Below are 72,089 nucleotides of genomic sequence, written 5' to 3' on the forward strand. Positions count from 1 at the left end.
TCCTGGTGCACTGGGCAGGGTATGGTCCTGAGGATAGGTCCTGGGAGTCCCGGGAGAATGTGGGTACTCCGCTGATCCGTGCCTTCCTGTCCCGGTTGCGGGGAGGGGGGCGTGGGGGGGGGTACTGTCACGCTCCCCGGGTCCCCTGCGCTGCCCTCCGGCTCACCTGTCATGCTCCCCGGCTCCCCTGCCTCGCTTCCCGGTTCCTCGGTCCGGTCACCGCCGCTCCCCGCTCTCCAGCATCCATTGCCGGCGCGTCCCCGGCGTCCTGGTCCCCGCTCCCGGCGCCCGTCGGCTTCTCAGCCCCAGCCCGGCCCTCCTGCTTCCTCCTCGCAGCTTCCTGCTCTGGCTTCTGGCACTCGGGCCGCGCGCATGCGCATTAGGGCGCGCGCGCGGTCATTGACCCTTTCTTAAAGGGCCAGCGTCCATTAACAGGAAATGATGCAAACAGGTACAGGGTATAAAGGGGTTTAATGTCCAAGGGGGCGGGGCCTGATCTTCGTGTTTCTTAAGCTAGGAGTCAGGTCTCCTGGTGTCTCTGTGATATACTCACCTATCTCTCTTGTAGAGCCGTGCCTGCCTCGCCATCCGGTCCTGCCGAATCCCGAACGACGAACACTGTCCATCTGCCATCCTGACAGTCCGTACCATCTCGGATCCCTGCGGTAACCCGTCATCTCGCTCCAAAGGTTCCGGACCCCGCCTGACATCTTCTCGGCTTCCGAACCTGAGCTGCGTCACCCGGACTACCATCAGTGACTACGTGGTCCCAGGGACTTCTCCGTTATACTCGTGTGCACGGACTGTTCTGCTGCCTATAGTGCTCCAGCTACCGGACCCCTTACCACCATCTAGGAGTTCGGCCCAGTGGATCCACCTCCTGGGTCTGCCCGTCCACCTGGCCCTGACAGGTTGCTTCTATTTGGGGTTTTTGAGTGAACTTTTGAAGTGTTTTTATGGACTTTTGGAAATTATGGCCTTTGTCTCTTTTTGGAATGTCATATTTTAAATAAAACTACCGTATTTTTCATTTTATAAGACGCACTTTTGTTCCCCCAAATTTTGGGGGAAAGTAGGGGGTGCGTCTTATAAGCCGAATATATGGGGGGTGTATATATATATATATATATATATATATATATATAAAAAAATAAATATATATATACACACAGTGCCTACAAGTAGTCTTCAACCCCCTGCAGATTTAGCAGGCTTGATAAGATGCAAATAAGTTAGAGCCTGAAAATTTCAAACAAGAGCAGGATTTATTAACAGATGCATAAATCTTACAAATCAACAAGTTATGTTGCTCAGTTAAATTTTAATAAATTTTCAACATAAAAGTGTGGGTCAATTATTATTCAACCCCTAGGTTTAATATTTTGTGGAATAACCCTTGTTTGCAATTACAGCTAATAATCGTCTTTTATAAGACCTGATCAGGCCGGCACAGGTCTCTGGAGTTATCTTGGCCCACTCCTCCATGCAGATCTTCTCCAAGTTATCTAGGTTCTTTGGGTGTCTCATGTGGACTTTAATCTTAAGCTCCTTCCACAAGTTTTCAATTGGGTTAAGGTCAGGAGACTGACTAGGCCACTGCAACACCTTGATTTTTTTTCCCTCTTGAACCAGGCCTTGGTTTTCTTGGCTGTGTGCTTTGGGTCGTTGTCTTGTTGGAAGATGAAATGACGACCCATCTTAAGATCCTTGATGGAGGAGCGGAGGTTCTTGGCCAACATCTCCAGGTAAGCCGTGCTATCCATCTTCCCATGGATGCGGACCAGATGGCCAGGCCCCTTGGCTGAGAAACAGCCCCACAGCATGATGCTGCCACCACCATGCTTGACTGTAGGGATGGTATTCTTGGGGTCGTATACAGTGCCATCCAGTCTCCAAACGTCACGTGTGTGGTTGGCACCAAAGATCTCGATCTTGGTCTCATCAGACCAGAGAACCTTGAACCAGTCTGTCTCAGAGTCCTCCAAGTGATCATGAGAAAACTGTAGACGAGCCTTGACATGACGCTTTGAAAGTAAAGGTACCTTACGGGCTCGTCTGGAACGGAGACCATTGCGGTGGAGTACGTTACTTATGGTATTGACTGAAACCAATGTCCCCACTGCCATGAGATCTTCCCGGAGCTCCTTCCTTGTTGTCCTTGGGTTAGCCTTGACTCTTCGGACAAGCCTGGCCTCAGCATGGGTGGAAACTTTCAAAGGCTGTCCAGGCCGTGGAAGGCTAACAGTAGTTCCATAAGCCTTCCACTTCCGCATGATGCTCCCAACAGTGGAGACAGGTAGGCCCAACTCCTTGGAAAGGGTTTTGTACCCCTTGCCAGCCTTGTGACCCTCCACGATCTTGTCTCTGATGGCCTTGGAATGCTCCTTTGTCTTTCCCATGTTGACCAAGTATGAGTGCTGTTCACAAGTTTGGGGAGGGTCTTAATTAGTCAGAAAAGGCTGGAAAAAGAGATAATTAATCCAAACATGTGAAGCTCATTGTTCTTTGCGCCTGAAATACTTCTTAATGCTTTAGGGGAACCAAACAGAATTCTTGTGGTTTGAGGGGTTGAATAATAAATGACCCTCTGAATAAACTTTTCACAATTTAAAAAAATAAAAAATAAAAAAAGAAATAACATTCTTTTTTGCTGCAGTGCATTTCACACTTCCAGGCTGATCTACAGTCCAAATGTCACAATGCCAAGTTAATTCCGAATGTGTAAACCTGCTAAATCTGCAGGGGTTGAATACTACTTGTACTACTGGGTATATATATATATATATATATATATATATATATATATATATATATATATTGCAGGGTCCGCTCCGGATCGCTGCTGGGGGCAGGTGAATGCTGCGGGCGGCAGTGTTAGATCTCCTGCTCCCGCTCATATAATATGCACAGCAGCTGTCCATCACCATGGTGCTGAAACCGCACCTCAGTGACAGGCTGGGGGAGCAATGCATATTATATGAGCCTGCGCCCCCCTGTGATGGTACATGCCCCCACCCTGTGTTAGATATGGCCCTCAAGCTGCTGCTCATCTTAAAATAAAAAAGCTTTACTTACCCTCCTCCAGCGTTTCTCCCCGGTGTCCCTGCTTCCACTGTGATCAGGAACACAACGATGATCTCACTCTGCTGTGCTGATCACATGACCGGCACCAAGAACCAGGAAGTGGAGAAACAGAAGCACGGAGGGATACAGGAGGGAGATAAGCGCTGGAGGAGGTAAGGAAAGAGTGTTTTATTTTACTATGGGCAGCAGCATGGGGGCGATATCTAACACAGGGGAACGTGTGCAATCCATAGGGGGCCATAGGCAGTACAAGGTAATGTATGCAATCCATAGGGGGCCTGTTACAGGGGGACCAGCAGATTAGGACCAGGGGGTATATATCCTAATCGCCAGTCGGGGCCCACCGTTCTCCAGATGACAAAGGAGCTGCTGGCACCTGAGGGTTAGGCGGAGACTATAGAGCTGGATGGCTCTGAGATAACCCAGGAACTCTGGGAACCGGTCACGTGTGTTGGGACACGTCAGACCGGACGACAACCTGATTAGCGTTTTGGTGCACCTAGCGCTACACCAACCACATGTGCAGGAAACACATCAGGCCGGGTGGTAACCAGGTAGCGTTGACCGGAAGACCGCCACGAAAGCGCCCTGTCGGCCACGTGTGTAGGACACGTCAGGCCGAGCGGTCCTCCGATTAGCGTTTCTGGCCACCTCTCGCCTGGCCAAGTGTGTGTAGGACACGTCAGGCCAGATGGGTACACCAGTAGCGTTGACCGGGAAGCCGAGGAGGATAAGGAACACCCTGTTAACTCCACAGGGGTCCTGGGGTACGCTGTCCGTGCGCGTAGGGGGCACAACCGGACATGTGGCACAGCAGGTGCGTTGTCTGTGTGCGTAGGGGGCACAATCGGACAGGTGGCGCAGCAGGTGCGTTGTCCGTGTGCGTAGGAGGCACAATCGGACAGGTGGCGCAGCAGGTGCGTTGTCCGCGTGCGTAGGGGGCACAATCGGACAGGAAGCACAGCAGCCACAGCCCAGTTAACGCCACTGGGCTGCTATAGCAAGACTGGAACGGCAGGAGGGAAGCACGGCGCCTGACCCTGATGTGCCGAGCCACGAATCTTGGCGTGACAGGCACCGTTCGCCTAACCCTACCTACCGCTTCCCAACATAGGCTTATGCCGCAATGAGGCTCTAACATGGAGGTGTTCTCTGACTGAGCAAAAGTGAAGACTGCGCACCTCCATGTTGTCTCCAGCCCCTTTTATAACCTGGGTCCGCCCCAAACCCAGGGTGGAACCACCAAGGTCCAATAGCAGAGTGCCATGTCATCAGTGACGTCACATGCGACCTATCCGGAACCGCCACGTCATTGATGACCTCATGGCAGCCACGCCCCAAACACTTCACCAGTCATCGTCTGGCAACCAATACTGAGGTGCCAGATCATAGGGGCGGGCCTCTGCGAGCCAGTCCGGAGTTGCCACGTCATCAGGACACCTGACACCCTCTGCCCTATCAGGGCCTGCCACCTCACGGACATGCTCAGTGAGGTCCTTACCGGACCTAGCCTCTGATGCACTAAGTGCCTGAGCATGCTCAGTAGCCTGAGCCACAGGCTTAGAAAGCAGACTATCAGTTTGAGCATGCTCAGTAGGCACATCCCAGAACTTAGACACAGCACGAAGTCCAAGTACCTGTGCAAAGAGGCTGTTAGGGTTAATTGTGGAAGCATGCTCAGTAACCTGAACTGAGGACTTAGTCTCAGACATAACACAATCAGGCTGAGCATGCTCACTAGGCAAAACACCGGGCTTAAACTCTGGCTGGGGTAAATCGGCGCACGCATGCGCACTAGCCGCCTCTCCACACTTAGACGTGGTGGAAGGAACAGCCAACTGGACGACCCGAGGCATGGCCAAGAACGGCAGCCGGAGCCTGGGCGCAACAGGAACCGCAGCAGGCTGCTTGCGGCTATGGCGGCGCCGGTTCATAACAGTACCCCCCCTCTAGCGGCCCTCCTACTCGAATGGTCTATAGTCGCCACAGATACCACTGAGCGACGGGCGGAAGATGGAGACATGCAGTGGGAGCTACAAGACTCGCTCCACCGCGTAATCACCCCAGACGACCAGTCGATATGTGGGGAATGTTGCTTCAACCAAGGAATCCCCAGCAGAATATCATCTGCACCCTTAGGGAGAACCAGAAATGAAATGGTCTCCTTATGCCCAGATGACATGGCAAGGGTAATGGGCACTGTCCGCTGGTGAATTACCTTGGGCAACAAGGACCCATCCAATACACGGACTCTCACTGGCCTTGGCATTTGCACCAGCGGGATGGCATGCCGCCGGGCAAAAGAGGAGGAGATGAAACTATCCCCAGCACCTGTGTCCACACTTGCCCTTGTGGACCATGCTGACCCCTTAAAGGAAATGGACGCGGGAAACGTCACCCTAATCGATGACGCAGTGTCCAGTCTACCTTCAGCTATGGTCACCAATCGCGGTCGCTTACCCTGACGCTTTGGGCAACGGTTGGCATAATGACCATACTGCCCACAAGCGAAACAGGAAATGCCCTTGTGACTCGAAGACCTAGCAACACCAACCCTAGCGATGTCCATAGGGACAGAGATGTCCTCTAAGGGAGGTGCAGTAGGATAGACCACTACAGTGGCTGAACGACCCTCTGACCTGCGCTCCAGCTGACGTTCGGAGGTCCGCAGGTCAATGCGGGTAGCCAGTGTCATGAGGCCCTCAAGGGTAGTTGGTACCTCACGCGACGCTAATGCGTCCTTCATGTGCGAGGCTAATCCCCTCCAGAACAGTGGAATGAGAGTCCTCTCTGACCACCCCAGTTCTGCAGCAAGTGTCCGGAAACTCACAGCATATTGACTTGAGGAGGTACGCCCCTGCTCCAAAGTCAGTAGCTGTAGGGCCGAGTCGTGAGTGACCTGAGGCCCCAGGAACACTTGTCACAAGGACTCCAAAAACTCCTTAGACTCCTGTACTACGGGGTCATTCCTCTCCCACAATGGTGTAGCCCACTCCAGTGCTCTATCGGAGAGCAAGGAGATGATAAACCCCACCTTCGACCTCTCTGTAGGAAACCATGCAGCCAACAGCTCTAGATGGACTGAGCACTGGTTCACGAATCCCCTACATGCCTTGCTGTTCCCCGTAAACTTGTTGGGCAGCGAGAGGTGAGGGAGGGTTGGAGTAGGCTTGGTGACGGACACCATTGCAGCCGCTTGAGCCACCACATCATCCATATCAGCAGCAAGAGCAGACTTCTCCAGAGACCTCACTCTGGCATCAAGCTGCAGCATGAACTGACGTAGCTGCTCCATCTCCGCCATGCCAGCCAGACCCTGGCGCAGTCTTACTGTTACGGGGGCACCGGCAGATTAGGACCAGGGGGTATATATCCTAATCGCCAGTTGGGGCCCAGCGTGCTCCAGATGACAAAGGAGCTGCTGGCACCTGAGGGTTAGGCGGAGACTATAGAGCTGGATGGCTCTGAGATAACCCAGGAACTCTGGGAACCGGTCACGTGTGTTGGGACACGTTAGACCGGACGACAACCCGATTAGCGTTTTGGTGCACCTAGCGCTACACCAACCACATGTGCAGGAAACACATCAGGCCGGGTGGTAACCAGGTAGCGTTGACCGGAAGACCACCATGAAAGCGCCCTGTCGGCAACGTGTGTAGGACACGTCAGGCCGAGCGGTCCTCCGATTAGCGTTTCTGGCCACCTCTTGCCTGGCCACGTGTGTGTAGGACACGTCAGGCCAGATGGGTACACCAGTAGCGTTGACCGGGAAGCCGAGGAGGATAAGGAACACCCTGTTAACTCCACAGAAGTCCTGGGGTACGCTGTCCGTGCGCGTAGGGGGCACAACCGGACAGGTGGCGCAGCAGGTGCGTTGTCCGTGTGTGTAGGGGGCACAATTGGACAGGTGGCGCAGCAGGTGCGTTGTCCGTGTGCGTAGGAGGCACAATCGGACAGGTGGCGCAGCAGGTGCGTTGTCCGTGTGCGTAGGGGGCACAATCGGACAGGAAGCACAGCAGCCGCAGCCCAGTTAACGCCACTGGGCTGCTATAGCAAGACTGGAATGGCAGGAGGGAAGCACGGCACCTGACCCTGATGTGCCAAGCCATGAATCTTGGCGTGACAGGCACCGTTCGCCTAACCCTACCTACCGCTTCCCAACATAGGCTTATACCGCAATGAGGCTCTAACATGGAGGTGTGCTCTGACTGAGCAAAAGTGAAGACTGCGCACCTCCATGTTGTCTCCAGCCCCTTTTATAACCTGGGTCCGCCCCAAACCCAGGGTGGAACCACCAAGGTCCAATAGCAGAGTGCCATGTCATCAGTGACGTCACATGCGACCTATCCGGAACCGCCACGTCATTGATGACCTCATGGCAACAACGCCCCAAACACTTCACCAGTCATCGTCTGGCAACCAATACTGAGGTGCCAGATCATAGGGGCGGGCCTCTGCGAGCCAGTCCGGAGTTGCCACGTCATCAGGACACCTGACACCCTCTGCCCTATCAGGGCCTGCCACCTCACGGACATGCTCAGTGAGGTCCTTACCGGACCTAGCCTCTGATGCACTAAGTGCCTGAGCATGCTCAGTAGCCTGAGCCACAGGCTTAGAAAGCAAACTATCAGTTTGAGCATGCTCAGTAGGCACATCCCAGAACTTAGACACAGCACGAAGTCCAAGTACCTGTGCAAAGAGGCTGTTAGGGTTAATTGTGGAAGCATGCTCAGTAACCTGAACTGAGGACTTAGTCTCAGACATAACACAATCAGGCTGAGCATGCTCACTAGGCAAAACACCGGGCTTAAACTCTGGCTGGGGTTAATCGGCGCACACATGCGCACTAGCCGCCTCTCCACACTTAGACGTGGTGGAAGGAGCAGCCAACTGGACGACCCGAGGCACAGCCAAGAACGGCAGCCGGCGCCTGGGCGCAACAGGAACCGCAGCAGGCTGCTTGCGGCTATGGCGGCGCCGGTTCGTAACAGGGCCATAGGCAGTAAAGGGGAATTTGTGCAATCCATAGGGGGCCATAGGCAGCACAGGGGAACATGTGCCATCCATAGGAGAGGGGGCCATGGGCAGCACAAGGTAATGTATGCAATCCATAGGGGGCCATAGGCAGCCCAGGGGGATGTGTACAATCCATAGGGGGTCATAGGCAGCACAAGGTATCGTATACAATCCATAGGGGTCCATAGGCAGCACAGGGGAACGTGTGCAATCCATAGGGGTCCATAGGCAGCACAGGGGACTGTGTGCAATCCATAGGGGGCCATAGGCAGCACAGGGGAATGTATGCAATCCATAGGGGGACATAGGCAGCACAGGGGAATGTGTGCAATCAATAGGGGGCCATAGGCAGCACAGGGGAACATGTGCAATCCATAGGGGGCCATAGGCAGTACAGGGGAACATGTGCAATCCATAGGGGTCCATAGGCAGCACAGGGGAACATGTGCAATCCATAGGGGTCCATAGGCAGCACAGGGGAATGTGTGCAATCCATAGGGGGCAATAGGCAGCACAGGGGAATGTGTGCAATCCATAGGGGGCCATAGGCAGCACAGGGGAATGTGTGCAATCCATAGGGGGCCATAGGCAGCACAGGGGAACGTGTGCAATCCACAGGGGGCCATAGGCAGCACAGGGGAACATGTGAATATATTGAATATAAATTCAATATAAAAGTGCCATATCCAGATTAAGGGGGCTAATTTTAGGATGGGGCTATGAGGGACATATACCCTATATGATTTGTTAGACGGACACTGTTATTAGAAGATAGACCCCATTTAACATTAAAAAAAAAATCTCTTTTCCTTCACCAAGTTGGGGGGTGCGTCTTATAATCAGGTGCGTCTTATAAAGCGAAATATACGGTACTTTGTTTTGAAAACTTCGTGTTAAGTGATGAGCGAGCACTACCATGCGCGGGTGCTCTGTGCTCAAAACTAAGAGGTCGGATGAATAAAAGGGCTTGACTCGAGTGCAAAGTATAATGGAAGTTAAGGGGAAACCTGAGCAGTTTCCCTTTCACTTACATTATACTCATTGCTCGAGTTGAGACTGTCCAAGTGTCCGACCTGCTCTATTCAAGTACCGAGCACCCAAGTATTTTAGTGCTCACTCATCACTAAAACATGAAATTTTCAAAACAAAGTAGATGCTTTAACATATCTTTCTGGTACACCAATATAAAGGCTTAGATACTGTCACAGTATGACAGAAATGGGGGGCTGACTAGAAAGGAGCATTTTAGCTGGCCCTAAGACTAGGTGTACCCTAGGCTATCCCTCAACCCAGAGGTACGCTTGAAGGTAGTGAGGTCTGGGACCCCAGTGTCTCCCTATCTTGTGTCCTTGACCCCGATGGTAAGACCCACCAAAACCCATCATCCAAGGGGAAGGGCAAGGACAACAGCCAAAAGACCAACCAATAAATACTGACAGAGAGGGGTAAAAACAAAACTAATGCACATCTATAACCAACACCAGGGGACAACAAAAGCTATACAGAGAGGGATAACATGGATAGGAAAAAGTAACAAAACAGGCTACCTTCACACACATCTAAGCAACAGACAGCAGTAGTAGTAAGCACCTTCTCACAGCTCCAGGCCTAGCTCCAGACTGAACTGAATAACCAGCATCCTCTGATGGGAGCAGAGGTTTATTATCCAGTTGTTATAAGTGTAATCACCTGGGCAGAGTCAATGAGCTTGCTGCTGGCAAGGAGAACTGACATTAACTCTGCAACTGCCAAAAGAAAAACATATGTTTAATGTTTAAGGCCTCAGATGATAAAAGAGACCCTGAGCCTGTCACTAATCTCATTAAGAGACCACCATGTTATACACATAGATTTAAGTTAACTAAAAACACAGATTTCAGCAAAACTGGTTGACCATCTAATGAGTATAGAATTCTTCTGACTCTGCACCCACAGATAATGTCAAGTGAAGAAGAATTGGGTTTGAATTCAAAGAAACAATCCTTTTATTTGGTCATGTGTCTTTGAATGTGCTTCTCCCCTATCAGGAGAGGCAATTATCAGAAAGTTACATGTTTGGCCACTATTTAAGGCCTCAGATAGACTTTAGATAGCTGTTGGTTGAACGACTTTCCCATATAGTATCATAGTATCATAGTTTTTAAGGTTGAAGGGAGACTCTAAGGGCGGCTTTGCACGTTGCGACATTGCACGTGCGATGTCGATGGGGTCAAATCGAAAGTGACACACATCCGGCGTCGCAGTCGATATCGCAACGTGCAAATCCTTTTTGATACGATGAACGAGTGCAAAAGCGTCGTTATCGTATCATCGCTGCAGCCTCCGACATTTCCATAATGCCGGTGCAGCGACAGGTGCGATGTTGTTCATCGCTCCTGCGGCAGCACACATCGCTGTGTATGAAGCCGCAGGAGCGAGGAACTTCACCTTACCTGCCGCCGGCTGCAATGAGAAGGACGGAGGTGGGCGGGATGTTTACATCCTGCTCATCTCCGCCCCTCCACTTCAATTGGCCGCCTGCCGTGTGACGTCGCTGTGACGCCGCACGACCCGCCCCCTTAGGAAGGAGGCAGGTCGCCAGCCAGAGGAACGTCGCACGGCAGGTATGTGCGTGTGAAACTGCCGTAGCGATAATAATCGCTACGGCAGCTTTCACTAGATATTGCACGTGCGACGGGGGCGGGACTATCGCTGCAGCATCGGTAACACATTGTTACCGATGTCGCAGCGTGCAAAGCCCGCCTTAGTCCATCTAGTTGAACCCGTAGCCTAACATGTTGATCCAGAGGAAGGCAAAAAAAAAACCCCAATGTGGCAAACAAGTTCCAATGGGGAAAAAAATTCCTTCCTGACTCCACATACGGCAATCAGACTTGTTTCCTGGATCAACACCCTGTCATAAAATCTAATATACATAACTGGTAATATTACATTTTTCAAGAAAGGCATCCAGGCTCTGCTTAAATGTTAGTAGTGAATCACTCATTACAACATCATGCGGCAGAGAGTTCCATAGTCTCACTGCTCGTACAGTAAAGAATCCTCGTCTGTGATTATGATTAAACCTTCTTTCCTCAAGACGTAGTGGATGCCCCCGTGTTCCAGTCGCGGGGATATAAAGTCGCGGGGATATAAAGGACCACTCGTTCTGATGATTGCTCGTGTGTTCACATTGAGAGAGCTGCTGCCAAACATCTCTGGCGGCAGCTTATTGTTTAGAAAAGAAAAGGATCAGCAGTCCGAAATTGGCCGTGTTGGATCCTTATCTTGCCATGCATGTTAGACTGTCGATATTGATGGGTTTGAGTTATCTTAGTCTACTAGTTTTGTGCATTAAGATGAATGGGGTCTATAGATTTGTCATATAAAGAACTGAACTATAGGAAAACATATCATAGGAGCAATTTTAGATATTATAAGGATAAGGTGAATTAGGCAGTTTAACTGATTTTATGCTTGTACAATTTGCGTAATGCTAAATTAAGCAGAAAGTTTTCAATATTGTCGGTTATTTCAGAGATAATCACCTCCAGGGGCGAAATGTGATGATATCCATAGATACGTTTCAGATTTATCATTTTAATTACAAGTAGGGTCGTTTTTATTTGTATTTTCTGCTTTTCACTTTATTGCCATTTAACATCTCAAGGTTTCAACTTACTTTTGTGAAAAGAAAAGCAAGAATTCAATTTAAAAAAAAAAACATAACTTTTTAGGTTTCTATTATCATAAAAAATATGAGGGCTTATTTTTATATTAGCTCTAGTTTTTCAAGAACGTTATTTTACAGCACATAAAATATATCAATCATCTTAATTGTTTTGTGGAGAAATATGGTAAAAAAAACCCCAAAACAATTTCACCATTTTTTTTGTGCTATTTAAATTGTCATTCCTAGATTAAGCGTTATATTTAGCTTGTTAAACATACCTGAGATAAATAACTAATTATATTTTCAATATTTACAATCATTTGAAAAAGGTTTTTATGTTATAGCTACAATTCTTGATAGAGTACATTTCGATATTGATGTATACATACTTGGTTCTTTTTGTACATGTAATATTTTTGATGTTATGACATAAATATATATATATATATATATATATATATATATATATATATAATTTGTATAAATGTATACAATGGGCTGCTGATAAGTCTTTGGCTTTACCCAGAAAGATAGGATGATGAAACTACTCTCCACATACTCTCCACTGATGTCAATACACTTTTTACATCGGTATTCCAAGTTTTGTAAACCTAGCAAAATGAAAGATTTTGGTTGTGCCTCAAACCAGGCATCGGTAGCAGCCATGGCATCAGTAATAGTGTGAAATTGGATACCCTTGAGGTATTTCTTCATGTTTGGAAACAGATAATAGTTGGAGGGAGTTAGATCCGGTGAATAAGGTGGGAGATCAACCAGCTGGAAGCCCAGCTCTGTCAGTTTTGCTTTGGTCGCTTGTGCAGTGTGAGTGGAGGCGTTGTCTTACAGGAACAAGGCCTTTTGGCCTTCAGAGCTGCCTTCAATTGGTCTAAAAGTTCAATGTAATACCTTTCATTGATGATGGAAGCCTTTTGAAGGTAGTCCACTAGCAGCACGCCCTGCTTATCCCAGAACACAGACGCCATCACCTTAGTGGCTGATTTTTGCACCCTGAACTTCTTTGGACGAGAAGAACCCCTGTGCTTTCACTCTTTTGACTGCTCCTTGGTTTCAGAGTCATACAAATAAATCCAGGTCTCAGCCATAGTGACCAGTCGATGCAGGAAGTTTTTATCAGTCCGGAAAAACTGACAAATGGACCGGGAAGTTTTTACTCACATGCTTCTCTGATCTGTTGTCAAACATTTGGGGACCCACTTTGCAGATAGCTTCTTCATGTTCAAATGTTCATAGATAATTACACAAATATGTTCACAGGTAATCCCCATGATGTCTGCTATTGCTTTAGCTGAAATTCATGGATTCTTCATTATGAGGTTGTGCACAGTATCGATGATCTCAAGGACAACAACCACTCTCAGTCATCCAGGATGTTCCTCATCATTGGTGCTGAAGTGGCCTGTTTAAAATTTGGCAACCCAGTTCTTAACTGTGGAATATGAAGGGCATTGATCCCCAATGTCTGCGACATATCACCATGAATATCCTTTGCGGACTTTCCTTGCAGAAAAAAGAATTTTATCACTTCTCTGCTCTCAGTTGCTGTGAATATTGCATCAAACTCTTCCATTTTGTTTTACCACATGCATAAAACACTGTTACTATAAGCAACAAACAATTTTTTTAAAAACATATATTAGACACGTAAGACTTTCATGTGATGTAACATTCATTACCATAGAAACAAAAAAAAAAACAAAGTTTAGTTTGCCCAATTTCCAGAGTAAGGTAATCTTCTCTGATGAGTCTAATTTTCAGCTTTACCCAACACCAGGTCATCTAATGGTTAGACGGAGACCTGGAGAGCCGTACAAGCCACAGTGTCTTGCACCTACTGTGAAATTTGGTGGCGGATCGATGATGATCTGGGGATGATTAAGCAAGGCTGCAATTGGACAGGTTAAACTTTGTGAAGGACGTATGAATCAAGCCGCATTCAAGGCTATCCTGAAAAAAAACAGTTGCTACCTGTTCCGGGGGGACTGGCAGATCAGGATAAGGTGGTAAATATCCCAATCACCAGTCGGAGCCCACCATGCTCCAGATGACAAAGGAGCTGCTGGCAACCTGAAGGTTAGGTGGAGAATACAGAGCTGGATGGCTCTGAGATAACCCAGGAGACCTGGGAAACCAGTCACGTGTGTAGGGACACGTCTGACTGGATGACAACCCAGTTAGTGTTTCAGTGTACCTGGTGCTACACCGACCATGTGTGCAGGGAACACTTCAGGCCAGGTGGTGACCAGGTAGCATTGACCAGAAGATCGCCACGAAAGCGCCCTGTCGGCCATGTGTGAAGGACACGTCAGAATGAGCGGTCCCCCGATTAGCATTTCTGTTTACCTCTCGACTGGCCACGTGTGTGAAGGACACGTCAGGCTAGGTGGTCACACCAGTAGCATTGACTGGGAAGCCGAAGAGGATAACAGGTTCCACACACCCAGCCCAGGAACTTCCTGTTAACACCACAGAGGTCCTTCAGTATGCTGTTGTGCGCGTAGGGGGAACATCCAGACAGGTGGCGCAGCAGCTGCAGCCCAGTTAACGCCACTGGGCTGGAGTAGCAGGAATGAACAGTAGGATAGAAGCACGGCACCTGACCTTATCGTGCCCAGCCATGGAAGTCTTCAGGTGGCTGGCACCGGATGCCTATCCCTACCTACTGCTTCCAATCCAAAGGCTTACACCGCAATAAGGCTCTAAACATGGAGGTGTGCTCTATCTGAGCATATGAGAAGACTGCAAACCTTCATGTTGTCTCCAGCCCCTTTTATAACCTGCGTCCGCCCCAACCCCAGGGTAGACCACAATGGCCCCTCCAGGGCCCAATAGCGGAGTGCCACATCATCAGCGACATCACCAGTAGCCTATCCGGAACTGCCACATCACTGATGACCTCATGGCCGCCACGCCCAATAACCTCACCAGTCATCGTCTGACGATCAATGGTGAGGTGCCGTGTTATAGGGGTGGGCCTCCGCAAGCCAGTCCGGAGTGGCCACATCATCAGGACACCTGATGTGTGTCAGCCTATCAACGCCTGCCACCTCACGGACATGCCCAGTGAGGTCCTTACCCGATCTAGCCTCTAATGCACTGAGACTCTGAAGTGCTTGAACAACAGTCTCAGAAAACGGACTATCTGCCTGAGCATGCTCAGTAGGCACAACACAGGACTTAAACATGGCACGATGTCCAAGCACCTATGCAAAGAGGCTTTTCGCACTAAGTGTAGGAGCATGCTCAGTAGCCTGAACTGAGGACTCAGCCTCAGGAATGACACAGTCAGGCTGAGCATGCTAACTTTGCGAAACACTAGAGTTTGGCTCTGGCTGGGGTAAATCGGCATACACATGCGCACTAGCCGCATCTCCACACTTAGATGTGGGGGAGGAAGCAGCCAGCTGGATGACCCGAGGCACGGCCAAAAATGGCGGCCGGCGCCTGGGTGCAACTGGAACCACAGCAGGCTGCTTGCGGCTATGGCGGCGCCGATTCGTAACACTTCCTTCTGCTCAGGCAATGTTCCCTAACTCTCAGACCTATTTTTTTCCAGCAGGACACTGCACCATGCCACACAGCTAGGTCAATCAATGTGTGAATGAAGGACCACCACATCAAAACTCTGTCATGGCCAGACCAATCTCCAGACCTGAACCCCATTGAAAACCTCTGGAATGTAATCAAGAGGAAGATGGATAGTGACAAGCCATCAAACAAAGAGGGATTGCTTACATTTTTGTGCCAAGAGTGGCATAAGTTCACCCAAAAGCAGTGTGAAAGACTGGTGGAAAGCAGCCAAGACGCATAAAAGCTGTGATTAAAAATCATGGCTATTGCACAAAATATTGATTTCTGAACTTCTCCTTAGTTAAAAAATCATTAGTATTGTTGTTTCTAAATGATTATGAATTTGTTTTCTTTGCATTATTTGAGGTCTGAAAGCTGGATTCCTAGAGGGCCTCCCTCTGCCTTACCTCTGAGTTTCCATAGTTATATCTAAGAGGTTAAACTAGTCTGATAAGACCTAGGTCGTTGACAACTTAGTCAGATAGTTGGTGGCATATGGGCATTGTTGAGATTTTTTTCGAGACATTGATTGTTGTGGGTGATTGTGTAGCCTTGGAGAACATTCCAAGTGGCCACGCTTCTGGTGGACCACCCTGAAATGTTTTAGATGCTGTTTACATTGGGATTCCTAGTGTATCTGTGGATGAATGGTCTTTTTTGAGGGGTATTAACTTTATTATTGTTTTTTAATTTTATTGTTTTTCTTATTTGAGAGTATGTCTAATTTACATATAGAAAAGGATCCTTATTCTTATCTTTTCTGCTATTGCTTATAGGCTTAATTACATACTAAGAGTTCAATTTTATGACACCTCAGATTGACCTTGTTTAGGTTTATTAGTTAAATTGGGTTTATGGTGGGTGAAGAGTGACCTTATGAACAAGGATGAGAAGATACTGTACATTTATCACACACTCTGAGAGCTGGAACATCTACGTCAAACTTTGGTCTTCTCTTTTGGTTTCTGACATGAAGGAGCATTGACTGAGCTACAAACTCTAAAGGAAAGGTGAGCTGGTATTATTTGATATTTTTAATGTTTTGGGAAAATTTGGGTGATAGTTGTGGGAAAGCATGAAGGAAAGCCTGAACATTGAGAAATGTATTGTCCTTTAGCCTGTTCTTCTGGAAGAACATAAAATGAACTGCATGGTTGAGTACTCAAGAATTCTTGAAATGTGGTCACCATTTATCCAAAACATGTCCTGTTGTAATGCAATGTAGAGTCTTTTCAAATGCCAAACGGGATCATTTTCAATGAGGAATAATCTCAAATTCAATATATATATATATATATATATATATATATACAGTTAGGTCCAGAAATATTTGGACAGTGACACAATTTTCGCGAGTTGGGCTCTGCATGCCACCACATTGGATTTGAAATGAAACCTCTACAACAGAATTCAAGTGCAGATTGTAACGTTTAATTTGAAGGTTTGAACAAAAATATCTGATAGAAATTGTAGGAATTGTACACATTTCTTTACAAACACTCCACATTTTAGGAGGTCAAAAGTAATTGGACAAATAAACCAAACCCAAACAAAATATTTTTATTTTCAATATTTTGTTGCAAATCCTTTGGAGGCAATCACTGCCTTAAGTCTGGAACCCATGGACATCACCAAACGCTGGGTTTCCTCCTTCTTAATGCTTTGCCAGGCCTTTACAGCCGCAGCCTTCAGGTCTTGCTTGTTTGTAGGTCTTTCCGTCTTAAGTCTGGATTTGAGCAAGTGAAATGCATGCTCAATTGGGTTAAGATCTGGTGATTGACTTGGCCATTGCAGAATGTTCCACTTTTTAGCACTCATGAACTCCTGGGTAGCTTTGGCTGTATGCTTGGGGTCATTGTCCATCTGTACTATGAAGCGCTGTCCGATCAACTTTGCGGCATTTGGCTGAATCTGGGCTGAAAGTATATCCCGGTACACTTCAGAATTCATCCGGCTACTCTTGTCTGCTGTTATGTCATCAATAAACACAAGTGACCCAGTGCCATTGAAAGCCATGCATGCCCATGCCATCACGTTGCCTCCACCATGTTTTGCAGAGGATGTGGTGTGCCTTGGATCATGTGCCGTTCCCTTTCTTCTCCAAACTTTTTTCTTCCCATCATTCTGGTACAGGTTGATCTTTGTCTCATCTGTCCATAGAATACTTTTCCAGAACTGAGCTGGCTTCATGAGGTGTTTTTCAGCAAATTTAACTCTGGCCTGTCTATTTTTGGAATTGATGAATGGTTTGCATCTAGATGTGAACCCTTTGTATTTACTTTCATGGAGTCTTCTCTTTACAGTTGACTTAGAGACAGATACACCTACTTCACTGAGAGTGTTCTGGACTTCAGTTGATGTTGTGAACGGGTTCTTCTTCACCAAAGAAAGTATGCGGCGATCATCCACCACTGTTGTCATCCGTGGACGCCCAGGCCTTTTTGAGTTCCAAAGCTCACCAGTCAATTCCTTTTTTCTCAGAATGTACCCGACTGTTGATTTTGCTACTCCAACCATGTCTGCTATCTCTCTGATGGATTTTTTCTTTTTTTTCAGCCTCAGGATGTTCTGCTTCACCTCAATTGAGAGTTCCTTAGACCGCATGTTGTCTGGTCACAGCAACAGCTTCCAAATGCAAAACCACACACCTGTAATCAACCCCAGACCTTTTAACTACTTCATTGATTACAGGTTAATGAGGGAGACGCCTTCAGAGTTAATTGCAGCCCTTAGAGTCCCTTGTCCAATTACTTTGGGTCCCTTGAAAAAGAGGAGGCTAGGCATTACAGAGCTATGATTCCTAAACCCTTTCTCCGATTTGGATGTGAAAACTCTCATATTGCAGCTGGGAGTGTGCACTTTCAGCCCATATTATATATATAATTGTATTTCTGAACATGTTTTTGTAAACAGCTAAAATAACAAAACTTGTGTCACTGTCCAAATATTTCTGGACCTAACTGTATATATATATATATATATATATATATACTGTAGTTCTGTGGGTTTTTTTGTGGTCCAAAATATGTAGGCTGCTCTACAAGGTCATTGACCTATTCACAACTTTTAATGTACTTGTACATCAAAAGTTGTATCCTTGCCTTTGATGCTGATACGCATGTTTTTCACATATGATGGCTGATTTAAACACCCGACATGTGCCTCTAATAACCTCGGGTGGATCAAAGCTCCGCCCAAGGCTGTTAACCAGTTAAATTCCACTGTCAATCTCAGTCAGCGCCACTTAAAATGCACAGGCAGTGGGCCGCTGCATCATTCTTCCTGCCCATTGGCGCACCTGTGATGTGATTGCTGGGCACCGATGAGTTGTCATACTGGTGTTTATAGTAGATCGTTATTTCTGCTATACATAGCGGTGCTGATGCACTTCTATGTATAGAACAAGTAATCAGATGATCGCAGCTTCATGATGCCTATGGGGACAATTATATATGGTAAAATGAATGGTGTCATTCAAAAGTACAACTTGTCCTGCAAACAACAGGCCATTTATGGCTATATTAAAAGAAAACTAAATAAGTTATGGCTCTTCGAAGAAATGGAGGAAAAAAAAAAAATGCAAATTTGCTTGGGGTGGAGGTGTTTAAAACCCATATACATAAATTCCAAGGGAACATCTTTAAACCAGAAATATATTGAATGTGGCTGAAGTTGAACACTGTACCAATTGCATTGGTAAAAATGTTGTTTTTTTAGTTACCAATACAGTAAGGCATGTTTTTTAAATCCACAGTGGTATTTACAGGGCAATAGGGAAAACTACTACATGTCAGAAAGGCCTACTGGAAATTTAGATTAAATACATGTGTTCCATAAATATTATCCCTTGCCTGGTACCATGGGGTCAATATGACCCCATTCAGATTGGAACTATTAGTGATTTTTTTTTTCATGGTAGCAGACAAGGGTTAAACCTAAAGTGGTTATATCAAGCTTGGAAGTTAAAGAAATAAGGTGTAGGATTGTAAGAATGAGCTGTCATCGTCGTAAAAAAATTCAATCATCATCTTAATCCATCACCTTCTTCGAATAATTTTTCCTTTGATTATCGCAGAGCACTCCTGGAATCCTACACCCTATTTCTTCAACATGCTCCTCCTGATTACTTTGCTAACCAGGATAGGAAGAGTTGTTCTACATATTATTTTTATTTTCTGACTCAATTCAACTAAATAAGGTGCCATATTTCATTTCTTCCTACAGTCAGGTTTTGAAATTAACTCGTCACACGGTGTCGGGCTTAAAACTCACCGAGTGTCAGTGCTACATCTGACGTTGTTTACACAGCAAAGTTAGACACCACATGATGCTGCTTTTGAGTTGCACAGACAGGCTCAGGTGTCCAACAGCTGTGCTCTTGTTAGCAATCGGGCTTGCAGGAGTTGATTCTGCTAGCCTGTGTGTGCTGCTTGAGTCACATGTTGCAGGAGACCTATCACAGTCACTTCCATCCTTTTTATGATGGTGGAGCTTTGTCTCCCATATTGATCATAGCTTTATGCAATCCTGGTCCTTGGTTAGGCAGTTGCAGGTGAACTTCTGTGTGCTGTTTGGTGTGTTGTGGAAATACTCTTGTTGTCTGGGGATTATTATTCCTTCCTTTAGTTTCCTCCTGTTCACATATTGTCTATACCTTTGTGAGTGATTGCTGTGATTTTGAGTTTGGTTTTCCCCCATCTGTTCATTTGTGTGGGATTAACCACTCCTGTCCTGGCCCTCTTCTGGGTGAAGGGAGTGGGGGCCATTAGTGCAGGGCTGTTCAGGAGCTAGGATTAGGATGGCGGCACAAATATTATCACCTTCAGGAGTATCTTTGGGATCAGGGTCAGCCTGGGTTCCCCTAGCCTCATGGTCAGTTTATGCTTGCTTGTCCCCTTTGATCCCATCACACCCGGTGACATAACCCCTATGCAATGGATAGAGGATACCTTACTCTTTGCTGGGGGTCCAACTGCTAGGATCACTACTGATCTCAAGAACGTGGCTCTGAAGGTCCTGCTCACCTCAGCTCCATACATTCTGAAGACCATTCAATCCTTAAACGTTGGTGGTCCCATTGGGAATGAATTAAGGGAAAATCTACATGGTCAACCTACATTCCAATCACGGGGGTTTCTTCAAAGATTTGTTCTTAAGATCAGTGGGCATTCCATAGGTCAGATCTCAGCAATTTGGAAAGGAACCTCCTATCCTATGGAGAAGAAATAACTTTCAAACTTAGTACAAAGCTTTAAGTAAGTTAACATATTACATTTTGTGAGTGATGATCTCTCCTTAAAGAGTATCCATGGTTTTAATTTTTATTTCAGAAATCAATAGTACCTATGAAAATAAGAAACTTTGTAATATATTTTATCACATAAATCTGCTTGATTATTCACTAAAGGCTACTTTACACCTTACAATAACCCTCCCCCATCATATGTGCGGCACGTTCAATTTGTTGACCGTGTCGCACAAACGATTATTTCCCGTCACATGTACTTACCTACCATACGACCTCGCTGTGGGCGGCGAACATCCACTTCCTGGAGTGGGAGGGATGTTCGGCGTCACCGCGACGTCGCACAGCAGCCGGCCAATAAACATCCCGCCCACCTCCTTCCTTCCGCATTGCCGGCGGGAGCCGCGGGATGCAGGTGAGCTGTGTTCATCGTTCGCGGGGTGTCACACACTGCGATGTGTGCTGCCTCGGGAACATTGAACAACCGGACGTTCAATTTTTAGTAATTGAACGACGTGCGTGCGATCAACGTTTTAACGTTCAATTGCAATCGCACAGAGGTTTCACACACTACAATATCACTAACGATGCCGGATGTGCGTCACTTACGACGTGACCCCGCCGACACATCGTTAGATAAATTGTAGTGTGTAAAGCCCGCTTAAGTCTGATCATTCTTTCTCAGAATTCTCAATTACTAGGTAAAATCCATATTCAGTGAAAACAAATAGTAGACGACAGTTAATTTTCATAAGTTTCTATGTAGATGAGAGAAACTAGAGACAGTGCTCCTCCCTCCTGATTTCCCCTTACATCTACATAGAATCTTATAAAAACCAACTGTCACCACCATCTCAGTAATGTAAAAATATTCATTTTCTTCACTTAAAACAAATTTTACCTGGGAATTGAGCATTTTAAAAATAAATGATGCCGTTCCGATGGAGCAAAAGCGGAATATTCTGATAATATAAGATACAAAGTTTCTTATTTTTAAGTGGATTATTAATTTATTAATTAAAAATTAAAACAATGACTAATCTTTAACTGTATAATCCCTACTTTTTATTTAGGAGCATGTCTAATCTTTAATGTAGAATCATCTTGTCCACTATGGGGTGCTTCACACATAGCGAGATCGCTACCGAAATCGCTGCTACGTCACGGTTTTGGTGATGCAACAGTGACCTCATTAGCGATCTCGCTGTGTGTGACACTGAGCAGCGATCTGGCCCCTGCTGTGAGATCGCTGCTTGTTACACACAGCCCTGGTTCGTTTTCTTCAAAGGCGCTCTCCCGCTGTGACGCACACATCGCTGTGTGTGACAGCGAGAGAGCGACGAAATGAAGCGAGCAGGGAGCAGGAGCCGGCATCTGGCAGCTGCGGTAAGCTGTAACCAGGGTAAACATCGGGTAACCAAGGGAAGCCCTTTCCCTGGTTACCCGATATTTACCTTCATTACCAGCCTTCTCCGCTCTCGCTGCCAGTGCCGGCTCCTGCTCTCTGCACATGTAGCTGCAGTACACATCGGGTTAATTAACCTGTTGTGTACTGTAGCTAGGAGAGCAAGGAGCCAGCGCTAAGAAGTGTGCGTGGCTCCCTGCTCTCTGCACATGTTGCTGCAGTACACATCGGGTTAATTAACCCGATGTGTACTGTAGCTAGGAGAGCAAGGAGCCAGCGCTAAGCAGTGTGCGCGGCTCCCTGCTCTCTGCACATGTAGCGACGTTATGATCGCTGCTGCGTCGCTGTGTTTGACAGCTAAGCAGCGATCATTTTGGGATGATAGGAGAAAAGCAGGTTTAAATACCGCGCCAAACCACAGGAAACAAGATGAAATTAGTAAATCTCTTTTTTTTTTATTTTCACAGGTCTACGCGTTTCAAGGACATATCCGTCCTCTTCCTCAGGACAAATGTGGAGAATACTATAGCGAACAGGAAGCTACAGGTTCTCATATATGCATTAGAAAAAGGCCACGTATGCATTGATTACGTCATCAACCTCCTCATGACTCATAGACACGTGGAGGAGTGAATAAAGTTCGGAGTATTGACAGAGGAAAAGAAAAAAAAAAAGAAAAAAAGAAAGAAAGAAAAGAAGAAAAAAAAGGGGAGAGAAAAAAGGGGAAAAAAAGAAAAAAGAAAGAAAAAGGAAAGAGAAGGATGAAGAAAAAGAGAAAGAAAGGGAGGGAAATAAGGAAAAAGGAAAAGGTCGGGGAAAATGAAATGAATGAATATGAAAAAATACATGCCACTATGAATAAGTGTAAAAACCGTACAAATACATGAAATGATGCATGTATACATTAATGTAAATGTGTATACTGAGTTTAATAAAATTAGATGAATATGGACGCAAAAAGTTGTTTAGGTGATTATTACTATCTTTTGAATTGGTGAATATGTGACAAATAAGTATAAAAAAAGTTTATTAATGCTCAATAAAAAGGAAAAAAATGGGGAACAACATAAGAAACATTAGAATTGAAAAGGTGGTAAAAAATGAAATAACCCAGGGAAGTGGGCTCGCTATATCAAAAGGGTATAAGCTGCTCTGCGATGGAAACATTAAAAAGAAGCAGGGCGGGAGCGATGACACCCGCTGGGGGAGCGAATAGAATTTGACAGCGTGGGAAAGTGTGATGTGCGCCTGCGCGGAAGGTGAAGTGAGGTGAAAGCGTGTATGAAAGAAAAAACAGTGAGCGCCTGCGCAGAAAGGTGACTAAGGGTTAATACCGTGGGAAAAAAAGCAATACGCTTGCGCAGAAGGGAAAAAGAGAAAGGGGGATAAAGAAGCCGTGCAGATGATAATCTGCGGTCAGCGGCCAGGGACTAAAGATAGTGATAAAAAACATTGAATGACAGTATTACTGTGAAAAGCCAGTTACGCTTTTGGTGATCGAACCGTTATCAAACATAACCTCGAACTGTCGAACTTGAAGCAAATTGTTCGCGTTCGTCGAACGACTCGAACATCGCCTAAAACAGGTCGAACTTGAGATTGGTGAACAGTTCGATTTGAACACCGCTCATCTCTAGTTATGTTCCTCTGAAATATTGTGCCTCTTCATCATCACATACAATGGAAAGCATTCTGGTGGGCGAGTTAATCGGATTTAAGTGTATTTACACATGGGCTTGAGTTGTAAGTCCAAACAATGAGACAGAGAATTAACATGAGAATTTATCTGGTTTAGATATCTAATGGGTTAGTTCACTACTTTTGAAGGTCAACAAATCAGATCGTTGGTGTTTAATATCCAACACCCCAATGATCAGCTGTTGAAAGTGACGGTAAAATCTGAATAACACAGCTTCGTCAACTCTCTGCCATGTGTTGGAGATCCTCTCTTATTTATTTTAGTACAGCTAGATTTGGTGGCCACCAAACATTTGATGCAGCTGTGGTATTCAGGACAGCAAATGTTCAGATTTGACCATGGTCCGCACTTAGAACAACTGATCAGTGGGGGTGCTGGATGTCATATCACTACTGATTTGATATTAATGGCCGACAGAATTATCAATAGTAGTTTTCAACTTTGTTATAATTGCTTGTATAATGTCTCACTGGTCCTGTGTTATGTTGGACTAGTTTGCTGAGAGCTGACAAATGCAGGGATGTGTGGGGTATTTTTCCCTTCTGGTTGATCGCCCTAGCATGGTTTGGATGCTGCTTGTATTGGGATTGCCTATTTGCCTGCGGGTGAATGTTTTTTCTTAGTTATGTTTTACCTTTAACTTTATTTTTTTATTATTATTACTTATCTTTTGTTTTGAGGAACATGTTTTGCATGGTGACTCAGTGGTTATCCCTGCAGCTTTGCAGCACTGAGGTCCTGGGTTCAAATTCCACCAAGGACACCATCCGCAAGGAGTTTGTATGTTCTCCCCATATTTCCGTGGGTGATTTTTGGTTTCCTCCCACACTACAAAGACATACAGGTAGGGACCTTAGATTGGGAGCCCCAATGGGGACAGTGTTGCCAATGTGCTGTGGAATTAATGGCTCTATATAAATTAATAAATGTTATTATATTATTTAGTAGTAGAAGAAATTAGTTTAATCTTTAGTGTTAAATACAAATACTGCAAGAATGTAAAGCTTGCTACTGTTTATTATTTTTTTTATCTGAATGCTATCACTTTTCTTGCTGCGCCAATTGGCTAACCTGGAGTTTACCTCCTGAAAATGCTGTCTGCATACTCAGCTCTGCTACATCATGGTGCAACACTCGGATCTGCTACATCATGGTGCAACACTCGGATCTGCTACATCATGGTGCAACACTCGGCCCTGCTCCATCATGGTGCATTGTTTACCACTTTGATTCTGTTTTTCCAAATTGCTGTTCACACATTTGACTCTGCTTACCTAGTCTCTCTGCTTCTACAAGGTTCGGGCTGAGCCTTCAACTTTGCTACATTGTGTCTATTTTCAGGATGGTGCTGTTCCAAGATGTTTTCCGCACATCTGATTCTGCTATTTCAAAGTTCTCGTCAGGCTTCTCACCAAAACCTACAACTTTATTTTAATAAATAACAATTTTAAAAGGCTTTTTAATAGGCTTTTATTTCTTCACTATCAAATGACAAATATGTTGACGATCCCAAAAAAGAGATACATTTCGGACAGTGATAAAGTAAGATACTCATCTGCTGCAATTCTTTTTACAGGGGAATACTGTGATAAAGAAATATTTGTAATTGTCATCGTGCTGTAATATGCACAACACCACAAGGTACACCACCACTACCAGGCAAGGTGATAGCGGTAACACCTCTACTCACATTGTGCAATTAGCAACAATTAAAGGGAACCTGTCACCAAATTTGGCGACTATAAGCTGTGGCCAACATCAGTGGACTCTTATATACAGCATTCTAGAATACTGTATATAAGAGCCCAGGCCACGCTGTAGAACATAAAAAAAACACTTTTATTATACTCACCTGCAAAGTAGTCCAGTCCAATGGGTGTCGCTGCTCTCCAGTATGGCTCCTCCTCTCTGCTGCGATCTTTGTCCTCCTTCTATTCAGCCTAGGCCAACATTGCAGTCCTGTGCAGGGGCATTTTGATCTGCCTCGCTGAGCTTAGATCAAATGCTGTAATGTGCTGGCACAAGGAAAGGTTGAAGACCGCCCGTGCATGCACACTACAATATTTTGATCTGACTGAGTAGGGCAGAATAAAATGCACCTGCGCAAGACATCAATGCTGACTAGTGTGCATGGTATAGGATGTGTCAACCATGCAGACCTCAGAAGTAGGAGGACGGTGATCGCCGCAGAGACGAGGCGCCGGACTGGAGAGTAGCGACATCCATTGGACTGGACCACCGACTGGGTGAGTATTCTAAAGCTTTTTTTTGCATTCTACACATTCTATATAAGAGCTAACTGGTGGTGGCCACAGATTATAGGGGAAAAACCTGGTGAGTGGTGAAAGGTTCGGTTTAACATTTTTTCCAACCAAAAATGTCCTGATAATCTATGTAATTGCATTTGCACCTTGTTTGCCTAGTTTTTGGGTCTTTTTTTTGCTAGTTTTTAATTTTCAGCTTATTCTTTTTCAATATGTGTGCTTTTTGGCAATACCATTAACTGTAGAATATAAGATCATGTAACATGTAGCAAAAATAAAAAATATACATATACTCAACTTTCCTCTCTGGCCACTCTGCTGTTGATCGTTCACCATTCAGTCTTTGGAGACTCTTATCATCACTGACGAGATGGGACTTCCAGCTCTGAAAGAACTAGGGCATTGCTTTGCCAGCATGCTTAAGATCGAAACATCATGACCTGCGCTGTGTCCTTGAGCACACATATGCAGAAATGTCCATACCTCTTCCGAGCTGGAAGACCTGGCCTAGTATGACGAGACACTGGGTTTCACCAATTGGCGGCAGTGATAAGATGATGCACCGAGTACAGGACAGGGGCGAGTGTAGGGACTAAAAAGGTGAAAAGTAAGGTATTAGTATTTTCTATATTTTTTTTAACTTTTTGATGGCCCTTTACGGTACAGCAAAATGGTAGCCATCAGGCCGACACTTTGCGGAATTTGCACACAAGGAAATTATAATAAATTACAAATGCAGATTTTTTCAATTATCAAGTAAATTTCAAGTAATATTAAGTTCAATTTCACACAAATATATCCACTCATCTCTATATGGCAGATATTTTAACGCACATTTTTATCCCTTTAGCAAAACATGGACTTTTTTTGCTCTAAAAAGTTGCAAAATAGGTTGAAGACAAAGATAAAAACATGTTGTACTTAAAATTTATGAACCACATGGATCATTTGGATGATTTTTTTAGTACATAAAACAACAAATATCACATGATAAAGAAAAAATAAAAGTGAATGGAAAAAAAATGTAAATGATAAATCTAGCCTTTTGTGCTGAAATTTTACCAAAATTGAAAAATATAAAGAAAGTGATTTTTTTGCTAATTTGAAATTTGAATCATACATGAGTTTAAAAAACTAGAAAATATAGAATCTTCATAATTAGGGATGATCGAATGCCACAAATATCCGACTTCGCTAAAATCCGACAAATAGGTCAACACAATGCGAATATTCGATGCGCAATGTAAGTCTATGGGAAGCCCGAATAACTGTTATTTGGGTTTCCATAGACTTACAATGCTCATCGAATATTCGCGAATAGTCGAATAGCAGCAACCTATTCGGCGAATATTTGCGAAGTCGGATATTTGTGATATTCGATCATCCCTATTCATAATCAATAATTCACTCATTATATCTCATGTTTTTTCCAAAAATGTTTTACCCAAATTTATAAAATTTATAACTCTCATGCTAAGTTTGCATCTTAAAAAAATAAATGAATTCTCACCTCTTTAAAATCCTGATTTCTGCACAACAAAAATATCATTGTAGTCCAAATTATGGTCTGGCTCACTGATTGAGTGGTGCTCAGGAAAAATAAATAAGCATATAGAGAAAAAACTCCGGCACTCGTAGTGAAAAAAAATTTTTTGTTTATTCATTTATTTCATTTTCAGAATTTTTATGTTTCGGCTGATGTCTTCTTCATAACTGAAATATTACACAATGGAATACAAAAACATACAATTAGTACCATGGATATACATATTCATAAATCCATATCAATATCCATATCAATATATGCACATGATATCATATAGTAATATAATTTACCTAAAATTATGTTTAATACTTCTAGGAAGAACGTCAGGCGTGCTTGGTATCAAATTATATTTATAAAAATGATGCCCATATATTAGAAGGTAAAAATTAGAATAGATATAAACACATTTTTTTTTTACTATATAACGAGTGCCGGAGTTTTTTCTCTAAACAAAAATATCATTGACTTTTAAAAGTGAAAAGAACAATGTAAAGTGTAAATTCTATAGATTATGTACATTCTACGTATCCGCAGTCTAAAATGTATGCAGAAGACAATCATTATAGACATCATAAATCTTTCTAATGAAATATATTCATAGAATAAGTATGTAAAAGTTGTTCTTTTTGCCAGTTTTGGACACGTACACAGAATTATTAATCCCATCAGTAGACCATGAAACTCTTTGCTCTTTGGTCTTGCTTAATGAATTAAAGAACTCCATGGTAGTCAAAAGAAATATTAAAATAATTATGCATCTATAACAGGCTTATATTTTGTTCCCGGATCCTCTTCTGACCAGTACGGATATATTTTTCTGTGCTCTGTGATTGGTTAGATGCGTGTATATAAGCCAGACCTGACTTGAAGGTTGGCATGCATCTCACCAAGAGACCTAGCCAATAGTGTAGAGTAAGCTCTAGAACATGGCTGTGAAAATGAACCTCCTTCTGCTACTTTTTGTAGTAGGACACGTGACAAGTCGACCTCCACCATTTCAGGTAAGTTACATGTTTATGTTCTCATTAGAATTAGTAGTATCTTCTCAAATCTTCTTCATTCTTGCATTCCTGCATTCTTTAATCTAGAGTTGAGTTCGGCTTAATGGGAATCAGTCCAAATGATCTACCCGATCAACTCTGAAACTTGTCCATACTTCTAGCTATACAATCTGTTCTAAATTGTTGTTTTAGTTTATATATGAATGGACCTTAAGTGCTCTGTGCATGATCAAAGCACTTCTCAAGTCTTAACCTCTTCGACTCTGTTCTCCTCCCAGGCAGACCTTCTGCAAATTGACTGACAGCTCACTGGCATGACTACACAGCAGCTGGTGAGCTGTCAGTCATGCAAAAAAAGTGAGGCTGGGTGGTGAATAGATCAAGATAGGCTAAGGCTTGGGAAGTGCTTTGACACTCGCAGAAAACTTAAAGGGGTTGTCCTCAATTTTAATATTGATTTCCTACCTTTAGGATTGGTTATCAATGTAAACTCAGTGAGGGCACGACACCTGTCACCACCGCCAATCAGCTGATCCCAGTGTTGGAGGTTGGAACTGCTCAGCTATAGAGCTGCACAGCCCTGTCTACTCTATGGTGGCTGCAGTCAGGTACTGCACATCGGACCCCTATTCAAATGAATAGTGCAGTAGCTGGCCATAGCCACTATTCAGTTGACAGAGCTATGCAGCTCCATAACTGAGCAGTTCCGGCCACCATCAAGAATAGCTGATGGCGGGGGTGCCGGGTGTCACACCTCCATTGATCAGACATTGATGACCTACCCTAAGGATGCTCCATCAATGTTACGGTAGTGGACAACCTCTTTAAGTGCTCTGGGCATGATCAGAGCTCTTCTCAAACCTCAGTCCCATTGCTTTTATTCTGCTCCCAGACACACCATCTAAAACTTGACTGCCAGCAAACTGGCTCGACTAAATAGTGTTTATTGAGCTGACAGTCAAGCTGAGGAAGGTGGAGCTGGGTGGCGAATAGATCCAGGGAGACAAAAGCTTGGGAAGTGCTTTGACACTACCAGAGCACTTAAGCTTTATTTGCATATGGATTAAAACAGAGATTTTGCAGTGAGGGAGCAACAAGTTGCATAGGTAAAGGTGTGGACGTCATGATCTTTCAGAGAGCGACATGACCACACAAGCAATTTAGGTGTGTGAATGGATCATTCCGACAGATTCCTTATGCCACATAGATAACATGAAAAGACAATAATAAGGCCACATACTTTTTACTGTTTAGTAAAGTTTTTATACATTTTTGTGGCACCCGTCATGTTTTCGAGAGAACAGTGTTAATAGTTATTTTTCTAAAGGAGTTTTTGCCTTCTTAAGTACCCTTAAAGGGATACAGTCATCTCCACAAATACTAACTACCTCTTGATATAGTGGAAATCTTCAAGTAAATAGCAGTTAAATTCTGTGTATCTGGCTCACTGGAGTGTCGACATTTTACCGTTCTCTTCCAGTCATTGGGGTGGAGCTGTGAGCCTGCGGATTACCACTATATCTGCGGATAAATGGTGTTTTGGGATGTGGCTGGTCCCCTTTAAAATTTATCTTTACAAATTCATAATAATTAAAATTCCAAACAATTGATATTTATTTAGTTTAATAGGCGCATGATAAAGAGCTTTAAATAAAATACTCAATTCATGTTGAAGGTTTTAGCGAAAAAAACTCCTCCTTGTATATCTTTTTTTATTCAGTAGTCAAACTAATCATTGCACATATTTCTTCTACAGTTTTCCATGCCTGGCTTTACAGAAGATGGTAAGCACTCATGTGACTTGGGTTATTCTTCACTCTCTGGGTCTCGTTTTATTCTTACAATTTGTCTTTATTGCAGAGTTTTATATTTTATACATAAAATTCAGAGAATTCTTAAACACTCGCTGAACTTTTAGCAAATCATAGAAAAAAATCAATTATACAAGTGAATGTAAGAAACTTTGTAATATACTTTATCAAACAGGTATGTGTCACGCTTATAGACGTGGCCCACGTGTTCAGACCAACAGATGTCTGACGGACAAAAAAACCCCCACTCCACAACAGCACCAAAAACAAGGAGGGCACCAGGAATACAATAATAATGGTTGGCCCTGGCACTAGTGAGAGGATAGATGGGACACCTCCTTCCTTTACCTGTTGCTGTACCCTGCACTCCTAGCCACACCCTATACAAGTTCCTCACCTGTTGTCAAGCAGGAACTTGAATCCCTGAAAAGTCCCTACTATAGACCTTGATAGTGAGTGGAAAGGCAAGGTTCACTAGACCCACCGCTGCACTAATACAACATGACGGTAGGTGAGATAAACAAGGGAAAAACAATCAAAAATGGAGAAGATATGACTTGGAGATGAATCCTCAGCGGTTTCATCCACCAAGGCAGCCAGAATACAAATGGTTTTGTATAATCAGCAAAGATTGCTGGAAACACAAAAGAGGTGTCGCTACAGAGCAGCTGCAGCTGACCTGCACTGCTAACAGCAAAGCTGACATTAACTGTTCGAGCACCAAGCAGAAATAACATTTAAATGTAGAGTCCAAGATGGACATGAGGGATCCCAACCCTGAACCCATTACTTGTCTCCAAAAAATAGAGAGATGACTGTGACAGTATGCGTTTGCTTTTACTTATAAGCCACTTCTCCTTTTTTCTGCCTTTTGAACTCATCATTCATTCTGAAAATCAGTTTAAATTCATCTTGCTAAAGTGGATATTCAGAACATTTAGTGACCAAATTACAGAGGAGGGAAAGCGGAAAAAAAGGGAACACAGTGAGGACAGAATCTTTCTGGTGGTTGTTCCTAAGTGTTTTATCTCATCCCAGTACTGAATTCACAGCAACATTGCTCAGTACTTCTGTATAAAGTCCTGAATAGAGGAGAAACTGTATAATACTGGTCATTTGAATGTTATCCCCTATACAAAGGATAGGGAATAACTTCCTGATTACTGTGGTTATGACTGCTTGGATCCCCTTCGACTCCAATAACTGGGGCTTTAAAGAGCCTGACGTAAATGGAAAGGTGGTCATTCATGCACATGGCTGCTTCATTAGTTATTACGGGAGTTCCAAACACCAATCAAGTGCAGCGCTCATCAATCTCTGGTGATCCCATTAAGAAAAATTTCAGAATTGCACATGCTTGACCACTGGTTCATTCACATAAGACACAGGAGAAAGACCCCCAGTTTTTAGGATCCCAATGGTCACACCCCAGCAGTCAGAAAACTATCCCCTGCCCATGGATAGGGGATAACTTCCAATCTTGAAATTCCTGACACTACCACTGTCAGAGTCAAGTTCTCACATTAGCTACATCCATATAACGTCATAGAATGGAAATATTTACTCATCCAGAACCTTCTATCAGGATTGTGATGTTCTGATATTTCACAACAAAATAAAATTATTTCTTTAATTCTGGCCATATGTACACCAATGCTTTCACATAGAGAAAACCATTGATAGCTTTCAGGGTATTTTGGTAATTGTTTGTATCATTCATATACTTCTTGCTTTTTTTTTAACAGATATTATACCAAATGAAATGAAGAAATCAGAAAAGCCTCCATCTGGTAAAATTTTGTGGTATTTAATAGTTTAATAATTGTTTTATAGATTAATATTACAGAATGTCAAGTCTTCTGATACTTCATATATTCCTGAGGTTTCACATATAAATGTGTCTTTGCTAAAATCTGATCAATTACTCTAGTTAAGTGTTATGTCTTGAGATTCGATCCAGCAATCGTGTACTGTGTGATCGGCTTCCTTCTCAGCTGAGGCACAGCAGTTTCAGTCTCTGAGTGCTGATTATCTTTTACCTTTGTTCTATTCTTTTTGGTCGGCAGGTGTTTTCAGTTGTCATTTAGTCTGTAATATCACATTGCAAGGGCAGCTTTTTACACCCTCCCTTTTCTGGTCTTCTCTGCTGGCTATCTTCCAATGTGGACCCTCTTTGGACTTGCAACCATACTGCCAAGGATTTATGCCAGTGAGATATAGATCAGCTAGGTTTATTAACTTTACTGTCTCAGCTATCTATCTTCCTCCTTTTTCCTGCTGATAGGTAATAGGAGGCTGTTCTTTCTTGCAGTAAGTACTTTACTTTTTCTACTGTGTATTCATGTTGTCTCACTTTGGGATCTCCTCTATCTTTGCACGCCTTCCTTATTTTGTGTTATAATGCTTGTATGTCTGCCAGTTTTTAAGGAGCTACAAGGAACACTCAATGGCCTTTTAGGCAGCCAGGTCCTAGTTGTCATCTCCTAATTTGTTGTTAGTGTTATCCCACCCAGTGCAGGTGTCACCAGGGACTAGGAACTTTAGTCTGTGCATGAACCGGTTGGGTCAGGTACAGTAGTTTAGAAATTAGCCCTATTTGTCCCATGTGAGTTACCATGAGTTCATAACATTAATGATTCTTGGGATGAGTTGATTCACTCTTGACATTCTGAATGCTTAGGATGCATTGCTTAAAAACCAGAGTCTAATTAAATGGGCTTGTCAATCAATGTGTTCTAGCAATTAGTAAGTGAAAAAATAATGAGGTCTTCAGGTCACCACACAACTGACACTATTACTAAAAAAGAGGTAAGGATATTTGCAATTGTATAGACTTACATGTCCATCAGACTGCCCGATGGAAAAGTAGAAAGTCCGGCACTCAAAATTAGTGGATAGGATTAAGATTATATTAACAGGCATGATATTTTGTGTAACAATCGATCAATATGACGTTTCAGTCATGAATGACCTTCCTCAGATTAGTTCTCACAAGCTGCCTTTATAATAGATCGCTGTGGAAGAATTCCACCCAACAGACTCACGTGGCTTGCGCTGTCATATGGGACCCTTTGGGTGGAATTTTACTGTAGCGATTTTCCATAGTAGTGATCTATTACACAGGCAGCTTGTGTGAACTAATCTGAAGAAGGTCATTCATGACCGAAATGTCATATTGATTGATTGTCACACAAAATATCACACCTGTGAACAAAATCTTCATCTTATCCATGCATTTTGAGTGCCGGATTTTCTACTTCTCCGTAGGACAGTGTGATAGACGTGTAAGTCTATACAATTACAAATGTCCTTATCTTTTTTTACTAATAGTTTCAGTTGTGTGTTGACCTGAAGACCTCATTATTTTTTGGCAGATTTTCTACTTCTATATTTATGGGGTTGGACCCTATCCAAGCACCAGGGGCAAAAGAAATCGGAGTGCCGCATTTCCACAATATTGCTCAATAGAAAAGTGTTATCCTTCACTTTGGACACTACTGCTTCAGAGTCCAGTGATGGCAGCTTTACATTACGCCATCCGACATTTGGTTTTGTGCTTGGCGATGTAAGACTGAATGCGGCAGAACAGCCAAGGAAACCCATTCGATGAATCTCCTAAAGATGATACATTTTTTTGTGTTGAAGTTAATGCCCAAAGAGGTTTGGACTGGTGACTTTCCTGCCCTCTTCCCCCCACTATGTAATTTTACGTGTCCTTAACTTTCTGGGCTGAGTTGCCGCGGTTCCTTCCACTTCTCAATAATATCATTTACAGGTGATGGGGAAGATTTAGAAGGATGAAATATCATGAATGAACTTGTCACACCAGTGCCTACTATTACAGGACACACTGGTATCAGTGAGCTTCACCACCTGCCATTCTGTCACATGTTAGTAAAGGCTTAGCGTAAAATCAAGATGATTAAGGGTGCTACACAAAAGAAATGCATTGGTGTTTTAGATATGGACGTTATTTATTTGTGTTTCAAGATTTTAAGACGATCGAAGAAAGATGTAAGATTTTATTCATGTAGCTGGATCTATTTTTCCTTTCCCCATAGAGTTAAAACACAGAAATATGAAATGTATTCTTAGAAAAATTGTAACAGCTAAAGATAAATCTATACTTCACTACATTATGTGTACTTACAGATATTATTGAAAAAGAGCCCGAAGGAGTCTTTTCTAAAATATTGAAAGTTAACAAAGGTAAAAATGTATGCTAATATTTAAATGTGACATAGAATAAATGGTAAAAACCTAATTTTCGAGCACTAATATTGAGACAGTCTGGCAAAAAATGAGATCATTAACTGTAGTGTTGATGTTTAAATAGGTTTTCTGGGACTGTTTGAGTTTATTACTATGGGCGTAAGAAATAACAATTGCTAACGAGTGGCCTGTTCCACAGGGTGTCGGGTTAGAGTAGTCATTGACCAGTCCTTCCGCTTCTTCAAGTAAAGATAGTGGGCTGCTCTGTCAATGGGGTGTTACAGCCGATGTCCTGCTGATTGACATCCAACTCTCCATAGTTAGGTAGCCTAACTGCGGGGAGCTGTTTGTCAATCTGCATGACATTGGCAGTACTATCCCGTCAACAGAGCAGATTGGAATAGTAGCTTCTCCTCTGTTGACTTGAGGTCTATGACCATTCTGTACCGGTAGAAATATGTACTGAGCACAAAAGTCACATACATAGAAATTACCAGCCTGTTAGTTCTTAGCCGCATACGTCTTAAGGAATCAGGAGTTCTGACGAGTGGCATGCTCCTCTGGGCATCATGATAGAAATCTTATGAGTAGGATTTCTAGTGTAGAGGATGGTACAGCTTATCATGAATTACATTAGCTTTGACATCCAATTTTGATAAAGATGGAAGAAACTGGCATAAAAACACCAAGAATCGCCATTTTTTTTGCCCTAGTCTTTTCAAGAAAGATGATTAGAGGCAATAGTATCATTGATTGGAAAGTCATAATATGTGAAATTACAATAACGTCACAAGTTACATTGAGATTTATGTTCAACCATTACTTCATCTCTCAATGTTTTCCATTGGTCTAAGATCTGAATAAGTAGGATGTGAATATTTCTCTTAAAAATGTCATTATCGTTTCCATTCAGAAAAATCCTTGGCCGTACAAGAAGGTGACATGTTGGTGAAATCCGGACGCAATGCTATAACCTGCGCACAATGCTTGTGGCCCAAATCTGCAGACGGGACGGTCAGTGTGCCCTACACTTTAGCAAGTGATTATAGTAAGTTTTTCTTGCTTATTTTATACATAAGGTGACCATGTCAACTTTTCAACAATCGATTAATTGCATAAATATTCTTTCAACCCCAGATGATGGGCACCGCATCATATTCAAGACCGCCATGGAGGAATATGAATCCCTTACTTGTGTAAGGTTCACCCCTCGTGCAGCAGAGGCTAATTATCTCAACATTACATCGGGAAGTGGGTGAGTTCTACTTTTAGGCTTGGGTGTGTATCAAGTGAAGTACTCGGAATTCTGTTTCTGCTCTTATTGTGCAGTGGAATTGTGTGTCCAAAGTTTGTTGTACCACCATTAATATGGTCCGTCTAATATCTGCTGAATCGACTAATATCAACGGGTTTGTCAGATATGCTAATCTGTATTCGGGTGCTGGTCAGCTACTGTTGGGTGAGATGACAATCGGGCATGTCCAATTTTGGAGTGCCGAACGTTTTGTTCCTTGGTGAAACATGTAGGAGGATGTCTTTCTCACAAAACACATTGGACAGTAAGACGAGAGAGCCATTTGGCCAAATTATTGGCCAAAGTAGCGTTTGGCCAACAGTCATCTAATGTGTATAGCGGGTTGTATATATGAATAGCCTAACATTGTCAAATATTTAGTCATAGCCAAGAGCAGCGCTCATCAATCTCTGGTGATCCCATCAAGAAAAATTTCACAAGTGCACATGATCGACCACAGCTTCATTCACACAGGACAAAGACGCACAATTTTCAGAATCCCAACAGTCACAGCCCCAGCAGTCTAGAAACTATCCCCTGTCTATAGATAGGGAACAATTTCCAAACTCACATTCTCCACTATTGTCTAACATAACAAGCTTGTCAGTAGGATATTATATGTCTAGATTTGCATTTTGTAGATATATGTTCTGTCTATTGACCAAGGTTTTATACCATGATATGGATCCGAAAATCCAAGTTTTTAACAAAAACTTTCTGAACATTTTTACATTAATTACATTAACTGAAGAGTTTAGAATCAAATAATTGAAAATTGAGATTTCGAAATCCTTTTGTAGAAATTCTAAAATGTCACACCTGGACAACCTTGTACATGTGTTTACAATATCCTATATTATCAAATACAAATACAGCCTTGTCAGTTATAGCATCATTAGAGGTGGAGATGTGTTAGATGTGGGAGTAGAGGGATACTAACCAATTCAGTAGCTGAATAAAAAGATAATTTGGAGTTAGTTGGTTGGTAAGTGGCATCCAACTGGGAGTATGCCAGTTCTAAAGTATATCACAAAAGTGAGTACACCCCTCACATTTTTGTAAATATTTTATTTTTTTTTATGGGACAACAGTGAAGATCTGACCCTGTGATACAATGTACAGTTTAAGTGTGCAGCTTTTATAACAGGGTAAATTTGGTGTCCTCTAAATAACTCAGCACACAGCCATTAATGTCTAGACCGCTGGCAGCAAAAATATATACGCCCCATAAATGCAAAATGCCCAAATTGTGCTCAAAGTTTCAACTTTTTTTTGGACATAATATTTTTGAAGCACTGCCTTAACTGTCTTTGATATGGAGTTGACAAGAGCTTCACCGGAGCCGTTGATTCCTCTTCCATCCTCCCTAATGATATGACGGAGCTGGTGGATGTTAGCGATCTTGCGCTCCTCCACCTTTCATTTGATGAGGCCCCACAGATGCTCCATAGGGTTTAGGTCTGGAGACGCTTGACCAGTCCAGCACCTTTACCCTCAGTTTTGTTTAGCAAGGCAGTGGTCATCTTTAAGGTGTGTTTAGAGTTGCTATTATGATGGATGCTACCCTGCAGCCCAGTTTCAGAAGGGAGTTGATCATGCTCTGCTTCATTATGTCACAGCACATGTTCGCATTCATGATTCCTCCCCACAGCCAGCAGCAGTCATACAGGCCCAAAACATGACCCTCCACCACCATGCTTTACTGTAGGCAAGACAAAATTTACTTTATACTCCTCACTTGGTTGCTGCCCCACACGCTTGACACCATCTCAATCAAGTAAGTTTATCTTGGGCTCATCAGACCACAAGACGGTTCCAGTAATCCATATCATTAGTCTACTTCTCTTCAGAAAACTGTGGAATTTTCTTGTGCATCATCTTCAGAAGAGTCTTCCTTCTGGGTTGTCAGCCAAGCAAACAATTTTGATACAGTGGGCGACACATGGTCTGAGCACTGACAGGCTGACGCCCCCCCATCATCCCTTTAACCTTTGCAGCAATATTCGCAGTACTCACTCATCTATTTTGAAAAGACAACCTCTGTATACGATGCTGAACTTGTGCACTCATCTTCTTTGGTTGATTATAGCTAGACCTTTTTTGAGTAGAACCTGTCTTGATAAATTACTGTATGGTCTTGGCCACTGTGCTGCTGCTCAGTTTTAGGCTGCTGGAGGAAGGAAATTAGCAGGTCTAACATCAAGATTACAGAAACTACTGACCTGAGTGATGGACTAAAGTACTGAGAATAGATTCACCCATCTCCAATTTGTAAATAATCTGGTTAACTTTTTTTGACATTCTTTCTCATATATTCTGCTAGAAAATATGAAGGTCATATGAAGTCAGACTAACTGTCTGTGAGTCACCCCAGTCTTCTGAGCCAGAATAAAGAGCTTTTGTGGTGGAAGACAAAATGTCTAAGAAACTTTAGAAAGCTATACCATGTCTACAGAGCACAGTCCATCCAAAAAAAGCTCTGTTACCGTTCTACACACTTTTTAGATGTTTTTGTCATGCACAGTGGTGTTTGAAAGCAACACAAGCACTGAATAAAGCTGTTATCAGTGTCACATCTCCATCGACTTCTGCTTCAATCACCAGACGCCGCCGCATCACCACTGTGGGCAGTGCTGGGGATGAGGGAACAGTCAGTGGCTCTACTGGGCGCAGGCTCCGCTCATCTATTAGACTGGGTTTCATTAGGACCTGCAGTACCATTGGTTGACTGCGGTGGTGTGTGCCTTCAGGCTGGAGTAGCTACCTTTCAGCTGGGGCCAATGGGAAGGCACCACACCCCTCTTATGCTTTCTCCCTTCTGGTGGCAGGTGCCAGGTATAGTCCTGTAATTCCCTGCTAGATTCTGGTTCCTTGCTGTTTGTTTGTATTCCCGTATATTGACCTTAGCTTGACTACCTAACCAGTCTTCTTCCTGCTGTTTCTGTACTTCGCTGCTAGTTCCGGTTTTGACCCTTGGCCTGATATCTGACCACTCTCCCGCCTGATGATTTTTGTCCCAGTTCTACCTTCTGGATTTGACGCTGCCTGATTACTGCTATTCTCAGGACCACAGTCTTCGGTGGGCAGCTATCAACCTGGGCCCTATCATAATTTCAAATCCCTGTATAGGTGTTAAAGGGTTGCGGGGTCCGGGTTCCTGCTTTGTGGGCGGTTGCCGCTATTCACCTGTTTCACCGATCCTGAGTCCACGGCTCCAGGCAGGCATCACAATCAGCAGATAAAGTAATGTGGCACTCACTACTGTTTCAAATTTTATAATGGGCACATGTCTACAGCTGTTTTGCATTCTATCATGCTTCTTCCAGGCCTAGATGAAATGTGACAGTAAGCAAACCAGCTGTAGCTACGTGTCTCCATTTCCATCTTGTGAATGAAAATATGAAAAAAAGTGATGAGTGCAACATTATCTTTTATATCCCTTTACCTAACACGATGCAAATTAGAATGTTACAGATACATTTTTAGGTTTCTCCTACTATAATGGCAGCTTTATGTCTTATACCTAATAATTATAATATTGAAAGGAGTATTAAAGTAAAGCCTTATTCACTTTCTCTTTATCTAGGTGTGCAGCAAATGTGGGCCGTACCGGTGGAGCACAGTCTGTTGCAGTAGACATAGCGGGTTGCATGTATAAAGGAATCATACAACATGAGCTAATCCATGCCCTGGGGTTCGTACATGAGCATATGAGGAGCGACCGTGACAGCTACGTCACCATCATGTTACAGTACATATCACCAGGTAATACCATTGCTGTGAATATACTGAATATGGAATATTTCCAATTCCAGAAAACATGACTGCAGATTTTGCAAAAGCCAGGACTAACAATGTACCCGTGCAAGTAAAATTTGCATTGTACCCATGTCTATGCTATCCTGTGCAAACTGCATGGGTGTTGCCTTTTTTTGCATTTACTCGATCCTATAGAAAACTGAAAGAAATTTACTGGAATAATAGGTTTGTATACATGCATTGTGCAGGAGAGTGTTCATACTGACCATTACACAGCGACACTCAAGAAAAAAAAAAAGAAAAATTGAGAAAATACTTTAAAATAAGTATATAAACAGTGACAATGCATATAAATAAAATAGGATACTTAGCTAAGATAATGTTGATTAAAAAAAATGTAAAGGTCATCCAATCACGACAAGGTGGCCCATATCAGGATGGACCTAGCATCTAATATTTAAAAATCTTATTATATGTCTAGTGTGTGGCTGTGCTCACAATGTATTGGGGAACACTCACTTGGCTGCTATAACTGAGGCACACAGGAACACTTTTCCATTTAAAAGTCCAGTCGGTTTATTTTATGCCGCAAAATCCACCCTTGCAACTTAAAGCCTCTTCTGGCTTAAAGGAACATACACGTTATTACAATCCGGTTAACTGAGGTATCACACACATTGATTTGGATACAGTTTTTCACATTAGCGCATTAGTAACGGACCCAGCCAGTATACACCCCCACGGCTTTCAAGGCTGTTACCTTCTGCAAAGGTTTCCATCAGCTTTTCAGGAGCTTGAGCAGGGCTCCCATGGATCTTTAGGAAGACTTCCTCTTTGAGATCACCAACTGGGAACTGTGCCTTGCTCTCAGCCACGGACAACGGTGAGTCCAGATCCCAGGAGGATTCCTGCTCCCTAAGTGCAGAGCGACCAAAGGTTCCATACACCTGGCCTCCAAGCCAGTGACATCAGGGAAACTGCAGCCTGCTCTAATCCACATGGACTCCTTCCAGGATGCCTCCAGGAAGTGAAGTCTTTCCAAGCACCATGTGACCAAAGAAACAGATTCTTAAATCAGACCGGACACACCTAAAGGTGGAGGTATGTGATTCTCCAGACCTGTAGAACACACTGGCTATTGTTAAAGGGAACCAAATGACCCTTAAATGCAATACCAAGACTTTGTGGAACTACAGAGCCATAGTAACATTTTCAGTTTAATATCACAGGGGATCATCTCCACTGCGCCATATAGCGACCATTTACAACATTGGTGGTCGCTATACCTCACACTAGTGACATAAATGCTAGGACCATCCTGATGGGGGTCACCTTGCCGTGATAAAATGGCTTTTACACATGCATGCAAACTTATATTCCAGGTCATATTTTTTTTTTTTTTTTCAGTATTGCAAACAATGGTGTAACCACCCAATAAGTTGGACATTACATTAATGCAGCTTCTCATTGCTGGGTGTCCATGTTAGGCCTTTGTTCCCGTTTAACCACTTCACCCCTGGGCGATTTTCCATTTTCCGTTTTTGTTTTTTACTCCCCTTCTTCCGAGAGCCGTAACATTTTTACTTTTCAATCAATCCTGCCGTATAAGGGGTTGTTTTTTGTAGGACAAGTTGTACTTTTAAATGAAATATATATATATAAAACTATGTAACTATGTAACTATATCCTTATGAGATCTAGTCTAATACAGATATCTTGTCTTATAGGTGATCTTCCAAATTTTAATAAACTAAACACTAATAATCTTGGTGTGGAGTACGACTACGCATCGGTGATGCATTATGAGCGGTAAGTTATTGGTCAATGACATCAGTAATTACGAGTATACATGGTTACAATCTCACGTTTACACCCATTATTTTATCTCATGTATCTCACAGTGACGCATTTAGTAACACTACAGGACAAAACACCATTATTCCCATACCTAATCCCAGCGTCTCTATTGGACAAAGAGATGGAGTGAGCGTTCTCGATATTTCCAAAATCAACCGGTTGTATCAATGCAGTAAGTTCTTGCAGATTCACATTTTTCAAAAAGTTGCATCCAACATTAGATCGGGATATTGGTGCCATAAAGATTTGTTTTGTGTGTATAAATGTTGATTAAATTATTATTAAATCCCGTTTAGATGTCTGTGGTAATTTATATAATCAAGGTAGTGGAATTCTGACCTCTGCCAACTACCCATCTGCGTACCCAAATAATGCCAGCTGTGTTTTCCTGATCAGAACACCATCAAATCAGGTACAATAATGAAGAAACTGAATTAATGACAAGTTCTCAATTTTTTTTGAAACAGGACAAAATTTGATTTCAAATATATCAGGAAGATGAGAACAGAAAATATTGTGTTATGACTGAAATATATATGACTACTAGCTGTAGCACCCAGCGTTGCCCGGGATAGTAACTGTCTCTCTGTTTCTCTCCCAGTCTCTGTCTGTCTCCCTCTCTGTCTGTCTGTCTGTGTCTGTCTGTGTCTGTCTGTCTCTTTCCCTGTCTGTTTCTGTCTCTTTTCCTGTCTGTCTCTTTCCCTGTCTGTCTGTCTCTTTTCTTGTCTGTCTCTGTCTCTTTTCCTGTCTGTCTCTTTTCCTGTCTGTCTCTGTCTCTTTTACTGACTGTCTCTTTTCCTGTCTGTCTCTGTTTCTTTTCCTGTCTGTCTCTTTCGTGTCTGTCTCTGTCTCTTTTCCTGTCTGTCTCTTTCCTGTCTGTCTCTGTCTCTTTTCCTGTTTGTCTCTGTCTCTTTTCCTGTCTGTATCTCTTTTCCTGTCTGTCTCTTTTCTTGTTTGTCTCTGTCTCTTTTCCTGTCTGTCTCTTTCCCTGTCTGTCTCTATGTTTCTTTTCCTGTCTGTCTCTGTCTCTTTTCCTGTCTGTCTCTGTCTCTTTTCCTGTCTGTCTCTTTAACTTTCTGTCTCTATGTCTCTTTCCCTGTTTGTCTCTGTCTTTTTTCCTGTCTGTCTCTTTCCCTGTCTGTCTCTATGTCTCTTTTCCTGTTTGTCTCTGTCTCTTTTCCTGTCTAACTCTTTTCCTGTCTGTTTCTGTCTCTTTTCCTGTTTGCCTCTGTCTCTTTTCCTGTCTGTCTCTGTCTCTTTTCCTGTCTGTCTCTGTCTCTTTTCCTGTCTGTTTCTGTCTCTTTTCCTGTTTGCCTCTGTCTCTATCTGTCTGTCTCTCTCTTTTCCTGTTTGTCTCTTTTCCTGTCTGTCTCTGTCTCTTTTCCTGTCTGTCTCTTTCCTTCTCTGTCTCTCTGTCTCTTTCCCTGTCTGTCAACTGATTAGTCAACTGTGATCCCCATATATGGCCCTTTTATCCATAATGTTAACATGGGATAATTCTTAATTAGTATGTAGAAATCTAAACTTATAAAACCATCGCTATGATCAAACTTACAATATATTTACGTTTTCCTATGTTGAGGCTTAAGACTTACGGTATTTCTTGATTATTTCTGCCATTCATTACTCACACCTACTTAGTAAATGCAGGCTGTTCTTCATCTTATTATTAGAAACTAATTAACAATTTCCTTAATGATTTTAGGTTTCGTTGAATTTTGTTGCCTTTGATGTCCAGTCCTCTCCTAACTGTGCATCTGACTACATTAAGATTTATGACGGTCCTACTAAGAACTATCCAGCAATTGTAAACAAAACTTGTGGATCTGGAGTTGTGCCTCCAGTTATTGGAACAACCAACCAATTACTGGTTGAATTTGTCACTGATAACAGTGTTGCTGGAACTGGTTTCAAAGCTTCATACACCACAGGTATAGTATTATTTTATTTTTGGTATTATAATTTATTATACTGTTTTGTATTTTTTAATATGATCAATAGAACTTAAAGGTACGAATCCTCACTGAAATCCAACAACTGCTATAAATGTTATCCAAGACAAAATAATAAATTTACATACCTTAAGGGTTATCCATCAGCACAGAATAGTGCCAAGAAGGGATAAGAGGGTTCTCTGTGCTGCTGATAAATAGGCCAAAGAAAATTCCAGGACATGGGGCCGATAGTGATGCGGTTTATTATCACTTTGTTTCAAAGTCATCTGTCTTCTTCATCAGGAACAAGCCACAGTTTGAAGAACTCAGATGACTTTGAAATACATTGATATTAAAAAGTTTGTGGCTTATTCCTGATGAAGAAGTTGGATTACTTAGAAACACATTATATTAAAACATTTGTGGTTTATTCCTGATGAAGAAGCCGGATGACTTTGAAACACATTATATTAAACGATTTGTGTTTTTTTCCTGATGAAGAAGTCGGATGACTTTGAAACACATTATATTAAACCATTTGTGGTTTACTCCTGATGAAGAACTCGAATAACTTCGAAACACATTATATTGAATCATTTGAGGTTTATTCCTGATGAAGAAGTCAAATGACTTCGAAACGCGTTGATAATATATCGCAACCCTACCGATCCTGTCTCTCAGAATCTTCTTTGGGATATTTATCCGAAGCACAGACAACCCTCTGATCCTTGGTTGACACTATTCTGTTTTTCTAACCCATGGGGTTGAAGAAGCTTACAATTTTGAGACATATCCATTACACAACTGTATCAGCTGGCCACCTCTTTCTACTCTACCGTCCTCTATCATTATTGTGGGTTTTGTTACCTAGTCCTTGTCAGTACAGATTGACTGCTCAAATCAAGTATCGGTGCTCTGTACACCCTTGGCATGGCCAAGTAATTTAGTACACCTTCAGTAGATAATACTTCAATAAGTAGATAATACATATTTTCCATCCATCTCTGCCCTTCTTTGGCTCTATAAGGTAAGAGATGTCAAGGAAAGTGATAGGAAGGGCTGAGATAAAAATAAAACAAGTGAGAAGAATGCAGTGAACTGATTGGAGACGCCAAGGGTGCACCAAGCAACTTTGCTTGGTTTAAACAGTCATTTTGTACTGTCAAACTTACTTTAATTACTATTGAGAAACAAAAGAAATGTATGCCATCTTTTTTCTAATTTTTAACTTATTATAATAATGACTTAAATTATGTTTTTTTCAGTTTCATGCGGAGGTACATACTATGCAGCTCAAGGAACCATAACATCCCCCAGTTACCCAAATAACTATGCCAATAATCTAAGATGCACCTATACAATGACAGCTCCAGTTGGAAATAGGGTAAAGTTTTCTTCTTTCTCTTTACACTCAAACAAGTTGCAAATTCTACAATTGACATAACAGAGCAAAGATCAATGCATGAAATTGCCTCAAGATTCTTCACAACCAAATTAAGTTAGAATTTTCTAGTATGTGTGTTTCATTAAAAGGGTTGTCCACTACTTGGACAACCTCTTCTCATTACCCTTGCTCGCCCCAGAAAAAGAAATGTCTATACTCACCTCCAAAGCAGCCACGGTTCCAACGATGTCTTAAGTCACGTCCCAGGACCCACGTTACATTACTATGACACGCAGGCCCCGTGACCAGTCAGCACCCGGCGTCTGTCTACCTGCCTTCGGATGTAAGAGCAAGATGTGAGCGCTGCACTGACTTCCTGCTCAAATGTCCGAAAGCGGGATGAAGGAAGCCAGCGGTGATTGGTTGCGGGGCCTACATGTCATAACAATGTCAAGTGGAACCCAAGAACACCGGAGGTGAGTGCAACTTATTTTTTTCTGGAACGAACAAGGGGAATGAGAAAAGGTTTTCCAAGTAGAGGACAACCCCTTTAATAATCCATATATTGCAGAGTGATTCAATATATAATTGATTTATGATGTACTCTTCCGATCTTTTCAGGTTGTCCTGAGCATCACTAATTTTCAAATGGAGTATGGGGTTTTCTGCATGTACGATAATATACAAGTCCAGGATGGGGACATTCTTTATGGACCATTCTGCGGTACAAGAAATATCCCTGTCATTACCTCTGAATCCAATAGTCTGGTGCTAACATTTTATAGTGATTGGAGAGATCAGTATAAAGGGTACAATGGGTCATATAAATTCAGTGAGTATTATATAACCTCATATTTATAGTTTCTTTTAAGACTGCAATTAAGGAGGACCTTCTACTGTATTTTTAATTGCTAAGTACCTCTTCCAATCATCGCCGTTCCACTGATTCTGAAACAGGTTTTCTTTCATTTCTGTACCCCTCCATTCCAAAGCTTTACCCCTTGAGAGTAATTATGCAAATTTTCCTTTCCACCAACTAGGCCTTATATTATAGAAATTCTCTGTGTGTGGCCATGTTTTTATTGACTAGAGAAGAAAAAGTCAACTCACAAAGAATATCGGTGGTTGAGGTCTGGTTGGCATCAAAAACTGCCCTAAAATCAGTGACGTAGCACCAATTGGAAGAGGAACTCAGTATAAAAGAAAATCCACGGATAGGTCATCCTTAAATAATTGTTAATAATTGTATCATTCAGTACAGTGCTTGATATGGTAATGATATGTCATGGGTGGTCTGTGGTTGGAACTGTTGCTTTGAACCACTTTTGTCCTGGGTTCAAAATCCATCAAGAACAACATCTTTAAGGCGTTTGTGTTTCCTCCCCGTGTTTGAGTAGGTTTACTCCCGAGTTTTCCGGTTTCCTCCCACACTCAAAGATATACTAATAGGGAATTTATATTGTGAGTCCCAATGGAATCAAGAATCAACTTTCTGAGTTTCTCGAAAATCAATAATAAACTGTGACAAACCATGTTAGCAAGTGCTCAGTTTCAAAAAACTCACCAGAAAAAGCCATTAACCAACAAGGGTCAAATAACACATGCACTCGCAGGATACAGCTGGCCCCCTACGATAAGGGTGGGGGGTAACACAGGTTCAGAATACCTATGAGACAGACACTCACAGCCAACCATGGAGTGGTTGCTTGTATTAATTATGCAAACAAATGCGGTTTACATAGGTCATCAGTCACACAGGTACGTGTGATGCACAGTGCCTGGCTTACAGACTATTGATGACGTCCATACTATTAGATCAGGTGTCCAGCACTTTTTAACTGTATCCCACAGGACAGACACAAGGAAAATTGTGCAATAAAAAATATAAATTTAATAAAGTGAGGCATTGGTCCAAATTAAGGCCAAAATACGTAAGCTCGTAACCCAGTCATCAAGGGTCCTCACACTTACGAGTCCCTATACTATATTCACTATATTATGTTGGATAATTATATTGAATATTATACTTTTGAACAATATCACCAGCACCAGCCCAGGGAAGAAGGGAGCATTTAAGTACAAGGGGAATGCTGATAATCAGCAGCTGGATGGAAGGAGAGCTGCACTAGGAACTAAAGGGAGAAAGATGAAAACCCAGCAGAGGAGCTACCTAATACAATGACTACTAACAGCAGGAGCAATATAACTACAGAGTGGTACAAGCCACCTGCTTGCAATCAAGACTTGAATGAACTGAAAAATATCACCAGCACCAGTCCAGAGAAGATGGGTGCATTTAAGCACCAAGAATGATGATCAGCAGCTGGGTGGAGGCGAGCTCCTACTGCGTCAAAAGGGAGAGAGATTAAAATCCAGCAGGAAAGCTACTTAGTACAATGAATAATCACAGTAGGAACTGGATGATGGATGATTTCCTCAGTACACAAAACATTGTTGGTTATAAATGACTTAGTGACTAAATGTAGAACTGGTGGAGGAAGGTTGAACTAGATGGACCTAGGTCTTTTTTCAACCTAAGTAACTATGTAACTATGTAACTATGTAACAATAGAAAGTCAGGGAGCATTCTGCGCAGCCAAACACTGTGACCTTCTATTGCCAGAAACCACATGACTGTCTGTTAGTTGAGACAACCACTGAGGGAGTCACCATTATCCAATTATTTTTAAAATCATTGGGTTGTCCATGTAATTCCTGGATCATCTGAGTCCACCAGTGAAGGATGGACCATTATTCTTATTTAAATCAGTGGGTTGTTGTCCATGTAATTCTATGGTTTTCTGAATCCTTCAGAATGACAGATGCTTCTGGCCTTTGTTCTCCACTTTGGTAAAACATTTGATTGTTTTTGTAAACCATAAAGTCACTAGAATAAATCTGTTTTAAATGAAAGTACTTTACATTTTTATATAACCAGACAGAATCGGACATATTTGCTTTTCTAATTCATCTTTTTGTGCCTGTTTCTCTACAGTATAATTGGAGACAGCCGCACACTGGAATCCTGGGGATGACGTAACCTCCTTTCTGAAGATTACTATATGTGAAGTTCTTGATTTTCTTTGCTTTTAACAAATTGTAGTTATTAATAATAGGCAGATTATGAAATTATTACATAGCAACATAGGTTGAAAAATACCTAGGTCCATCTATTTCAACCTTTTTGGACTCCTACACTTTTCTTGTGAATAATGTATTCTATTAAAATTTCTAATTGCATCCGATATTAATCTCCAGATCTAATTATTTTAAATTAATGAATGAATGAATGAAAATCTTTGTGATTGTGTAAAGGTGTGTGATAATGGCTGGCATGTCAATATCTGCTTGCCAAAGATGACTGATGAAGGCTTGAGTCCAATGCCAAAAGGCAAACCTTGTAATAAAAGCGTTCCCCAATATAACCCCTCTTATCAAAATTATTCATAGGTAAATTCCCATTCTTTATCATTAATCTTCATGTTATTTATCACTTCCAACTCCAATCAGGCAGATGGGTACCAATATTTATCCTTAAACCCCTCCCGGCATCACCGTACTTGGTAACGCGCATATAAGAAACTAAAGCGGGGTTTACACGCAACAACATTGCTAACGAGATGTCGTTGGGGTCACGGAATTCGTGACGCACATCCGGCCTCGTTAGCGACGTCGTTGCATGTGACACCCCAGGAATGACCGGTAACGATCAAAAATACTCATCATATTGTTTATCGTTGTCCAGTCATTCTAATCCTGAATATCGTTGCTGCTGCAGGATGCAGGTTGTTCGTCGTTCCTGCGGCAACACACATCACTACGTGAGACACCGCAGGAACGAGAAACAACTTCATACCTGCGGCCGCTCGCAATGAGGAAGGAAGGAGGTGGGCGGGATTTTACGGCCGCTCATCTCCGCCCCTCCATTTCTATTGGGCAGCCGCTTAGTGACGTTGCTGTGATGCCGAACGAACCACCCCCTTAGAAAGGAGGCGGTTTGCCGGCTACAGTGATGTCACTAGGCAGGTAAGTATAGTGTGACGGGTGTGTTAGCGATGTTGTGCGCCACGAGCAGTGATTTGCCCATGACGCACAACCGATGGGGGCGGCTATGCTCGCTAGCGATATCGCTAACGATATCGCTGAGTGTGAACCCCGCTGAAGCCGTATTTTAGAATCGGGTGTATGGAGCTGTCTAAGGCCATATCCGGCACATTTTTTGGTAAATCGTTGACAGCATCGTTAAAGGCATGCAATTTGGGGGATGCTTATATTGAGAACTTATATTCCTATAGACTGTCATGGCACCCATGTGCCTGATGAAGGCGCCCATGGCTACCAACTTTGTAGGTTGCCGTGTATTGTATTGAGAAGCCCAGCAATAGACTGGGCATCAGAGGATACTGTTATTTTAGGGTGTCAGAAAAAACTCACCAAAAACAGCCATTAGCCAACAGGTGAAACAGCAAATGCACTAATAGGATGCAGCCGGTCCCCTATGATAAAGGTGGGGGCAACACAGGTGCAGAATACTGATGAGTCAACCACTCACAACCTACCATATCATGAAGGTGGTGGTTGCTGGTATTAAAACTGCACACAGATGGGGTTTGCATAGGACGCCAGTCACACAGGTATGTGGGATGGACAGTGTCTGGCTTACAGCCTATTGATGATGCCGATACTATTAGCTCAGGCGGGCTTCAACACATAGCACAGACACCCCAAAGGGCCCGGCTGCAGTCTGCTGAAAAGTGTGCAATAAAAAAATGATATAAAATTATATTAATGGGAGGTAATGGTCCATATTTTGGCCAAAATACATAAGCTCGTACCACGGCGTCAAGGGTCCTCACGCTTGCGATATTGACTTCTTTTGAATTATGTCCTTTTCTGTGAATTATTTTGAATTTAGTGTACGGACTCGTAAGCGTGGGGATCGTTGATGTCGCTTACGTATTTTGGCTAAAATATGGACCAATACCTCATTATAATATCATTTTGTCACACTGCTCTAGTGGAAAAAACTGACAAAAGGTGCAATAAGCAGAATATCCACTAGAGGACACAAAAACAATAGGCAAGTCAGCTAGCCAAGTCAAACCAGGAAGTCAATAGGAAACCAGAGGGAGAAGCAAAAAACATGGTCAGATACAAACCAAAGGTCAGAATCAGGAGTAACATGGAAGTCCGGTACAAACAAAGCAAGGTTGGACACTGGGAAATCAAACACAAAGAGATGGGGCAGGGAGGTCAGGAGAGGCTAGGTAAACAAGCGGTCCAGGAGAAACAAGACAGGAGAGACACGGGACGGGACTGGGAAGTCAAAGGGGGACAGAGGCAGAAAGGCAGAACAGGAAGGGGCACAGGTCAAAACGGTAACTGAAATATGGGACGGATAAGGGAACACTGACAGAAGCCAGGCTCACATCCTGCAGAGCAGAACTATTATGGGCAAAGCTCCACAGGTGCAGTGCCAGGATATAGCAGCCTGACCTCCAGAATGAGGCAGAAAGCAATTAACCCCTGCATGACCTGAAATCCAGAGATGGCATACCAGCCCCGGCTTAGCCCGGAAAGGATCATGACATATTTTATATATTTTTTTTTATTGCACAATTTTTGGCAGGATGCAGTTGGGCCCTTTGGGGTGTTTGTGCTGTGTGTTGAGGCACTTGTATAGTACTGAGCATCCCGCCTCATCAAGTAGTATGGGCGTCATCAATAGGCTGCCAGACACTATGAATTGCACGAACCTGTGTGACTGGCGTCCTATGCAAACCCCATCTGTTTGCAGTTTTAATACCAGCAGCCACCCCCTCCATGATATGGTAGGCTGTCAGTGGTTGTCTCACCGGTATTCTAGACCTGTGTTGTCTTCACCGATATCATAGACGGCCGGCTGTATCCTGCGACTGCATTTGCTGTTTGACCTGTTGGCTAATGGCTGGTTTTGGTGAGTTTTTTCTGTGACTTCTTTTGAGTTAGGTCCTTTTCTGTGTATTATTTTAGCGTGTCATCATAGGACACAAGCAATCAGATGAGCATAAGTTGAATTAGTAATATTAAAGAAAAATGAAAACATTAGAATGTTTAATGATTCTCCCTCACCTATTAAAAATAGTCCTTAAAAAATAAATATATTTGGTATTGCTGCATATATAAAGGTCCAACCTAGTGGGCTGGCACAGGCCATACCCCTGATGTGTAATGTAATGTCCCAGAGGGAAGGGGGAGCAGCAAGGAGCATCTCCAGCTGCACAATTACAGGGAGTGTGAGGATATGAAACAGCATTGCGCATGGCATCTTTATAGATGTAGGGCAAGGACAGTAGAATTTTTTTTATCTCCTTGAATTACACTTTTAAACAGATTAAATTGTCTATATGATCATTTACTGTATATGCAGAACTTCATCAGCGACATAGAGAAGAATTAAGAAATATTAAGAAAGTGATTTGGATAATCTTTATGTGAAGTTAGTTTAAACACCAATCAAAAACTACAGGTAAAGAGGAGTTTTTGAAGTGGATTGATCACTAGATTTCACAATACAAACTGCAGATATAAAATAGATTGCCGTGTCCCAATGAGGCTTGTGTATACTCTCTGAAATGAGGTATCACAATTGCTGAATAAAATTACTGTCAAGATGAGAATTAGTCCAGCTATAGACTGACATTGCTCTTGAGTAGAAGTGAATTCCCTCCGAGCCTGATTGACAACTGCAGCTTCTACTGAGTGGTGAGAGATCTCAGCAGGGAGGTGGAACACTGAGGGGGGAACACTCAATAAGGCTAGGTGGTAGAGATTGACTGAAACATGTTGCAACCGGGCTAATCATTTGAAAATACATTTCAGAAAAAGTGTATAATGCATTATGAAATTTTAAGAGATCTATTTAGTATTGCATGTATTCTGAGATCCATTTAAGGGATTAAGGATCAGAATGAAATGCATTTTTTCAGCAGTTTTTTTCTATGTAATTGTGGCGCCCCTGAGGCTTCAGTCACCACAGAGTACTGCACCTCACCAGAGATGCAGTATTCATCCTGGGTAAGTAGGAGGTCAGTGCCGATAAACCACAATTCACAAACACACATAGCCAGGTACCCTCTCACCAGGACTGGGTTAGGGTAGGGTCATTAAGGGTGGTCACCATATCGTCTGGGGCCTCCCACCCACTAGCTTAGGAGCCCGGGTGGGTGGAGCGACTGTTCTGGAGAGCAAGGCGACACACACAGTTCAGTTGAGAAACAACCGTAAACAAAGTGAGACGTAGGAGAACACTGTCGCTGAGGGGAGAGCTCATAGCTCCCTCAGGACCTGTGCACACCTCAGGGTGCGGAGCCCTAGGCTGGTGGGCACTGCAAGTCTTGCCAGCAGAATCCGCCGGGCAGAGGATTTCAAGTCTTCTGGCCCACACACAGCGCCCGGGGCAAAGCAGCACATAGAGCCAGGAGTTATGACCAAAGGGCAGCTCCATCTACGGACTCGCACAGCCTGCTATACGGGACAGGGGAATGAACAAACCCCAAGGCCTTGGGTTCCAGCATAGATTCAAGCTGCAGGGACTCACACAACACAGCACAGCTAGGAAGGACTCACTGAATGAAACACTGGTCTTGACGTTCAAACTATCCGGGATCGGCTAGAGTCCATCAGAGCGGAGTCCGGCAGTCCAACGGCGGGAGCAATTCAGTGAGTAAAGAACTTAAACTGCAACCGCTTCGCTCCCTTATTGGAGGGGACTACTACTCCCAACATCCTCCCTGGGGCCTAGCTCTACCTGTGGAGAGCTGCAATACCTGAGCTGCATAACCATCTGTCCCAGAAGAGAGTGACTTTTCGCAGCAGCGGCTAATAACTGGCCGCACACCACTGGTGGCGTCACAAATAACTACTACTCCCATCATCCCCATCCCCATCTTTATTGACACATAAAGTGGGCCAGGCCACTGTGACACGCCAAACCGGCCCGGTGATGAGTAATCCTCACCCAAGACCCCATGGGCATGTCATAATCTGACAGCAGTATGATATAGGGACAGAAACCCTGATTTCTTCAATGTCTCACTTATTTTACTGCAGCAGTTATGATAGAATAACAGTTTTCTCTGCTGCAAATCCAGCAGAGCTTGGAATACTGAGCACTATATAACCCCGCCCACACCACTGATTGGCATTTCTCTGTGTTTAATGTATATTGACATAAAGGTGCTAATCAGTGGTGGGGCTGTGGTTGGACCAGGATGTAGCAGACATCTAGTCCTTTAGGGATAATCTCCTGCTGATAAAACACTGATTTTATTGAAACAACATACAGCCTAGTAATTGACACAGACTTGGATTCAGTGTCCCTGCTTCTGCTTCATGCTGCTCTCAAATTACATAGCAAAAACCTAAGTTTATTTATTGCGTGGATTCATGCTTAGCAGTAGAACTCATTTAGTACAAGTATGGGTGCTTGGGCAAAACAAGGTAGAGTTTACTGCGTTTCACTGCACTCCAAATGATCATGCTTTTCTCCAGCATTAAAAAATAAAACAACGTCTTTTCTTCAGCCCAAAACAAAAAAGAAACAGTCCTTTTTTATACTCACACGACAGCCCGGGCATTAGTTGTCTCAGGCATAGTCTGTAAACCAACACTGGCTTCTCACTTGGCCCACTACCACAGGGAAGTGCTCATGTCATATTTCTTGGTCACTCACCAGTTCCAGCACACAGACTACTCAGTTCCTGTAGCTGACCGGTCCCAAAATGAACACAGGGCCTTGCTCTAGCCATAGCTAACCAGGTGCATGTAATCAGTGCTAGGTTTAACCATGTCCTACCTGGTTGTCCTTCATACCCTCCGTCTCTCCCCAAAACTGGTAGCTGGGCACCACCTGCCAACCCACAATGCCTACAGAGGGCAGTTTAAGCTCCTGACATGTCTTCTGAGGAATGCTCTGACCTGGTACCTCTGAGAATCTGCCCTATATTAGGTGATAATGTCTAATCACAAAGGTCCATGGAGCCTCTGTTAGGAGTCTCGACATGGAAAATAGGCAGATATCCCTCTGGGAAGGACCCAGCCAAGGAGTAGCTCTTTTTAGGAGACCACCATAACCACCATATTAAGTGGCCTTTTTAGTCAATATCCAACTCTTTGACTAGTTTAAAGATATGACAAGGGAAATACCAAGGCCAGGTAGCCATCCACAGACAGCTGTTTCGGGGTATTGCCCCTCATCAGTGTGGAGTAGGATTCTGGCACATTTCCCAGGGGGAAATGCTCCTAGGTGATAATTTCTGGCAGTGTGTTTTTTGGGAAGATGGCAACTTACCTACTGCTTATGTCGCGGGCGGAGGAGGGGACGCCGCGCTCTTCCTCTGCTGCTCGGGTCCGGCCGCCGCGGCCGCTGCGGCCTGCTGCTGCTCGGTGGCTCGAGCGATGAGCCGGATCCCGGGGACTCTAGCGGCGCTCCTCGCCCGTGAGTGAAAGGGGGTTGTTGGGTGTGGGGATGGTTTATTGTCCGTGACGCCACCCACGGTTGTGATGATTTATTGGCACCACCGCTGCTCTGTATGGGGATCCCGGGAAGGGTGGTATGGAGCAGCCAGTTGTTGTGTTGCCCCTCCGTGGGTAGGAGTTGGTGATCCCGGGGCCCAGTGATGAGGTGGGAGATGCAGGGCTTGGTGGGCGCAGGGACGCGGGGGCAGCGCTGTGCCTTGCGGCACTGTGGTACTCACTCAGCCTGAGACGTTGACACAGTTTTACGGTAAACCACACAGCTGGAAAGACGGTTCCCACGGACAGCCGCACTTGCTCTCCCAGTAGGTAACGGTGATGTCCCTTTGACCTGCACCTAGTGTTTCTGTGTTGGTAGCGATGGGTTCCCACTGGTAACCCGCTCCCCGGCTTGGATATGGGCCGGAGGAGCCCTGCTTTGCCCGCAGACGCTGGCCCCGAGGAACTGGTGCCCTGGCGGTGGCGGTGTTCCTCCTAAATGGTTGGACTTTTGCCTTCAGTCGGGACTTGGTTGTTGGGGGATCGACGTCCCCTTCACTGACGGATTTGGCAAATTGTGGCAACTCCTAGCCTTCCCGGGGTCCGAGAGGCCCCTGCGCTGGTGCTGACTGTCCTTCGTATACTGCTCCAGACCGCCGGGCCACTACCCGTCCGCGGTCCTTCCAGCAACCTCCGAGCAGTCCCCCTCCAGACAATCACCGCTGTTGCTGACCTTGCTGACACTGTCCTGCACTTAGCCGGACCAACTTCAGGGCTTTCTACGCTCACTTTTACTCTTTTCTCCTTTGCTCCACTACCACTTCACTTTCACTTAGCTCCTCTACCACTTCCTTCTACTTCACTCCGCTAACTGAACTGCCTGGTTCTTCCCGCCTCCAGAGCTGTGAACTCCTCGGTGGGCGGAGCGAACCGCCTGGCCCACCCCCTGGTGTGAACATCAGCCCCTGGAGGAAGGCAACAAGGATTTCAGTAGCTTTGGTGTTCCTAACTGGGATGTAGGGTGTGGTGGTGTAATGACCTGTGACCCCTGGCTTGCCCAGGGCGTCACATTCCCCCTTAGCAAAATGCAGACCGTCCGCGGGCTGCCCGTCCAACACCGGTTTTATTTTCTGTAAAAAGGTAAATGGTAACATATAAAGCATAACATCATCCCACAACGGGAGGCACATTTCTTAAACGTTACTAAACGGTTTTACGGGTACGGTTTCCGCTCTCTCCCACCCAAGCAACCTGGCCCTGATGCTGCCCCTAAAGCCCAGGCAGTACCCCTTGACCCAAGTCCAGCACCAGTTACCTGAGCGGGATCTGTCCTTTCCCTCCAGAGGGTAGCCACCGGTTCCTGTGGTGGCTGGGCCCCAGCCTGCTCTGCTGAGGGCCCTCCCTCCAACCTGCCTCTCCGGAGGCGGCAACTGCGGAAAACGGTACAGTAAAACAACTTATTTACAAGCCACTTAACGTTTGTGGTTGCCCTGCAAGTTCACGGGCTTGTCCATGGATAGTTCCCATGCTAACTTGTTAAGCGGTCCCCACGGGGACAACGGTGCCGGCTCCAGCCGGTTCAATCACTGTAAATCAGGTCAAGTACACGGTAATCATTTTTGCTTATCATTCTTCTTTTAAACTTTTTAAACTTTCAAACAACACTCTGGTGGTCTCAACGGGGACGGGACAACGGTGCTCCGCTGCCCTACTCCAGACCTTCAGCTTCATCCGAGGGAGGGGGTGCAGGACTCACTCTGCTCTCCTGGCTGCCCCGCAGTTTGACATCTAGGGCAAACCACCCCCTCTCTCCGCAGTGTCGGGTATACTGCACAATATCCCACGGCATCAGATTACGGCCGGGGTGCTCCTCAGGCAGGTGGGCATTCACATCCCGCCGGGCTACAAACACTTCGGCCTCCAGGCCCGGTTCATAAATAAACCCGTAGCCCCGGCGGACATCAAACCGCCTCACCTGCCCCTCGTACAGCGGGCCCCGGACACGGAACGTGGCCTGGCGGAGATTTTCTTTCTCCCTTATAGCTCGGGCCACCAGCTCAGCCTTCTTCCTCTCCCGCTCACCGATCTCCAGGCCCAGCAGTACCGGCTCCCTGTCCCAATACGGTGCTGCTGCGAGCTCCGGCGCACGGATCAGGCCCCGCGGGACTTCCTGGACGTTGCCCACTGTCAGGGCTCTGGGCGGCAGGTCCCGCGGTGTCTTAGCCTTGGGCGCCGCCTTACAGCGACAACCCGGCGCCACCTCGGCCAAGGTGTGGGGGATGGGCACAGGGGCTTTCCGTGGCTGGGCCTTCGGCTCGGAACGGGTCACCAGCTCCGGCTCGGAGAACTTCTCAGGGACTGCCTCCGATGCAGACTTCGGGGCCTTTCATGGCAGCACCTCCGACTTGCCACGGGCTCTGACTGCAGGTCGGTCCGCGAGGGCGGACGGGCTGGGTATCGCTACCGGTTGCGGTGGCAGCGGGCCTAGTGGCGGGGTCACGGCCTCCGGGACGGGTGGCAAAGGAGGCAGCGGAGGGAGAGGGTTTGGACCGGGTCCCTCAGCCGCAGCGACCGGTCCCTCGGGGACATAGGGGCGTGGGTCACTCACCCTCCCTTCCTCCGCCTCCTCCTCGCGTCTCCGCACGGTGGCTATAACGTCCGCCATGTCGGTCTCCCACTCCTCCAGGAGGAGCTGCATCTTGACCTGCAGCCTCAGGTAGAGCTGCGCGGTACGGATTTCCACCCACGCCGCGGTTCCCGGCGCGGGGGCTACGGTGCTTCGGGACGGCATCCACATTCTGCTGGCAACTCCTTCCAGGAACAGGGTGACTGCAGAGTCCTGGCGTCCCTGCTTTTATAGCTGCGCTCACATGCAGCTAGCCGCCATGCGTCCCCTTTAGCTTCTCTCTGGCCCCTCCTTTATTGGGGCGGAGTTTTGGCCTTTGCGCCTCTGCTACTGAGTTTTGGCCTTCGCGCCTCCGGCTTCTGAAATTTTTCTGCCGGACACCTCCGGCGGTAACAAGGCGCACCTCTACCAGACGGCAGAGCGGTAAGATCCTGTTCGTGACGCCAAGTTGTCGCGGGCGGAGGAGGGGACGCCGCGCTCTCCCTCTGCTGCTCGGGTCCGGCCGCCGCGGCTTGCTGCTGCTCGGTGGCTCGAGCGATGAGCCGGATCCCGGGGACTCTAGCGGCGCTCCTCGCCCGTGAGTGAAAGGGGGTTGTTGGGTGTGGGGATGGTTTATTGTCCGTGACGCCACCCACGGTTGTGGTGATTTATTGGCACCACCGCTGCTCTGTATGGGGATCCCGGGAAGGGTGGTATGGAGCAGCCAGTTGTTGTGTTGCCCCTCCGTGGGTAGGGGTTGGTGATCCCGGGGCCCAGTGATGAGGTGGGAGATGCAGGGCTTGGTGGGCGCAGGGACGCGGGGGCAGCGCTGTGCCTTGCGGCACTGTGGTACTCACTCAGCATGAGACGTTGACACAGTTTTACGGTAAACCACACGGCTGGAAAGACGGTTCCCACGGACAGCCGCGCTTGCTTTCCCAGTAGGTAACGGTGATGTCCCTTTGACCTGCACCTAGTGTTTCTGTGTTGGTAGCGATGGGTTCCCACCGGTAACCCGCTCCCCGGCTTGGATATGGGCCGGAGGAGCCCTGCTTTGCCCGCAGACGCTGGCCCCGAGGAACTGGTGCCCTGGCGGTGGCGGTGTTCCTCCTAAATGGTTGGACTTTTGCCTTCAGTCGGGACTTGGTTGTTGGGGGATCGACGTCCCCTTCACTGACGGATTTGGCAAATTGTGGCGACTCCTAGCCTTGCCGGGGTCCAAGAGGCCCCTGCCCTGGTGCTGACTGTCCTTCGTATACTGCTCCAGACCGCCGGGCCACTACCCGTCCGCGGTCCTTCCAGCAACCTCCGAGCAGTCCCCCTCCAGACAATCACCGCTGTTGCTGACCTTGCTGACACTGTCCTGCACTTAGCCGGACCAACTTCAGGGCTTTCTACGCTCGCTTTTACTCTTTTCTCCTTTGCTCAACTACCACTTCACTTTCACTTAGCTCCTCTACCACTTCCTTCTACTTCACTCCCCTAACTGAACTGCCTGGTTCTTCCCGCCTCCAGAGCTGTGAACTCCTCGGTGGGCGGAGCCGACCGCCTGGCCCACCCCCTAGTGTGAACATCAGCCCCTGGAGGAAGGCAACAAGGATTTCAGTAGCTTTGGTGTTCCTGACTGGGATGTAGGGTGTGGTGGTGTAATGACCTGTGACCCCTGGCTTGCCCAGGGCGTCATACTTAGACAACCGTAAATTGGCTTTTGACAGGATCAACCAGCATGGGGTTTCTAGTAGGTCCATATCCATCCACGGTTTTAGTAAGTGACCACAATATGTTAGAAAGGACTTCCTTTTCTCTGGTTGGTGTATCTTATATTTGACCTCTCCCACACCCCATAGGGCCGCTGCCATTTGGTCCAATGTGGTAACTAACACAAGAACCTGATCTCCAGGTTTACGTTGTTTCCCTCATGCCAACTGAATATATCTCCTGGATTGTGTTTCCTCTGCCTTGAGGAGGCTCTCTTTTATCTGGCTCCCCACTTTGGTCGCCATGACAGATTTCCTAACATTGCTAACGTCAAGAACGGGGAAAATATATATATATACATATATATATATATATATATATATATGAAAAAAATTCCAGCCGCACACTGTGAAAAACCAAAATAAATTCTACCTTGTACATAAATGGAGGTATTTAGAATATTATAATGGCCACCGTAATACCAGCCCAGTGCCCCTTCACGGCACTGGTACTAACCTGACTTCAAACCGTACTGGCAGCACCTGTACAATGTGAACAGGTGCGTATCTGGATGGTGTATAAATATGAGAAAAAATTCCAGCCGCACACTGTGAAAAACCAAAATAAATTATACCTTATACATAAATGGAGGTATTTAGAATATTCCAGCAAGGAAGCCCCTGTTTCATTCTGTTTTTTTTTTTCTAAAATATATATACACAGTACAGACCAAAAGTTTGGACACACCTCCTCATTCAAAGAGTTTTCTTTATTTTCATGACTCTAAAAATTCTAGATTCACATTGAAGGAGTCAAAACTATGAATTAAAACACGTGGAATGATATACTTATAAAAGTGTGAAACAACTGAAAATATGTCTTATATTCTAGGTTCTTCAAAGTAGCCGCCTTTTGCTTTGATTACTGCTTTGCACACTCTTGGCATTCTCTTGATGAGCTTCAAGAGGTAGTCACCGGAATTGGTTTTCCAACAGTCTTGAAGGAGTTCCCAGAGATGCTTAGCACTTGTTGGCCCTTTTGCCTTCACTCTGCGATCCAGTTTACCCCAAACCATCTCGATTGGGTTCAGGTCTGGTGACTGTGGAGACCAGGTCATCTGGTGTAACACCCCATCACTCTCCTTCTTAGTCAAATAGCCCTTACACAGCCTGGAAGTGTGTTTGGGGTCATTGTCCTGTTGAAAAATAAATGATGGTCCAACTAAACGCAAACCGGATGGAATAGCATGCCGCTTCAAGATGCTGTGGTAGCCATGCTGGTTCTGTATGCCTTCAATTTTGAATAAATCCCCAACAGTGTCACCAGAAAAGCACCCCCACACCATCACACCTCCTCCTGGTGGATGGAGGGGGAGCAGCAAATGAAGGAGGGCAGTGGCAGATTGGAGGCAGTAGCAGCGGTGGATCGGGGCCTGTGACTACAGCGGCGCGGCGCGGCTGAAAGGGAGCAGTGGCGGAGGCAGCAGTGGATCGGGGGCTGATTGGGGGCAGTGGTGAAGTGGGGGCACTTACCAAATGGCACTTGCAGGGATCACTGTCCTGAGCTATCATGAATGAAGTGAAGCTGAGGGGAGTGGTCACCTATAGGTCACCGGCCCCAGATACAAGGTGATTGGAGAGATCGGTCAAAAGACCGATCTCTCTAATCAGAGCTGGGGGCGGGTGAAACAGATGTCATCCAGCTCCAGCCAGTGATCAGTGCTATAGCTGCACTGATCATGGCTGGATTTCAATGTTTCAGCCATTTTCAATGGCTGAAATATCACAGTGGCTGTGATTGGCTGAGCAGCGTTCGTCAGCCAATCACAGCCTCCGTAGGTCCGGGGGGAGACACCACCTCTCCTGAGGTCAGGCAGAGGTCCCCTCCTCCCCGAAGCTAAGGTTTTTGCACACCGATCGCAGCCACAGAAGCTCCGGGGGCACGATTTTGCCATGACGTACTTGGTACGTCATGGGTTGTTAAGTACCAGGTCACCATGACGTACCCAGTATGTCATGGGTCATTAAGAGGTTAATCAACAATTATTATTTCTTCTATGTTTTTCTATTTTTTTGTTTTTTACTCCCAAAATGCCGCCCTCCTGACACGTGCCGCCTGGGGCGGACCGCCCCCTCCGCCCCCCCCTTTGCTACCCCCAGTGATTCTACTATGACAGACAGAATCCCCCCCAAAAAATGATTATATGATTATATGATTTTTAAATAATTAATTTCCATTTTATTGCATGATAAAAGTGTTTGATCACCGACCAACCAGGAGGAATTTTGGCTGTAACGGATCTGTAATTTTTTTTTTAAGAAGCTCCTACTCCGCACTCATTACCTGTATTAATTGCACATGACTCGCCCACCCCAGGGCTATGGGACACCCGGTGCCGGGCCAGACTAGTCCGGGGGTCGTCAGTGGTGGCGGGGCCCGACTCCGTGGCCCTGGCGGGGTCAACTAATATGGCTTCAGTGGGGGTGCTTCAAGTTTATATTCGTGACGCCACCTGTGGTTTGCGGCTATTAAGCCGTCGCTGCTGTATGGGGCCTCCGGGGCTGGTGGAATGGCAGCTTGGATGGTCCTGCTCCCCACAGGTGGAGCGGTACCCCGGGGCAACAGTTGGTGCTTGTAAGAGTCTATGCAGTGATGGAAATCTATGCAATGATAGAAGTCTATGCAGTGCAGATGAAATAACAGAGGCAACACCAAAGGTGCAGTTTCAAGTTGTTTACTCACAATTCCTGGTCTATGGCGCACTGTGCCTTTGGACGGCTGGAACCCCCTGTCAGGGACCTCCGCTGATCCCGGGTAGATCTGGGAATAAAAGCCGGTGCACCCTTCTATTGTGTTCCTCTCTTCAGCTGACTTCTAAGCCTTGCCTTTGCTGGATGAACCTGGCTTGGCCTCCACTACAGCCTCCAGATAAGGGGCTAGCCTAGCTGGAACTTCACCCTCTTCCCAGAGGTTCTGCAGTGGGCTGTGGCCCTGGGCGCTTGCAGTCACCCTGGACCTCGGTTTTTACTTTTGGAATTGACTTCTCTTCCTCCAGTTTCTAGGGACCGTCCCCTGTCTGCAGCTTGATCCCTCCACCTGATCTTTCTGTGGAACAGGCCCTGTGCTTGAAAGCGGTTCAGTGGCCCTGGAATCCCTTCTGTATTTCTCGGTTGTGGTGTCACCTGGACCTAGCTGGGTCCCAGGGTCTTCCCCAGGAAGCGTCACTTTCTCCTTCTTGCTCCTGACTGACTAGAGCACTACTCTTCTTACTCCTCTCAGCTCTCCAACTTCTCACTCCCTCCTCTGACTGCAAACTGAAACTTAACCTTCCTGCATCTGCTCTACACTCGGCTGGCTCCTCCCACCTACCCAGTTGCTAGGCCCAATGGGAAAAGGGATGGGTCTTATGGCCCCCTCAGCATGCAGCATGGGGGGTAGCTGCCACTATCCCCGGTCCCTGTGTGTACCTAACAATGGGTGTAGTGCAAATTTACCTATGGACCGGCGTTTACCCCCTTCCTTACCCAGGATGGGACATCACACCTCTGGCTGGGGTGCAATGTACCTGTGGCGACGGAAGCCTCAGGGGCGCCACACTCCCCCACAGCGAATCCCAGCACGTCCGCGGGCTGCAACAACAAGAAAAGTGGAAAACTGCAAAATTTTTATAGATGCATCAAACAAGAACATTGGAAAAACTTTACATCCCTTTATGGGAGGCGCATATTCTTGAACGTTGCAAAATTAAAATAATAAAACTTTAGAGTCTTTTTAAACTAGAACAGACCAGCCACAATGCGTCCAGTGGCCTGGTTACACATAATATACATTTAACTGCGGACCACTTTCAAGTCCAGTGGCCCGGTAACACATAGACAGTGGGGGGTCATCTTTAAAAAGAACAGGGGCCAATCAATGCAGGGACGGGTGTCATCTTCGAAAAGAACAATGGACAGACATACAGGGGCTATTTACAGTTCTGATGCCTCTTCTTTAATTGCAGAGGTCCTCTTCTGGCTCAGCTCCTGGTGACATGGAAGCTGCAGCCAGGTTGGTCTGGGTCCCCTGGGAGCTCGTGCAGGGACTGTTGCGGGGTAATGGTATCGGAGCTGCGTCCTCCTCTGGCTGTTCAGGAGTCTGCTCTTCAGCCACGACAGTTGCTGGGATAGACGGCATTGCGGCCTGGTCTGATCTGGCCGGATAGGGTGTTTCTGCACCGGACGTCTCAGCAGGGACTTCAGTCAGGATCGCAGCATGGATCACAGCTTGGGTCTCAGCGGGCATCACAGCATGGATCTTAATAGGCATCGCAGCAGGGATCTCAATCAGGAATGCAGCAGGGATCGTGGCGGGCATCGCAGCGGCCTCTGGTAGTAACGCCGGCGGGATCAGCACACCCGATCGGGCAGGGGCAGTATGGGACTCACCCAGGGCTAGGCCGGAGATGTTCTGCAGCAGGATCGCCATCGCTAGTGTGGGCTCTGGATGGGCGTGGGCGGCACCTCCACACAGGCCTTGCTGCACTGACATCTGCAGATTCCTCATGGCCAGCACCATCTCCTTCCCCCACACGGCTATCTCCCGTCCGCTCTGCTCCTTCATGCTATCAGCCATCCTCCCGACCTCAGCCTCCAGCTCAGCAGCGGTCACAGGCCTGATCCAGGTGAGCTCCTCCTGGCCTCCGCTTGCAGGAGCCATCTTCTTTCTTCCTCCAGACAGCAGCATGCACTGCCAGGGATTGTCTTTTTCTAGCACGCCATTTTTCATTCTCTGCTCTGCATAGCAGACATGGTCTCAGCTTCGCGCTCTTCTCCAAGACCAAGGGGGCGGGGCCTATTTTTGCGCTCTTTCTGCAGGCACGCCCCGCTTCTTCCCGCGCTCTGCGGTTTCAATGGCGGCAGTTTTCACACACAAGTTAATCACAGTCTTACTAAATGCAGTTCTTTCTGGCGCACAGTACCCGGTGGGACCGGGCACGAAATCCTGTTCGTGACGCCAAAGTTGACTCGCCCACCCCAGGGCTATGGGACACCCGTGGCCCTGGCGGGGTCAATTAATATGGTTTCAGTGGGGGGTGCTTAAAGTTTATATTTGTGACGCCACCTGTGGTTTGTGGCTATTAAGCCGCCGCTGCTGTATGAGGCCTCCGGGGCTGGTGGAATGGCAGCTTGGATGGTCCTGCTCCCCACAGGTGGAGCGGTACCCCGGGGCAACAGTTGGTGCTTGTAAGAGTCTATGCAGTGATGGAAGTCTATGCAATGATGGAAGTCTATGTAGTGCAGATGAAATAACAGAGGCAACACCAAAGGTGCAGTTTCAAGTTTTTTTACTCACAATTCCTGGTTTATGTATCACACAGGTAGAAGAAAAGACCGGGTTTATGCCGCGCTGAAAACCACTGATGTGTGTAAATTAAAAGATTTCCTTTTTATTGGATAGTTCCTACGCGTTTCAGAGACATCCGTCTCCTTCCTCAGGAAAAGAAATCAGATGTATTACACGCATCAGTGGTTTTCAGCGCGGCATAAACCCGGTCTTTTCTTCTACCTGTGTGATACAAAATTCCTCTCCCGGGGCTGCAGCTAAACCACCAGGCACTCACAGGCTATCATAAGGGGTTGTGACTGGCACAACCTCACCAGGTGAGTGCTCTTTTGTCTTGTTTGTCCACCCTCATACCGGGTAAGACCCTTTTGCGCTTTTTTCCCCTTTACAGTTTTACAAATTCCTGGTTTATGGCGCACTGTGCCTTTGGACGGCTGGAACCCCTTGTCAGGGACCTCCGCTGATCCCGGGTAGATCTGGGAATAAAAGCCGGTGCACCCTTCTATTGTGTTCCTCTCTTCAGCTGTCTTCTAAGCCTTGGCTTTGCTGGATGAACCTGGCTTGGCCTCCACTACAGGTTCTGGACAAGGGGGCTCGCCTAGCTGGAACTTCACCCTCTTCCCAGAGGTTCTGCAGTGGGCTGTGGCCCTGGGCGCTTGCAGCCACCCTGGACCTTAGTTTTTACTTTTGGAATTGACTTTTCTTGCTCCAGTTTCTAGGGACCGTCCCCTGTCTGCAGCCTGATCCCTCCACCTGATCTTTCTGTGGAACAGGTCCTGTGCTTGAAAGCAGTTCAGTGGCCTTGGAATCCCTTCTGTATTTCTCGGTTGTGGTGTCACGTGGACCTAGCTGGGTCCCAGGGTCTTCACCAGGAAGCGTCACTTTCTCCTTCTTACTCCTCTCAGCTCTCCAACTTCTCACTCCCTCCTCTGACTGCAAACTGAAACTTAACTTTCCTGCATCTGCTCTACACTCGGTTGGCTCCTCCCACCTACCCAGTTGCTAGGCCCCACCCTATGGGAGAAGGGATGGGTCTTACGGCCCCCCCAGCATGCAGCATGGGGGGTAGCTGCCACTATCCCCGGTCCCTGTGTGTACCTAACAATGGGTGTAGTGCAAATTTACCTATGGACCGGCGTTTACCCCCTTCCTTACCCAGAATGGGACATCACACCTCTGGCTGGGGTGCAATGTTCCTGTGGCGACGGAAGCCTCAGGGGCGCCACACGCACAATCAATCACAGTCCAACCTATCCATCATGGGCAAGACCAAAGAGCTCTCTAAGGACTCCAGGTATACCGCTACTATCAGTGTCTGTTATTGTCTGCAACAATGACATCATGTCCACAGCACTGCAGCCAATCAGTGATCTCAGCAGCTCAAGCCATCAACAGGAGCAGAGTTGCCGAGCTCAGCTATTGTCTGCAGCGCTGTCGATGTGATGTCGGTGCCGCAAACAGAAACCGGTAGTAGTGGTGTTGACTCAGTGGCAGATCAATGTAGGGTTAGTAAAGTACAGTTTGGGGGAGAGTGGTTTTCCAAAAAATGGAAAACAATATTAAGGGTATGTGTACACAATGTCTCTAAGACGCCAATGGAACTGGCAAGTTTTCCAAAGTGAAGCTGCTTCAAGAAAAAGCCAGCTGCCCTTTTCCACAAGCAGCTTTGTTGGCAGTTTTGATCTTTCTTCGTTGCCGGTGTCTTGGCTCTGCACTTTTAACTATATAAAAGGAAGTCACCAGAAGAATGAACGTGTCACTTCTTTTATACTCCTTAAGGTTTATGAACCCTTGATGTTGTTAAAAGGAGTGATACATGATGGAGCATGGGCATAACAATGTCGCTTTAGCATAGCTGTGAGCTATCTTTATTTTCTGCTGTGGGATTGGGGTCTTGTTTTCAGGAAGCTTCCAGGTGGAAGCCCCCAGTAAAACAAATTGTGGGCGCTTATCCTGTCATGATTCTCTGTGCAGAGCATCTCACAGACGTTGAGATGCTCTGCGGCACTTATAGATCTGGCAGTGTGTCCATTCCTTTGTGTAGAGCATCTTGCCCTTGGAGATGTTCTGTGGCGCCTCCCTTGATACTGAACTGGCAGCTTGGTTACTACACAGGAGTCCAGGTTGGTTCTGGGAGGTGCTGGTTACTCAGCTGTTCCACCTTCCAGGTAATTGCTCAGGCTTCTTTACTGAGCATGCGCCCCCAGAATTCTGCTAGTTGTATTCTCTGGCTCTGCTGTGTTGCTGTAGTTTGTGTGTCTGCTGGTTTCCTGATCTTGGTATTCTGACCCCGGACTGTTATTGGGCTTCCCTCTGCCCTCTCCCTATTCCTGTCTTGGACTCTGGACCGTTATCTGACTACATCTTCACTTTGTATTACTACCATATGCTCTCCTGGAATTTTGACCTTTGGATTGTGCCTTGACTACGTCTCTGTTTACCCCTTATGATTATATGTGACCTTCTGCAACCAGACCCTGGTTTTCCTGACTACCCTTCCCTTCATGCGACTCTGTAAGGTAGTGACTAGCGTTACACATCCTTAGGAAGACAGTCAAAAATAAATAAAATTTGGGAAACAAAGCTTCCGTTCTGTAAAAGGGTTTATAAATTACTTTAATTAGTTAACATGAAAATAATCAAGCTTGCAATTGACTTGTTTTTTCTATTTGCTGTGATTCTCCTATTACATAGCTCCTTTACGTGGAGCTCAGCCAATAGTTACTGCGCAAGCATTGATCAATAGTGTGCAGTAGTTACATTATAATAAATGAGTTAACTCTTGACATCCCAATCATCTCTCTAGCTCATTAATTTCTGTACAACAAATAACGGCTCAGCTCCCTTTCAGATTGTGTCAAGCTGTTGTTATAAGTTTTGAAAAATCACCAGCCTGCATCTTCCAGAGCAGAAAGATAGTGATAACAGTGTAGACTCAAAACAAACCACTGTGTTACAGCAGAACTTGTGTTGAAAATTATACTTCTACTAATACTATTGCTCTGCTATTAGCTAGAACTGTCATTTAGGCCCTGTGCGCATGCTGCGGATTTACCGCGGATTTTGCCACGGATTTGCCACGGATTTGCTGCAAAAATGTGTCTAACATTGCTGCAGTCATTCCCCAGCAAATTCTATGGGTTTTAAAAAATGCTGTGCGCAGACTGCATTTTTTTATACCCGCAGATTTTCCGCTGCGGAATTAATGAGCATGTCACTTCTTTTTCGCAGGTACCTGCGGTTTTTGCCATAGATAATGATAAAAATCCACGGGGACCAACTTGCGGAAAATCCGTGGTAAATCCGCGGCAAAACCGCGGCAAATCGCAGCAAAAATGTGGGTGTGGTTTTTACCGCGGGTCGGGATTCTTTCAGAGGGTCCGTTTTTTTCTTAAGAAAAAGGCACTTTCTAGTGTGTACATAGCCTTAAGGAGGAAAATTCCAGAAACTAAGAAGTAAGGAGACTACATAGCTCTACACTGCTCAAGAGATGTGAGAATACTTCTTTATCTCCTTATTAGACTTTTTTCTTTTTTACTGCTTTGTTCTCTTTTTAATTTATGTACATAGTAGTAACATATACTTAAATATGATCATAAACAGACACATATGTGGAGATACACACAGTACATACATACTCTACAACATACACATATATGTATGTGTATATATACAAGCTCATAAGCTCTGCCGCTCTCTCTCTCTCTCTCGCTATATATATATATATATATATATATATATATATATATATATATATATATACACGTTTACCCAATAGACTTACAATACATACAGTCTCAGAAATAGTGCTAGGTGTTAATAACTTGTCCAAGAAGTCCAAAAAGGCAGGAACTCAAATGTGGGATCACTTTGTGACACGTAACATGGACAAGTAGGTCTTCTTCTGTATGTCTGTACCTGAGCTTTACAACGCAGAATGATGGAATGCCGTGGAATGGAATCACCATGTTAGACGAAATGTCATCTAGCCATATGTCTTTTTTAAAAAGGGACATCTAAGCCAAATGGAATGTAACTTTTTCTGCAGTTTTATGCTTCCACGTAACAAAATAAGTAAGAAAAAACATGGAAGAATGCGTATACAATGAGAAGAATGTGCATCCATTGCAGTCGACCATAATCTTCTACTGTTGCGATAACCAAACCAAAATACAGGAGATTGAAAACAAGCAAGGCGATAAGAGTTTTCACGGCGGTGACATGAGCTTCAACTGATTCGGCTCTAAAATTGACCTCATTAGCCTGCATTCGTTGGATATGCCTGTTCAGAGATACGACCGTGACCACAACCGAGATCAAAAATATTAAAAAACAAACTGAAGAAGATACAAAATACAATTTTAGGGTCGTTAATGTTTTTAAGGGTGAAAAATTTGGATTCAGTAGAGCAGTGCCATTTATGACAAGTTTTGACATGTCCGATGCAGCAGGGCCACTTATAAGTAAAGAAACAAGGGTGGATGGGAAGAAGACCCATGGATATATCTTGGGAAACCGATGCTGAATATAGATGTAGAGGTTTTGGTTGACATTCACAATCTTCAGGCAGAAGTGGATAGCGAGTAAACTGGAGAAGAGCAAAGTGCTGAATATTAGAGACAGATAGGTAATGTCAATGCTTAGCCAAGCAGAACTGGAAAATATATTGAGGCCATGAAACAGTACAGTGCTTCGGAAGCTTACTTGAAAGATTCTGTGTATGAGGCTTAGTAGACCAAGTCCAGAGATGAGCTGTTCACTTACATCAAGTCTTTTGCTCTTCCTCCAGTCCAGAAAATTCACAGCAGTTATGAATATGAATCCGGGAAGAATAATCAATAAAGAAATCAAATCTGTGACGTGAAGAACATTATTCAAAGCTTTGCTCATATTTGTAGCTAGAAGAAGCTGGGGAGATGCTGTATAGAAAGAAAGAGGCTGTTTTGCTATAAAGCAAACATCTGTCAGCTATGTCTATTAATAGGACAAATGAACATACAAAAAATGTTTTGATAATTGGGAAGATGCAAATCGCATAAAATGAATATATCAAATTATGTGGTTTTTGCAAATATTTTCTATTTTTAAATAGTTTAATGGAAATTAGAACATGTATGCTTGTATAGCTGGCAAATAATCCACTAAGGCAATCCTATCAGATTCCTCAGTAGGCAAATAGATTTGTAGGGGTAGTTTCCTAATGCAATCATAATCCTTCACAACAAGTAATTGACAGTGAACTGAACCAAACTAATGCAAAAAGCAACAAAAAATTGCCATAGACCAGAAGATTTGTACTGAAAAGAGCTAACATAAATGGCCAAATGGCAGAAAGCCTGTCATGATCCAGGTCGGTATCTGCTTTGGCAGTGTTCCAGCCCCGCCCTGATTATGTCAAGGGTTACCATCCCTCTGCCTCGTTCCTGTCTCCGGGATGCTATATCTTACCACTCCTCCCTTGATGCAATGGCGGTTATATTCTATGCCTTCAGCATGTGTAGCTGGCTCTGGTGAGTTCCTGATCTGTCCCACTGTAATGACTGAATGCCAGTCGTTATGATTTTTAAGATACATGGCACTATGGAAAACCCAGGGACACAAAGATGGTGAATAACAGTTTTTTGTTTCTTTATAAAAAAAAACAAAACAGTTCTCTTACAACTTATGGGCTACAACAGCCCGGAATAAACAATAACAGTTTATGCAACTTGGAGGACTTCAAGTGTCGGTCTGTAGGGATGAACTGGACTATATTTCCCCCCACTATACCGCTCCCTCCCTTATCTATTGATGGGGCTTACCCGGGTACACTACTACAGATAATGGCACGTGATCCCTCCAAGGATATAATCTTACAACCACCTCCCCTTATATTTACAATTCAATCAGGGCACCCGGCCACCTTCCCATATACAGCCAGAAACAATTAAATGTATGTACATGTACCTCTATTCAATATTGTGTACCTCACTTCCCCCAGACAGTGTGATGAAGCAAAGGCAGAATAGTCTGTCATCATCAGCACAACACAGCTTAACCTCTAATAACTTTGGAGCAAACGCCTCAGGATAAACAAGCAAGCACAGCTCCTTCTCAGTGAATAATGTGTCGAAGAATAATCTTCCTTCTTCTTTATCCTATCTATCTATCTATCTATCTGTCCCTGACTGACTATTATACACCGATCAGTCTCAGGTCAATTGTTACTCACTGAAGTCTTTCACCCAAGATGGCGTCCGTCCTCTCAGACTGCTTCTGATTCACTCTTAGATGATTTTATCCAAACAGTTTTTGGAGAAAAAATCACTCAGATGAATTCCCCTCGTCAGAGGCAGTAGGAGCTACAAGGAAAAAAAAATGAGTAAGCAGTCCACAAAAAGAGAAAAAAAACAAAACAGGCAATCCTATGAATCCAAACACGGGGAAACAACAGCCATCTTTCTCTTGCACAGTCCCTCAGAACTTGACTGAAATTTTCAACCTTCTCTCTCAGTCTACGTTACCAGGGAAACCTAATGTAACTCCTTACTGTCTAGCAGTGTGCCTGCCCAGCAAATTTATCTTATGTAGATTTTCACCCTGTTACACGATTGCATTCCTCTGATCCCCTACCTGTGTTTGTTTACCTACTCCCAGCCTGTCCCTTCTATCTTATCTCCTTGTCTTGTGAACTTGAACTTCCTGGTATCCACCTAAGCTCCGGCCCCGACTTGATTCTGTCTCTCCCCTCTGACATCTCCGTTACTAACAGGCTCTTGACCCCGTGACTTGTTTCTGACAATGTCTTTGATTGCTCCTCTGTACTTTGTTTGACCTTTAGTATCTGTCCTGGCTTGTCTGACTATTCTATTGCCACCTTGTGGTGACTTCACTGTACTACTCCTGGGCAGGTTATTTCTGCTCTTTCCCCACTCTGCTGCCATCTAGTCGAGTTTGTGTTGCACTTCCTTAGAACACCTAGTAGTACAGTGTAATAAGGCCACAACATTTAATGTTGGTGGGAAAAGTAAGCAGAGCTGATTAATCAAAGATTTTATGCCATAAAAGTGTCCTAAAAGCTTTGAAAAGTCTCTATTTTTTGCAACTGTAATTCTGCAAAAATTCCGTGACTTTTGGCGTCTTAAAACCACTTTGGATCAGCTCCACCAAAATGGATGAAGCTTGGGCGATACAGGGTGTGGTCACTCCTGTCTGTCCAAATCCTAAAAAGTGGCTGTAGTTTTTACTCTAAATTTAATGAACAATGAATTTGGCACGTCTTCTATTCCATAAAAACTGGTATAGCTCGAGCATGGCTGAGGTTTTTTGAAGATGGCAGTAAAAATAGATATACACCACCTTCAGCAATGCCAAGCCTCCAAAATGGCAAGAATGTAAAAAAATCTTAAAAAAGGGAATATTGAGTGAGTTGATATTTAGCTACCATTGATAGCTGGTATTAGTTAATAGTTTGCTGAGAAACGTGCATATAGGAACCACATAATAACAGAAAAAAAATTACCAAATGTAGATGGTGACTGGAGCTGGGTGGACCCGGACTGTAAAAGTTTGGATCTACGCGGTTTCAAAGTTTCCCGGTATTCCGGCTGTATGATCTGTATTCGACACTCGAGAAGTTAAAAAAAAAAAAGAAAATAAGAATGAAGCGAGCGCTTCATACTTATCGAGGCTCCGTCACAACTGTAAACTGCTCCCGCGCAGCTGTAAGCTGCTCCTGCGGCCTCCTCTCATCATTGCTCATCCATATGCACTGCTTTCCCCGCCCATCGGCTGGCCAGGCCTCTGTGATTGGTTGAAGTCAGACGTGCCCCCATCCTCTGTGACTGCGTCTGACTGCAATTAGTCATTGCTCATTCATTCAAAACATGTCCCCTTTGAATTGTAAAGCACTGCGGAAAATGTTGGCACTATATAAATAGAAATTATTATTATTATTCATTCTTTCTGTGGAGCGCACAGCGAGCGCCGTCCTTCTCTTGCTTTTCTCCTTAGTTTCCTGATGTCTGTTCCTGTAAGTTTGCAGTATGTCTGAGTTTTGTTTTTTCCCTTGTCTGTCTGTATTTGTGTTGCTATCCTGAACTTTCCTTCCCAGGGGGGAGATAACAGATTAGTTCTGCTCAGGAGAATAGTAAAGTACGAGACTCCAGCATCTCCACCTTTAGGGGTAATCTTGAGGTTAGGGATATCCCAGGGTCCCCTAGCATGAGGGACAGTA

General features: G+C 44.7%; 2 protein-coding genes across 2 annotated transcripts; one reads left to right on the forward strand and one right to left on the reverse strand.

The window, feature by feature from the left end:
• Positions 1–28,425: 28,425 nt before the first annotated feature.
• On the forward strand, positions 28,426–51,228 carry LOC142257672 (embryonic protein UVS.2-like). Its single transcript, XM_075329810.1, has 15 exons — positions 28,426–28,500; positions 30,257–30,284; positions 32,057–32,101; positions 34,302–34,325; positions 34,464–34,520; positions 35,437–35,571; positions 35,661–35,778; positions 39,404–39,582; positions 41,304–41,385; positions 41,478–41,605; positions 41,730–41,845; positions 43,139–43,364; positions 44,633–44,751; positions 45,373–45,583; positions 51,161–51,228. The coding sequence occupies exons 1-15, from the start codon at positions 28,426–28,428 to the stop codon at positions 51,226–51,228; spliced, it is 1,611 nt and encodes a 536-aa protein (XP_075185925.1).
• A 16,696-nt stretch (positions 51,229–67,924) lies between these two features.
• LOC142257674 (taste receptor type 2 member 4-like) lies at positions 67,925–68,764 on the reverse strand. Its single transcript, XM_075329811.1, has one exon. It carries the CDS (start codon positions 68,762–68,764, stop codon positions 67,925–67,927), a length of 840 nt encoding a protein of 279 aa, XP_075185926.1.
• Between the last annotated feature and the right edge of the window lie 3,325 nt (positions 68,765–72,089).

This window comes from Anomaloglossus baeobatrachus, chromosome 12 (assembly GCF_048569485.1).
Source record: "Anomaloglossus baeobatrachus isolate aAnoBae1 chromosome 12, aAnoBae1.hap1, whole genome shotgun sequence".
NCBI classification, from domain to species: Eukaryota; Metazoa; Chordata; class Amphibia; order Anura; family Aromobatidae; genus Anomaloglossus; species Anomaloglossus baeobatrachus.

What these genes read in the sequence shown, in the direction of transcription:
- LOC142257672 (XM_075329810.1), top strand. Translation starts at nt 28,426, where the DNA reads ATGGCTGTGAAAATGAACCTCCTTCTGCTACTTTTTGTAGTAGGACAC. An exon ending in TCGGTGATGCATTATGAGCG is followed by an intron (nt 41,386 to 41,477) that starts GTAAGTTATTGG and finishes TGTATCTCACAG; the next exon opens with TGACGCATTTAGTAACACTA. An exon ending in CAAAGCTTCATACACCACAG is followed by an intron (nt 43,365 to 44,632) that starts GTATAGTATTAT and finishes TGTTTTTTTCAG; the next exon opens with TTTCATGCGGAGGTACATAC.
- LOC142257674 (XM_075329811.1), bottom strand. Translation starts at nt 68,764, where the DNA reads ATGAGCAAAGCTTTGAATAATGTTCTTCACGTCACAGATTTGATTTCT.